Consider the following 72,089-nt stretch of genomic DNA (forward strand, 5'->3'; position numbering starts at 1 on the left):
TCGTGACCATCGCGACCATCGAAATTGCGAGCCGGAGCCTGCGGTTGAGGTTTTCAACCGCAAGCTCCGGAGTGATTTTGGCTCTATCAGAGCCAAAATCACTCCCACTGACATCACTAGTGATGTCAGTGGGCCGGCTTCTGACGGGAGGCGTTCCCGTGGGAACGCCCCCGTCAGGGAGGCACGCCCCCGGCACGCCCACCAAAGGGGGCGTGCTGTCAATCAACATTGACAGCACGCCCCCTTTGATCGGACACAACGAGCGAAGGAAAGTCCTTCGCTCGTCGTGTCTGGCGCATGCGCACGACGGAGCTCCCTCCGTCGTGCGCATGCTCAGTGCAGACCATCGACCCACTTGCGAGCGTACAGCCGATCGCGAGTGGGTCTGAATCAGGCCCTAAGTACGGTACTTATGCAATAAGGTATTGTGATATATGGTTTAATATGACGAGAAAGAGTGTTAGACCGTTTCCCAGAACTGGTAGTTTTGATAAAAATGTGTTAGACAATGTCCAGGATCACATCAGTATGGTGCGATCCCGAGAGAAAAAGATTAAGTATTTTGAATGTTTAAAAATATGGCAGCATGAAGGGGATGCTTGGCTTAAAAATTTACAAATTACGCAAACCAGCGTTGCGAACGCATTGCCAGAAAATACATCCACGACGCAAATTAGCGCGCACGTGCGGCAAAGTAGCATCGTGGAGAGTATTGCCAGCAGTTCATGCTCACCTTCCCCGCCTTATGTGGACGGAGGTGCAAGTACGGTTACCAAAAATACCAATAAAAATTTAACAAGCAACTTGTACCCTCTCTTAAGCAACCATAAAGAAAGTGTTTATGATATGGATGATGAGCCTATTGTAATGTCTGCCATTTCCCATGCTGTGCAAATGATAGATGCTGCATCACCACAATCACGGGTGGCGCCATCTCCATCGGTAACAGCAAGGGAAGTGTTAACACACTCTGCACCCATAGAGGAAGTTGTTAATACCATACGAAGCAGCAGCAGATTAAACCCCCAGCCAGGTAACCAGGTCAGAGGTAGCAACGCTGCCGGTCTGCATCCCATTCGGACAATAACTGTTCCGAATTGAAATGCAGATGCAAACGGTGTAGTGCCCACGAGGGAAGTAGTAATGCATTGTCCATGGACAAGAGCAGAACTGAATTCCATCATAAATGATTTCCCCAATCCCAAAAAGGAACTAGCCAAATGTCAAAGATTTTTGAGAAATTTGGGTAGTTCTCATGAGCCCACTAATAAAGATTGGCGTGTAGTGTTAAGGGCCTGCCTGCCACACAATACCGACGTGACAAAATTTATCACGGACTGTGTATTGGATGGAGACGTTCCCTTAACAGACCAAGTAAACCAAGGTAACATTTCCCGCATTGTGACTCAATTGGGTGTATATTTTCCAGTAGTAGTTAACTGGAACAAAATCTTCACAATTAAGCAAAAGGAGAGTGAAACTGCAGAAGACTATTGCGACCGGGCTCTGCAGGCTATCACCCAGTACACTGGGATAGAAGATATTAAAGATAGCACTCACCACAGGGGAATTATAGTCATGGTACTCATGGACGGTCTGAAAGACGATTTAAAGATTCGGGTTCAGACCTCACAACCTGGCTGGAGGGGACTTACAATAGATAACCTCATAGAGTATGCCATAGAACATGATAAAAACATCTCCAAAAAGAGAGAGACCCAGAGCGAAAAACTAATGGCTGTCAGTATACAAGCTCTGGAAGGAATGACAATAACATCACAGCCAACCGACACACCAGCACCCACACCTGCACCTGAACAATTACACGTCCTCACCAATCCCACACCACAGCAAACACATCCTTACCCCACATATCATACACAACCACAGGTCCCATACTCATATCCCCCGCAATATCCTTACCCTCCCTATCCTTACCCATACCCACCACCTTTCCCTCTTGCTCAAATCCCACAACAATCTTTTCATCCACCCCGTTCAAAATTATGTTTTAACTGTCACCAAGTGGGACACGTAAGTACTGCAAAGCGAAGAACACCACACAGGAACACGAGTTTCCCATGAGTTCATAGGTAACCCCAGTATCTCCTCCCAGGCCTTATATGACTGTTTATAATTTTTTTTCAACCTATCAATGGATCTGTTCTAATGTAAAATGTGGATGATTTATTGTTGTATTTTGGGTCATGTTTAAATGATATTAAACTGTTGTGCTTTATCTCCCACTCATAGGACACAAGGTTGCTAAGGATAAACGGCAGCCATGCCAGGCTGAGGTTGACTACTCGGAAAACTATCCAACCCAGCGGCACAGGCATTATTTAGAGCAGTAGCTATTAATAACAAGACTTAATTGCAAGAACCTGTATGCAGATACTATATCCCTAGAATTATTAAAAGTGATAGGGGGACTTATTTTACAGGTGACGTTTTCAAGAACATGCGTAAGATGATGGGTAACAACACTAAGATTATCCCAGACTGTCTTTTCCTTTATTTGCCCCCCCTTTGAGATACTGTCCAAACAGGCAGCCTCATGTGAAAAATTGATAATGAGGTTACTGTGCAGGGTCTCACGAAGATGAATGAGAATAACCGAAATTGGAAGTGTTATTAACTAACATGTCTAATGCAACCTGTCATGATGTCAAATCTGGAAGAATTTGTTATGATCCAAATTTTTTTGTAGCTCAGGTTGTTTGACTGATCGGTGGAAAGGTCCGTATCTGACGATACAGCATCCTCAAAGGGTGGCCAGGGAAGATACGTGGATCCATTCCGCTCACTATAGGGAGGTTAACCAACCGGTGGAGATACAAGGCAGAGACAAGGCCGATAACGTGGACCTGTCGATTGCGAGCTTGTGCCGGAAGGATTAAAAAGGTGACGGTGAGATATCTGAGCTAAAGAAATGTGTAGATCAGTGCTTCAAGCAATGGAGTGGTCTGCTGTGGTCATCCTAGTTCTTTTTTTTTTTTCCAGAGTTTATTTTTTTTGTCATGATGATCTGTTTGGCGATGCACGGTGTCTGTGATGGGGGACCGATAAAGGAGATGTGAGCTGATGGCGGAGCTGATGGAGTGGAGTCAGGAGGAGGAGTGCTATACCAAATCAGGGGAGTGCCGGTCCAATTTCAGTACAGTAAATTGTTGTGAAAATGTGAATAACAATAATAAGGAAGAACTGTAATTCAATCCTGAGTTATGACGTAGTGTATAACAATGTAGCCTGAGTTTGAGTGGTCGTGCATGGATATAACGTTTATGTTGTTTTAAGTCATCTTAGGTAATGCAGTCCCAACCCCTTCCAAGGCTCTCCTTATAGGATAGGTGCATCCCCACATCTTTCCCATGATCCCTTAAGGATCCGCGGTGTGCGTATAAGGGCAGTTTTATGTCCGTCCCGGAGATGCATTATCTGAATGGTTCAAATGACCATATTGTGTCATACCATAATAACATTGAACGCTATATTCTCATGCATGGCTAAACAGATTCAAATTAGGTTGTGATAGCATGTTGTTTGCTATCAAAGGGTGGACTGTCGAAGCTGAATAATTGAGTGAGACAAGTTCAGTTTAAAATTTAATCGCAGCGACGCCATCTTGCGAATGGCCGCAAGACTCCATGTTGGAAATGAGATCGCAAGACACCATTTTGTGTGGTCAGCATTAATTCAAGTTATAACCCAGGAGCTAAGAACAGATGGCAATGTTTTTGTTTACCTACCAAGGGCAACGGGAAAAACCAGCTGTCTGAGTAGAAGTAAATAAGAAGAGACAATGGGTATTTTTACATACAAATTGGGAATCCCTGGATGCAGACAAAGTATAGTTGTGGCAATTGTAATATAATATCTACACAATTGGATTTGCCTGAATCCTAGACAAGATGGCTCCAAATCCCATAGTTTGAGGTGATAATACATTTGCATGTCACACAAGAGTCTGTGAGAACAAAAGAGGGTTTGTGTTCCTTTGAACACAGCAGGTGGGGGCCTGCTGACAGAGGGCATGTAGAATTACAACCCTCAGCCATCCACCCTGCTGGATGTTCACTTCGTGTATGAGAGATTATGCACTTAAATCTCACCCATTAATAACTAGCATCCTTATACCAAACCCCGAATACCCACACACTACATATTCGCACATAAAGTTCCATTAGCATAAAATTGTATGATTCAAGTTGGTTAAGTTAGTTTAAATGCTAAGAAATAGAGGTTTTTGATATCTAAGGTATTATACATGATAAGCAAGGTATGTTTGGTCTCGTTCTGATGTGTACGCTTTTTACAGAATCCCGGTGTTATCGGTGGAGAGATCGCATCATGCAAACTCAAGTTACGGATCGCAGAACTTACAAGCAACAAAATGTTTTAGTTGATGGAATGTTACAGGAGGCGTTACCAGAAAGACTCCTACTGTTAGAGGCAGGGAAAGTCTATTTGAAACAACCTGTTAAATGTGTCGTTACATATGCTTCTCCTCTGGGAACCAATGAGATCAGCAGGAAGTTCTCCCTTTGTCCTGTTTCAGTCTGGGGGGGGAATAAATACACGTGTCCAAACACTGGTTTGCCAGTTCATGCTGAATTTTGGGTGAACTGAGGATATCTAGTCAGAAGTCTATCTCTGGGTCCAGAGGCGCAGCGTATGTATAACCGTACTTGGTCTGTATTATTTCCTTTTACGCCTAAATTATGTATGTATAGATTGCGTGTAACTGACTGTACTTTTACCTGAATAATACTTGTGCGTTGGAACCACAAGATTCCACTCTTGTCTTTATTTGCGGTCATACTGCGTACGCAATTAGCGTTGTGTTTAGAGGTTTATAGGCAGGTTTTGTCTTAGAGGTTCTAGGCAGGTGAATCTTAGAGGTTTATAGGCAGGAATGTATTAAAAGGTTTATTTACAAATTTAACAGTGGGGGCTCATCCGGGATATCACACTATCTGATACACGATAACACTCCGTCAGTCCTCTCTCAGAAAAAGGGTGGAGGCGCCTTTTGAAAGATGCATTAGTCTTTCATTACCACAGTGTTGCTGAGAGCGAACTGCCGGTTATTGTGTAGAGGAAGCGCTGATCAGAATTCAGGGACAAGAGAGGAAAAAAAAGTTTTTTTTCTCTGTTGATAGAACCTTATGTTTAGAGGGGTGCCACAGTATTGAGTATGCGGCTGAGATGCATTTTTGCGTACGCAGTTAAAAAGTCATTATACGCTTGTGTGGTAGTCGCATAATTTTGTATGCGGCCGGTCGCACAATAAGCGTATACGCACTTCCGGTTCTGCTGCCACATGTTTGAACAAAGCCATTGAGGTTTACATTTTTTTTCTATCTACCAATATCTGGGTAAACGTTTATTTTCTGCGCAGAGAAAAAGTGTGTAACAGTGAGTATGTGTTGGACAGTTAAGGGTATCGTATGATCCTTAAGGGCTAGGTGCAAGGGTTAGCCTAGCCGCTCGGTAAGCAGCTTACCGTTCAGTACACAGAGCAGGTGTATGGTTTGTTATTTTTGTTAGGGACCGGCTTTCAGTGTGACTGCAGTGTTCAATAAAATTTGAGCATTGTAGTTGAGCCGCACTAGGTGTGATTGTGAGCTGAGAGATAATAGGTGAGCGTAGCGCATCTAGAAATTTCATCCGTAGGTGAGCGTGGCGCATCTAGAAATTTCGTCCGTAGGTGAGCTGGCGCATCTAGAAATAACGTCTGTAGGTGAGCTGGCGCATCTAGAAATAACGTCCGTAGGTAAGTGAAAGTATCTTGATTGTCTTTCACCAGTTTAAATTTTTATTGAAAAGCGTAGGAGTTGTCTCAGAATGGGAGCCACGCAAACAGTAGAAATGTTAGACAATGATGTGCTGCTAATGGAGGCTCCAATTGGATCAGCCCGTCGTATTATGCACACTAAGTACGGTACTTATGCAATAAGGTATTGTGATATATGGTTTAATATGACGAGAAAGAGTGTTAGACCGTTTCCCAGAACTGGTAGTTTTGATAAAAATGTGTTAGACAATGTCCAGGATCACATCAGTATGGTGCGATCCCGAGAGAAAAAGATTAAGTATTTTGAATGTTTAAAAATATGGCAGCATGAAGGGGATGCTTGGCTTAAAAATTTACAAACGACGCAAACCAGCGTTGCGAACGCATTGCCAGAAAATACATCCACGACGCAAATTAGCGCGCACGTGCGGCAAAGTAGCATTGTGGAGAGTATTGCCAGCAGTTCATGCTCACCTCCCCCGCCTTATGTGGACGGAGGTGCAAGTACGGTTACCAAAAATACCAATAAAAATGTAACAAGCAACTTGTACCCTCTCTTAAGCAACCATAAAGAAAGTGTTTATGATATGGATGATGAGCCTATTGTAATGTCTGCCATTTCCCATGCTGTGCAAATGATAGATGCTGCATCACCACAATCACGGGTGGCGCCATCTCCATCGGTAACAGCAAGGGAAGTGTTAACACACTCTGCACCCATAGAGGAAGTTGTTAATACCATACGTAGCAGCAGCAGATTAAACCCCCAGCCAGGTAACCAGGTCAGAGGTAGCAACGCTGCCGGTCTGCATCCCATTCGGACAATAACTGTTCCGAATGGAAATGCAGATGCAAACGGTGTAGTGCCCACGAGGGAAGTAGTAATGCATTGTCCATGGACAAGAGCAGAACTGAATTCCATCATAAATGATTTCCCCAATCCCAAAAATGAACTAGCCAAATGTCAAAGATTTTTGAGAAATTTGGGTAGTTCTCATGAGCCCACTAATAAAGATTGGCGTGTAGTGTTAAGGGCCTGCCTGCCACACAATACCGACGTGACACAATTTATCACGGACTGTGTATTGGATGGAGACGTTCCCTTAACAGACCAAGTAAACCAAGGTAACATTTCCCGCATTGTGACTCAATTGGGTGTATATTTTCCAGTAGTAGTTAACTGGAACAAAATCTTCACAATTAAGCAAAAGGAGAGTGAAACTGCAGAAGACTATTGCGACCGGGCTCTGCAGGCTATCACCCAGTACACTGGGATAGAAGATATTAAAGATAGCACTCACCACAGGGGAATTATAGTCACGGTACTCATGGACGGTCTGAAAGACGATTTAAAGATTCGGGTTCAGACCTCACAACCTGGCTGGAGGGGACTTACAATAGATAACCTCATAGAGTATGCCATAGAACATGATAAAAACATCTCCAAAAAGAGAGAGACCCAGAGCGAAAAACTAATGGCTGTCAGTATACAAGCTCTGGAAGGAATGACAATAACATCACAGCCAACCGACACACCTGCACCCACACCTGCACCTGAACAATTACACGTCCTCACCAATCCCACACCACAGCAAACACATCCTTACCCCACATATCATACACAACCACAGGTCCCATACTCATATCCCCCGCAATATCCTTACCCTCCCTATCCTTACCCATACCCACCACCTTTCCCTCTTGCTCAAATCCCACAACAATCTTTTCATCCACCCCGTTCAAAATTATGTTTTAACTGTCACCAAGTGGGACACGTAAGTAAGTACTGCAAAGCGAAGAACACCACACAGGAACACGAGTTTCCCATGAGTTCATAGGTAACCCCAGTATCTCCTCCCAGGCCTTATATGACTGTTTATAATTTTTTTTCAACCTATCAATGGATCTGTTCTAATGTAAAATGTGGATGATTTATTGTTGTATTTGGGTCATGTTTAAATGATATTAAACTGTTGTGCTTTATCTCCCACTCATAGGACACAAGGTTGCTAAGGATAAACGGCAGCCATGCCAGGCTGAGGTTGACTACTCGGAAAACTATCCAACCCAGCGGCACAGGCATTATTTAGAGCAGTAGCTATTAATAACAAGACTTAATTGCAAGAACCTGTATGCAGATACTATATCCCTAGAATTATTAAAAGTGATAGGGGGACTTATTTTACAGGTGACGTTTTCAAGAACATGCGTAAGATGATGGGTAACAACACTAAGATTATCCCAGACTGTCTTTTCCTTTATTTGCCCCCCCTTTGAGATACTGTCCAAACAGGCAGCCTCATGTGAAAAATTGATAATGAGGTTACTGTGCAGGGTCTCACGAAGATGAATGAGAATAACCGAAATTGGAAGTGTTATTAACTAACATGTCTAATGCAACCTGTCATGATGTCAAATCTGGAAGAATTTGTTATGATCCAAATTTTTTTGTAGCTCAGGTTGTTTGACTGATCGGTGGAAAGGTCCGTATCTGACGATACAGCATCCTCAAAGGGTGGCCAGGGAAGATACGTGGATCCATTCCGCTCACTATAGGGAGGTTAACCAACCGGTGGAGATACAAGGCAGAGACAAGGCCGATAACGTGGACCTGTCGATTGCGAGCTTGTGCCGGAAGGATTAAAAAGGTGACGGTGAGATATCTGAGCTAAAGAAATGTGTAGATCAGTGCTTCAAGCAATGGAGTGGTCTGCTGTGGTCATCCTAGTTCTTTTTTTTTTTTCCAGAGTTTATTTTTTTTGTCATGATGATCTGTTTGGCGATGCACGGTGTCTGTGATGGGGGACCGATAAAGGAGATGTGAGCTGATGGCGGAGCTGATGGAGTGGAGTCAGGAGGAGGAGTGCTATACCAAATCAGGGGAGTGCCGGTCCAATTTCAGTACAGTAAATTGTTGTGAAAATGTGAATAACAATAATAAGGAAGAACTGTAATTCAATCCTGAGTTATGACGTAGTGTATAACAATGTAGCCTGAGTTTGAGTGGTCGTGCATGGATATAACGTTTATGTTGTTTTAAGTCATCTTAGGTAATGCAGTCCCAACCCCTTCCAAGGCTCTCCTTATAGGATAGGTGCATCCCCACATCTTTCCCATGATCCCTTAAGGATCCGCGGTGTGCGTATAAGGGCAGTTTTATGTCCGTCCCGGAGATGCATTATCTGAATGGTTCAAATGACCATATTGTGTCATACCATAATAACATTGAACGGTATATTCTCATGCATGGCTAAACAGATTCAAATTAGGTTGTGATAGCATGTTGTTTGCTATCAAAGGGTGGACTGTCGAAGCTGAATAATTGAGTGAGACAAGTTCAGTTTAAAATTTAATCGCAGCGACGCCATCTTGCGAATGGCCGCAAGACTCCATGTTGGAAATGAGATCGCAAGACACCATTTTGTGTGGTCAGCATTAATTCAAGTTATAACCCAGGAGCTAAGAACAGATGGCAATGTTTTTGTTTACCTACCAAGGGCAACGGGAAAAACCAGCTGTCTGAGTAGAAGTAAATAAGAAGAGACAATGGGTATTTTTACATACAAATTGGGAATCCCTGGATGCAGACAAAGTATAGTTGTGGCAATTGTAATATAATATCTACACAATTGGATTTGCCTGAATCCTAGACAAGATGGCTCCAAATCCCATAGTTTGAGGTGATAATACATTTGCATGTCACACAAGAGTCTGTGAGAACAAAAGAGGGTTTGTGTTCCTTTGAACACAGCAGGTGGGGGCCTGCTGACAGAGGGCATGTAGAATTACAACCCTCAGCCATCCACCCTGCTGGATGTTCACTTCGTGTATGAGAGATTATGCACTTAAATCTCACCCATTAATAACTAGCATCCTTATACCAAACCCCGAATACCCACACACTACATATTCGCACATAAAGTTCCATTAGCATAAAATTGTATGATTCAAGTTGGTTAAGTTAGTTTAAATGCTAAGAAATAGAGGTTTTTGATATCTAAGGTATTATACATGATAAGCAAGGTATGTTTGGTCTCGTTCTGATGTGTACGCTTTTTACAGAATCCCGGTGTTATCGGTGGAGAGATCGCATCATGCAAACTCAAGTTACGGATCGCAGAACTTACAAGCAACAAAATGTTTTAGTTGATGGAATGTTACAGGAGGCGTTACCAGAAAGACTCCTACTGTTAGAGGCAGGGAAAGTCTATTTGAAACAACCTGTTAAATGTGTCGTTACATATGCTTCTCCTCTGGGAACCAATGAGATCAGCAGGAAGTTCTCCCTTTGTCCTGTTTCAGTCTGGGGGGGAATAAATACACGTGTCCAAACACTGGTTTGCCAGTTCATGCTGAATTTTGGGTGAACTGAGGATATCTAGTCAGAAGTCTATCTCTGGGTCCAGAGGCGCAGCGTATGTATAACCGTACTTGGTCTGTATTATTTCCTTTTACGCCTAAATTATGTATGTATAGATTGCGTGTAACTGACTGTACTTTTACCTGAATAATACTTGTGCGTTGGAACCACAAGATTCCACTCTTGTCTTTATTTGCGGTCATACTGCGTACGCAATTAGCGTTGTGTTTAGAGGTTTATAGGCAGGTTTTGTCTTAGAGGTTCTAGGCAGGTGAATCTTAGAGGTTTATAGGCAGGAATGTATTAAAAGGTTTATTTACAAATTTAACAGTGGGGGCTCATCCGGGATATCACACTATCTGATACACGATAACACTCCGTCAGTCCTCTCTCAGAAAAAGGGTGGAGGCGCCTTTTGAAAGATGCATTAGTCTTTCATTACCACAGTGTTGCTGAGAGCGAACTGCCGGTTATTGTGTAGAGGAAGCGCTGATCAGAATTCAGGGACAAGAGAGGAAAAAAAAGTTTTTTTTCTCTGTTGATAGAACCTTATGTTTAGAGGGGTGCCACAGTATTGAGTATGCGGCTGAGATGCATTTTTGCGTACGCAGTTAAAAAGTCATTATACGCTTGTGTGGTAGTCGCATAATTTTGTATGCGGCCGGTCGCACAATAAGCGTATACGCACTTCCGGTTCTGCTGCCACATGTTTGAACAAAGCCATTGAGGTTTACATTTTTTTTCTATCTACCAATATCTGGGTAAATGTTTATTTTCTGCGCAGAGAAAAAGTGTGTAACAGTGAGTATGTGTTGGACAGTTAAGGGTATCGTATGATCCTTAAGGGCTAGGTGCAAGGGTTAGCCTAGCCGCTCGGTAAGCAGCTTACCGTTCAGTACACAGAGCAGGTGTATGGTTTGTTATTTTTGTTAGGGACCGGCTTTCAGTGTGACTGCAGTGTTCAATAAAATTTGAGCATTGTAGTTGAGCCGCACTAGGTGTGATTGTGAGCTGAGAGATAATAGGTGAGCGTAGCGCATCTAGAAATTTCGTCCGTAGGTGAGCGTGGCGCATCTAGAAATTTCGTCCGTAGGTGAGCTGGCGCATCTAGAAATAACGTCTGTAGGTGAGCTGGCGCATCTAGAAATAACGTCCGTAGGTAAGTGAAAGTATCTTGATTGTCTTTCACCAGTTTAAATTTTTATTGAAAAGCGTAGGAGTTGTCCCAGAATGGGAGCCACGCAAACAGTAGAAATGTTAGACAATGATGTGCTGCTAATGGAGGCTCCAATTGGATCAGCCCGTCGTATTATGCACACTAAGTACGGTACTTATGCAATAAGGTATTGTGATATATGGTTTAATATGACGAGAAAGAGTGTTAGACCGTTTCCCAGAACTGGTAGTTTTGATAAAAATGTGTTAGACAATGTCCAGGATCACATCAGTATGGTGCGATCCCGAGAGAAAAAGATTAAGTATTTTGAATGTTTAAAAATATGGCAGCATGAAGGGGATGCTTGGCTTAAAAATTTACAAACGACGCAAACCAGCGTTGCGAACGCATTGCCAGAAAATACATCCACGACGCAAATTAGCGCGCACGTGCGGCAAAGTAGCATCGTGGAGAGTATTGCCAGCAGTTCATGCTCACCTCCCCCGCCTTATGTGGACGGAGGTGCAAGTACGGTTACCAAAAATACCAATAAAAATGTAACAAGCAACTTGTACCCTCTCTTAAGCAACCATAAAGAAAGTGTTTATGATATGGATGATGAGCCTATTGTAATGTCTGCCATTTCCCATGCTGTGCAAATGATAGATGCTGCATCACCACAATCACGGGTGGCGCCATCTCCATCGGTAACAGCAAGGGAAGTGTTAACACACTCTGCACCCATAGAGGAAGTTGTTAATACCATACGTAGCAGCAGCAGATTAAACCCCCAGCCAGGTAACCAGGTCAGAGGTAGCAACGCTGCCGGTCTGCATCCCATTCGGACAATAACTGTTCCGAATGGAAATGCAGATGCAAACGGTGTAGTGCCCACGAGGGAAGTAGTAATGCATTGTCCATGGACAAGAGCAGAACTGAATTCCATCATAAATGATTTCCCCAATCCCAAAAATGAACTAGCCAAATGTCAAAGATTTTTGAGAAATTTGGGTAGTTCTCATGAGCCCACTAATAAAGATTGGCGTGTAGTGTTAAGGGCCTGCCTGCCACACAATACCGACGTGACAAAATTTATCACGGACTGTGTATTGGATGGAGACGTTCCCTTAACAGACCAAGTAAACCAAGGTAACATTTCCCGCATTGTGACTCAATTGGGTGTATATTTTCCAGTAGTAGTTAACTGGAACAAAATCTTCACAATTAAGCAAAAGGAGAGTGAAACTGCAGAAGACTATTGCGACCGGGCTCTGCAGGCTATCACCCAGTACACTGGGATAGAAGATATTAAAGATAGCACTCACCACAGGGGAATTATAGTCACGGTACTCATGGACGGTCTGAAAGACGATTTAAAGATTCGGGTTCAGACCTCACAACCTGGCTGGAGGGGACTTACAATAGATAACCTCATAGAGTATGCCATAGAACATGATAAAAACATCTCCAAAAAGAGAGAGACCCAGAGCGAAAAACTAATGGCTGTCAGTATACAAGCTCTGGAAGGAATGACAATAACATCACAGCCAACCGACACACCTGCACCCACACCTGCACCTGAACAATTACACGTCCTCACCAATCCCACACCACAGCAAACACATCCTTACCCCACATATCATACACAACCACAGGTCCCATACTCATATCCCCCGCAATATCCTTACCCTCCCTATCCTTACCCATACCCACCACCTTTCCCTCTTGCTCAAATCCCACAACAATCTTTTCATCCACCCCGTTCAAAATTATGTTTTAAACTGTCACCAAGTGGGACACGTAAGTAAGTACTGCAAAGCGAAGAACACCACACAGGAACACGAGTTTCCCATGAGTTCATAGGTAACCCCAGTATCTCCTCCCAGGCCTTATATGACTGTTTATAATTTTTTTTCAACCTATCAATGGATCTGTTCTAATGTAAAATGTGGATGATTTATTGTTGTATTTGGGTCATGTTTAAATGATATTAAACTGTTGTGCTTTATCTCCCACTCATAGGACACAAGGTTGCTAAGGATAAACGGCAGCCATGCCAGGCTGAGGTTGACTACTCGGAAAACTATCCAACCCAGCGGCACAGGCATTATTTAGAGCAGTAGCTATTAATAACAAGACTTAATTGCAAGAACCTGTATGCAGATACTATATCCCTAGAATTATTAAAAGTGATAGGGGGACTTATTTTACAGGTGACGTTTTCAAGAACATGCGTAAGATGATGGGTAACAACACTAAGATTATCCCAGACTGTCTTTTCCTTTATTTGCCCCCCCTTTGAGATACTGTCCAAACAGGCAGCCTCATGTGAAAAATTGATAATGAGGTTACTGTGCAGGGTCTCACGAAGATGAATGAGAATAACCGAAATTGGAAGTGTTATTAACTAACATGTCTAATGCAACCTGTCATGATGTCAAATCTGGAAGAATTTGTTATGATCCAAATTTTTTTGTAGCTCAGGTTGTTTGACTGATCGGTGGAAAGGTCCGTATCTGACGATACAGCATCCTCAAAGGGTGGCCAGGGAAGATACGTGGATCCATTCCGCTCACTATAGGGAGGTTAACCAACCGGTGGAGATACAAGGCAGAGACAAGGCCGATAACGTGGACCTGTCGATTGCGAGCTTGTGCCGGAAGGATTAAAAAGGTGACGGTGAGATATCTGAGCTAAAGAAATGTGTAGATCAGTGCTTCAAGCAATGGAGTGGTCTGCTGTGGTCATCCTAGTTCTTTTTTTTTTTTCCAGAGTTTATTTTTTTTGTCATGATGATCTGTTTGGCGATGCACGGTGTCTGTGATGGGGGACCGATAAAGGAGATGTGAGCTGATGGCGGAGCTGATGGAGTGGAGTCAGGAGGAGGAGTGCTATACCAAATCAGGGGAGTGCCGGTCCAATTTCAGTACAGTAAATTGTTGTGAAAATGTGAATAACAATAATAAGGAAGAACTGTAATTCAATCCTGAGTTATGACGTAGTGTATAACAATGTAGCCTGAGTTTGAGTGGTCGTGCATGGATATAACGTTTATGTTGTTTTAAGTCATCTTAGGTAATGCAGTCCCAACCCCTTCCAAGGCTCTCCTTATAGGATAGGTGCATCCCCACATCTTTCCCATGATCCCTTAAGGATCCGCGGTGTGCGTATAAGGGCAGTTTTATGTCCCTCCCGGAGACGCATTATCTGAATGGTTCAAATGACCATACTGTGTCATACCATAATAACATTGAACGGTATATTCTCATGCATGGCTAAACAGATTCAAATTAGGTTGTGCTAGCATGTTGTTTGCTATGAAAGGGTGGACTGTCGAAGCTGAATAATTGAGTGAGACAAGTTCAGTTTAAAATTTAATCGCAGCGACGCCATCTTGCGAATGGCCGCAAGACTCCATGTTGGAAATGAGATCGCAAGACACCATTTTGTGTGGTCAGCATTAATTCAAGTTATAACCCAGGAGCTAAGAACAGATGGCATTGTTTTTGTTTACCTACCAAGGGCAACGGGAAAAACCAGCTGTCTGAGTAGAAGTAAATAAGAAGAGACAATGGGTATTTTTACATACAAATTGGGAATCCCTGGATGCAGACAAAGTATAGTTGTGGCAATTGTAATATAATATCTACACAATTGGATTTGCCTGAATCCTAGACAAGATGGCTCCAAATCCCATAGTTTGAGGTGATAATACATTTGCATGTCACACAAGAGTCTGTGAGAACAAAAGAGGGTTTGTGTTCCTTTGAACACAGCAGGTGGGGGCCTGCTGACAGAGGGCATGTAGAATTACAACCCTCAGCCATCCACACTGCTGGATGTTCACTTCGTGTATGAGAGATTATGCACTTAAATCTCACCCATTAATAACTAGCATCCTTATACCAAACCCCGAATACCCACACACTACATATTCGCACATAAAGTTCCATTAGCATAAAATTGTATGATTCAAGTTGGTTAAGTTAGTTTAAATGCTAAGAAATAGAGGTTTTTGATATCTAAGGTATTATACATGATAAGCAAGGTATGTTTGGTCTCGTTCTGATGTGTACGCTTTTTACAGAATCCCGGTGTTATCGGTGGAGAGATCGCATCATGCAAACTCAAGTTACGGATCGCAGAACTTACAAGCAACAAAATGTTTTAGTTGATGGAATGTTACAGGAGGCGTTACCAGAAAGACTCCTACTGTTAGAGGCAGGGAAAGTCTATTTGAAACAACCTGTTAAATGTGTCGTTACATATGCTTCTCCTCTGGGAACCAATGAGATCAGCAGGAAGTTCTCCCTTTGTCCTGTTTCAGTCTGGGGGGGGAATAAATACACGTGTCCAAACACTGGTTTGCCAGTTCATGCTGAATTTTGGGTGAACTGAGGATATCTAGTCAGAAGTCTATCTCTGGGTCCAGAGGCGCAGCGTATGTATAACCGTACTTGGTCTGTATTATTTCCTTTTACGCCTAAATTATGTATGTATAGATTGCGTGTAACTGACTGTACTTTTACCTGAATAATACTTGTGCGTTGGAACCACAAGATTCCACTCTTGTCTTTATTTGCGGTCATACTGCGTACGCAATTAGCGTTGTGTTTAGAGGTTTATAGGCAGGTTTTGTCTTAGAGGTTCTAGGCAGATGAATCTTAGAGGTTTATAGGCAGGAATGTATTAAAAGGTTTATTTACAAATTTAACAGTGGGGGCTCATCCGGGATATCACACTATCTGATACACGATAACACTCCGTCAGTCCTCTCTCAGAAAAAGGGTGGAGGCGCCTTTTGAAAGATGCATTAGTCTTTCATTACCACAGTGTTGCTGAGAGCGAACTGCCGGTTATTGTGTAGAGGAAGCGCTGATCAGAATTCAGGGACAAGAGAGGAAAAAAAAGTTTTTTTTCTCTGTTGATAGAACCTTATGTTTAGAGGGGTGCCACAGTATTGAGTATGCGGCTGAGATGCATTTTTGCGTACGCAGTTAAAAAGTCATTATACGCTTGTGTGGTAGTCGCATAATTTTGTATGCGGCCGGTCGCACAATAAGCGTATACGCACTTCCAGTTCTGCTGCCACATGTTTGAACAAAGCCATTGAGGTTTACATTTTTTTTCTATCTACCAATATCTGGGTAAACGTTTATTTTCTGCGCAGAGAAAAAGTGTGTAACAGTGAGTATGTGTTGGACAGTTAAGGGTATCGTATGATCCTTAAGGGCTAGGTGCAAGGGTTAGCCTAGCCGCTCGGTAAGCAGCTTACCGTTCAGTACACAGAGCAGGTGTATGGTTTGTTATTTTTGTTAGGGACCGGCTTTCAGTGTGACTGCAGTGTTCAATAAAATTTGAGCATTGTAGTTGAGCCGCACTAGGTGTGATTGTGAGCTGAGAGATAATAGGTGAGCGTAGCGCATCTAGAAATTTCGTCCGTAGGTGAGCGTGGCGCATCTAGAAATTTCGTCCGTAGGTGAGCTGGCGCATCTAGAAATAACGTCTGTAGGTGAGCTGGCGCATCTAGAAATAACGTCCGTAGGTAAGTGAAAGTATCTTGATTGTCTTTCACCAGTTTAAATTTTTATTGAAAAGCGTAGGAGTTGTCTCAGAATGGGAGCCACGCAAACAGTAGAAATGTTAGACAATGATGTGCTGCTAATGGAGGCTCCAATTGGATCAGCCCGTCGTATTATGCACACTAAGTACGGTACTTATGCAATAAGGTATTGTGATATATGGTTTAATATGACGAGAAAGAGTGTTAGACCGTTTCCCAGAACTGGTAGTTTTGATAAAAATGTGTTAGACAATGTCCAGGATCACATCAGTATGGTGCGATCCCGAGAGAAAAAGATTAAGTATTTTGAATGTTTAAAAATATGGCAGCATGAAGGGGATGCTTGGCTTAAAAATTTACAAACGACGCAAACCAGCGTTGCGAACGCATTGCCAGAAAATACATCCACGACGCAAATTAGCGCGCACGTGCGGCAAAGTAGCATCGTGGAGAGTATTGCCAGCAGTTCATGCTCACCTCCCCCGCCTTATGTGGACGGAGGTGCAAGTACGGTTACCAAAAATACCAATAAAAATGTAACAAGCAACTTGTACCCTCTCTTAAGCAACCATAAAGAAAGTGTTTATGATATGGATGATGAGCCTATTGTAATGTCTGCCATTTCCCATGCTGTGCAAATGATAGATGCTGCATCACCACAATCACGGGTGGCGCCATCTCCATCGGTAACAGCAAGGGAAGTGTTAACACACTCTGCACCCATAGAGGAAGTTGTTAATACCATACGTAGCAGCAGCAGATTAAACCCCCAGCCAGGTAACCAGGTCAGAGGTAGCAACGCTGCCGGTCTGCATCCCATTCGGACAATAACTGTTCCGAATGGAAATGCAGATGCAAACGGTGTAGTGCCCACGAGGGAAGTAGTAATGCATTGTCCATGGACAAGAGCAGAACTGAATTCCATCATAAATGATTTCCCCAATCCCAAAAATGAACTAGCCAAATGTCAAAGATTTTTGAGAAATTTGGGTAGTTCTCATGAGCCCACTAATAAAGATTGGCGTGTAGTGTTAAGGGCCTGCCTGCCACACAATACCGACGTGACAAAATTTATCACGGACTGTGTATTGGATGGAGACGTTCCCTTAACAGACCAAGTAAACCAAGGTAACATTTCCCGCATTGTGACTCAATTGGGTGTATATTTTCCAGTAGTAGTTAACTGGAACAAAATCTTCACAATTAAGCAAAAGGAGAGTGAAACTGCAGAAGACTATTGCGACCGGGCTCTGCAGGCTATCACCCAGTACACTGGGATAGAAGATATTAAAGATAGCACTCACCACAGGGGAATTATAGTCATGGTACTCATGGACGGTCTGAAAGACGATTTAAAGATTCGGGTTCAGACCTCACAACCTGGCTGGAGGGGACTTACAATAGATAACCTCATAGAGTATGCCATAGAACATGATAAAAACATCTCCAAAAAGAGAGAGACCCAGAGCGAAAAACTAATGGCTGTCAGTATACAAGCTCTGGAAGGAATGACAATAACATCACAGCCAACCGACACACCTGCACCCACACCTGCACCTGAACAATTACACGTCCTCACCAATCCCACACCACAGCAAACACATCCTTACCCCACATATCATACACAACCACAGGTCCCATACTCATATCCCCCGCAATATCCTTACCCTCCCTATCCTTACCCATACCCACCACCTTTCCCTCTTGCTCAAATCCCACAACAATCTTTTCATCCACCCCGTTCAAAATTATGTTTTAACTGTCACCAAGTGGGACACGTAAGTAAGTACTGCAAAGCGAAGAACACCACACAGGAACACGAGTTTCCCATGAGTTCATAGGTAACCCCAGTATCTCCTCCCAGGCCTTATATGACTGTTTATAATTTTTTTTCAACCTATCAATGGATCTGTTCTAATGTAAAATGTGGATGATTTATTGTTGTATTTGGGTCATGTTTAAATGATATTAAACTGTTGTGCTTTATCTCCCACTCATAGGACACAAGGTTGCTAAGGATAAACGGCAGCCATGCCAGGCTGAGGTTGACTACTCGGAAAACTATCCAACCCAGCGGCACAGGCATTATTTAGAGCAGTAGCTATTAATAACAAGACTTAATTGCAAGAACCTGTATGCAGATACTATATCCCTAGAATTATTAAAAGTGATAGGGGGACTTATTTTACAGGTGACGTTTTCAAGAACATGCGTAAGATGATGGGTAACAACACTAAGATTATCCCAGACTGTCTTTTCCTTTATTTGCCCCCCCTTTGAGATACTGTCCAAACAGGCAGCCTCATGTGAAAAATTGATAATGAGGTTACTGTGCAGGGTCTCACGAAGATGAATGAGAATAACCGAAATTGGAAGTGTTATTAACTAACATGTCTAATGCAACCTGTCATGATGTCAAATCTGGAAGAATTTGTTATGATCCAAATTTTTTTGTAGCTCAGGTTGTTTGACTGATCGGTGGAAAGGTCCGTATCTGACGATACAGCATCCTCAAAGGGTGGCCAGGGAAGATACGTGGATCCATTCCGCTCACTATAGGGAGGTTAACCAACCGGTGGAGATACAAGGCAGAGACAAGGCCGATAACGTGGACCTGTCGATTGCGAGCTTGTGCCGGAAGGATTATAAAGGTGACGGTGAGATATCTGAGCTAAAGAAATGTGTAGATCAGTGCTTCAAGCAATGGAGTGGTCTGCTGTGGTCATCCTAGTTCTTTTTTTTTTTTCCAGAGTTTATTTTTTTTGTCATGATGATCTGTTTGGCGATGCACGGTGTCTGTGATGGGGGACCGATAAAGGAGATGTGAGCTGATGGCGGAGCTGATGGAGTGGAGTCAGGAGGAGGAGTGCTATACCAAATCAGGGGAGTGCCGGTCCAATTTCAGTACAGTAAATTGTTGTGAAAATGTGAATAACAATAATAAGGAAGAACTGTAATTCAATCCTGAGTTATGACGTAGTGTATAACAATGTAGCCTGAGTTTGAGTGGTCGTGCATGGATATAACGTTTATGTTGTTTTAAGTCATCTTAGGTAATGCAGTCCCAACCCCTTCCAAGGCTCTCCTTATAGGATAGGTGCATCCCCACATCTTTCCCATGATCCCTTAAGGATCCGCGGTGTGCGTATAAGGGCAGTTTTATGTCCCTCCCGGAGACGCATTATCTGAATGGTTCAAATGACCATACTGTGTCATACCATAATAACATTGAACGGTATATTCTCATGCATGGCTAAACAGATTCAAATTAGGTTGTGCTAGCATGTTGTTTGCTATGAAAGGGTGGACTGTCGAAGCTGAATAATTGAGTGAGACAAGTTCAGTTTAAAATTTAATCGCAGCGACGCCATCTTGCGAATGGCCGCAAGACTCCATGTTGGAAATGAGATCGCAAGACACCATTTTGTGTGGTCAGCATTAATTCAAGTTATAACCCAGGAGCTAAGAACAGATGGCATTGTTTTTGTTTACCTACCAAGGGCAACGGGAAAAACCAGCTGTCTGAGTAGAAGTAAATAAGAAGAGACAATGGGTATTTTTACATACAAATTGGGAATCCCTGGATGCAGATAAAGTATAGTTGTGGCAATTGTAATATAATATCTACACAATTGGATTTGCCTGAATCCTAGACAAGATGGCTCCAAATCCCATCGTTTGAGGTGATAATACATTTGCATGTCACACAAGAGTCTGTGAGAACAAAAGAGGGTTTGTGTTCCTTTGAACACAGCAGGTGGGGGCCTGCTGACAGAGGGCATGTAGAATTACAACCCTCAGCCATCCACACTGCTGGATGTTCACTTCGTGTATGAGAGATTATGCACTTAAATCTCACCCATTAATAACTAGCATCCTTATACCAAACCCCAAATACCCACACACTACATATTCGCACATAAAGTTCCATTAGCATAAAATTGTATGATTCAAGTTGGTTAAGTTAGTTTAAATGCTAAGAAATAGAGGTTTTTGATATCTAAGGTATTATACATGATAAGCAAGGTATGTTTGGTCTCGTTCTGATGCGTACGCTTTTTACAGAATCCCGGTGTTATCGGTGGAGAGATCGCATCATGCAAACTCAAGTTACGGATCGCAGAACTTACAAGCAACAAAATGTTTTAGTTGATGGAATGTTACAGGAGGCGTTACCAGAAAGACTCCTACTGTTAGAGGCAGGGAAAGTCTATTTGAAACAACCTGTTAAATGTGTCGTTACATATGCTTCTCCTCTGGGAACCAATGAGATCAGCAGGAAGTTCTCCCTTTGTCCTGTTTCAGTCTGGGGGGGGAATAAATACACGTGTCCAAACACTGGTTTGCCAGTTCATGCTGAATTTTGGGTGAACTGAGGATACCTAGTCAGAAGTCTATCTCTGGGTCCAGAGGCGCAGCGTATGTATAACCGTACTTGGTCTGTATTATTTCCTTTTACGCCTAAATTATGTATGTATAGATTGCGTGTAACTGACTGTACTTTTACCTGAATAATACTTGTGCGTTGGAACCACAAGATTCCACTCTTGTCTTTATTTGCGGTCATACTGCGTACGCAATTAGCGTTGTGTTTAGAGGTTTATAGGCAGGTTTTGTCTTAGAGGTTCTAGGCAGGTGAATCTTAGAGGTTTATAGGCAGGAATGTATTAAAAGGTTTATTTACAAATTTAACACACCATACCAACCAGGGGTGTATCTAGGGATCCAAGTGCCCCTGGCAAAGCATGAGACTGGTGCCCCCCCCTCCCCCTTTATGTTTTTAGAATAATTACACCCTGTGAAGGGGGTCACTGGGTGCAGCCGTAAAGTCCCTGCTCTGGTTCACTTCCCTGCCTGTGTTATTCTGCTCCCCCCACCTCCCCATTGTCCCCATTTCTTCCCACCTGTGTGATTGTACTTCCCCCTCCTCGTCTGTGTTGTTGTGCTCCCCCCTCTTCATCTATGTTATTGTGCACACTCTCCTTCTCCCCATCTGTGTTCTTGTGCTCCCCCCTCCTCATCTGTTATTGTGCACAATCCCCTTCTCCCTGTGTTCTTGTGCTCCCCCTTCCTCCTCCTCATCTGTGTCTGTTCTGCCCTCCCCATCATTGTCTGGTTTCCTGCACTCAACCCCCCCTCCTCCTCCCCATCAGGCTTGCTCCTCATACCCATCAGTGTCTGCTATTGTGTGCTCCGGTACCCCACCCCCTTCACTTACCTCTTCTCAGCTCCTCCTTCACTGTCAGGGCACATCTGCGGGTGACGGTTACAGCTAGATCCTGGGCGACTGGCGGGGCAGCCGGGCAGACAGGCAACGCAGCATGCGTGCCCTCTGATGTCACGCCGCCGCGTCTAGGCACGGGCCGGGCACATCTGAGTCTCCCAGAGGAGCTCAGCGGCAGTGCTGCCAGTGCCCAGTCCGTTCTGTGCTCCACAAGTCAGCATCTGGATTCGTGCAGAGGAGGCAGAGCTAGCCTGTGATCTGGAGTATTGCCAGCCCCTGCTCCGCCTCCAGACGCTGCCGCGTTGCCCGACTGACGGATCACGGTCACCCTCCACTCTTCTCCCTCTTCATCCGCACTGAGGCTTGCTTCTGGCTTATGAGAGCAGCACTGCAGCAGCAACACATACAGATTTGGCCGCGGATGGCAACACTGGGCACCCCCCCCTATCGGCCGGTGCCCCTGGCAAGTGCCATCCCGGCCAATAGGTAGATACGCCCCTGATACCAACTACCACTACTATTAGAGCTTACTAGCATTATAGCAGTGCTACACTTGCATTCCCTTTTTTTGTTCCTGTTTTTTTAATGCATCTTGTCCTATGCACATGCAACTACCGTAGGTAAACGCTTTATACAACTCTACAGTGTAACACTATACACTAGTAAAAATTACAGATGTGTGGGTTCGGTTTTACTCGGTTCTTTTCGCCACATTAGCACAAGTTCGAATTAGTTCTGATTTATCTTATTGGCTATCCAAAATACGTGAGAGCCGTATAGCCAATAAGATAAATCCAAACTAATCTGAACTTGCGCTAATGTAGTGAAAAGCAAGTAAAACCGAACCCGCACATCTCTAGTAAAAATGTTTATAACAAATGCATGTCCAACGTATTTGCATGTTAATGTAAATTTCCACTAGCATTAAAAAACTGTAACATAACTCCAGTGTTTGCCTTATCAGCAGAGTAAGCTGTCATAACATACTGGGTGACACAACCTGCTGGGAGCAGTAGTCCTCCAGGCAGAAAGTTAAACCAGAGTATAATGCACTTTGGCCAAGGTACATGTGTTAAATATGTAACGCAGTAGTTGGTGCTGGTGGCAGTTAGTCCACAAGTGATACAGCTTAACCAGTTCTTAGATTTATTGGTTCAGGTAGAACAACAAGAAACATAAGACACAGGCTTGTCACAGGTGTAAAACCCAATACACACTGGACGATATCCATGAACGATATGAAAGATAACGATATCGTTGAATGATATATCATTCATATTATCCAGTGTGTATGCACTAGGTGATTAACGATGCGCGCTCCCGTGGGTCGTTAACGATTTTCCCAGTCGTCTGAACATGCAGCTCAATCTGGGGATATCGTTAACGATGCCACTCTGCACAAATGCAGCATGGCCCCGCATAACCCCCCCACCACCACCCCCCCGCGCATGCACTGTCGTTCGCCGTAGCCGGCATCGGCAAGTGTGTATGTATGCAGAATATATAAGTAACGGCAGCCTGGAGCTTAGGGTGTTGCTGGGCGTTGTAGTGAGCCAGGTGTGATTGCAGTAAATATACTGGTGGATGATAGTACTGGTGTCCTATACACTAGCGCTGGGGATACAGTAGACTTGCTGTTTGGAATTGTGGCTCTTTATGGCTCTGTATGCTGTGAGTATCCTGGGGCCGATGCGTGCAGAAGCAATGCGTGCGCAGTAGTAGATTTCAGAGGTCTGGCCTGACTAACTGCCTCTGCAGATCCAAATGACCACCAAGTCAGCCTACCTTTTCATGGTACTCGGAGGAGGCAGCGCAGGAGCACAGTCCTTACAAAATGCCTGATCTTAATGTGGTGGTGTGCAATTTTCATTATTAAAGGCCTGATTCACTACTGATCGCAACTGCGATCGCAATAGCGATTACGCACTCAGTGTCACCGAGATAGTATGCTAACCCAGTGCAATCGCTATGCCGCCGCAGCATAACATAAGGAAGCTCACTTTACCTTACAAGGAAACCATCGGTACAATTGAATACCATCGCAGCCTCACGCACACTTGCTCAGAAATTGCTAACTTCATCGAACGCTATGAGGCCTCAGGCTGCGTAAGGCATCGCAGTGGCTATTTTATGCACACCCCTGAAATGGCATTCAAACCCACTGGCACGCCTACTTTTCACCAACCACCCCCCGTCACCACTGACAAACGGCACTTCCTGTCAATCACGTTGCGATGGGTCTGCATAGCCACTGCGCTCGCAGTCCCGATCGCAGTGGCCGGCTTGTTCACTGTGATGCGTACGCAGTACGCAACAACCAAATGTGTGCGTAATTACAGTTGCGATTGATAATGAATCAGGCCTTGTATGGTTTGGGCACCTAACCAGGACTTTAGACTGGTGGTTTTAGTAGTTTACACAGCTAAACCCTGTCTAATTTCGCACAACAAGCTTGATAATGGGCGTCTAAAAACAATTGAATTGCTACATGTGAAGACCATTAATTTGCGCAGCAAAAAGATAACTGAATTTCCCCTATTGTCTCATCTTTTTGGTTATTTGTGCTTAAAAAGCACAACATAGTGCAGTCACTATAACGTCATTATAATCAGTATCCTCGCTGTACATTATTAGAAAGAGCAACAGCAAAACTGACCATAGAAGAGTGGTTATGTCTGGCGTAAGTGTGGACGTGTATAGCTCCTGGCCATAAAACTTTCTTAAAAGCTTATAACGTACAACCTCGTGAACATCCCTGTCAGGGAGCAGGATAGCGCTGCACTGGTCGGGATAGCGCTGCACTGGTCGGGATAGCGCTGCACTGATCGACAATACGTTGCATCGATTGTGCCCCCAATAGCCGGTGAGCGGGATGCTGCAGTGAACTGGTCGCACTCACATGACCTGGGAGAAGGCAGCGTGCTATATCCATCCAGAAACAGCTGTATAGCGGGCTTGTGTGTGGAAGCTGCCGCGGCCTGTGACTGGCTGTTGGGTGCTGCTGCATTTGCATAACAATCCGGCTGCGGCGCATGACGGAGCCGAGCACCAGCCATAAGGTGTTAGGGGCCACCTGTCTCCCCGAGAAGCGTAGCTCCTGTCCATGGACCACGGAGATGAGATGCTGTCCTCTGACCGGTGAGTAGTGCGGGGCCTGCTTCTTATACATGAAATCATATATGCAGTTATTCAGGCTTAGTAACCTGTGGCTGCTAATGAACTACAAGTCCCAGCCTTCCATGTCATCCTCTGTCTGCAAGTAATTAAGTTGTTTTACTGGCAACTAAAATACAAAATAATACCAATTGTCTTGATTAAAAAAAAAAAGTATAAATGAAATTATAAAAGTATAAATTAGTGCCTCTAAAGCTGGGTACACACTGGAGCGACAGGCATTCATTGCAACATTGGAATGAATGTCCGTCAACAGTGATTGTGCGTCCACACTGGATGACTTTATTGATTGACATAATGATCACCGTTACATCATTCATTAACAATGCACTGGCCGCTAACGATATCGCTAGGTTTGTTGTGCAGCACTTCAAACCTGGTGACCGTCGCTAGCGACCGCGGAAACGCGCAAACGTGTACACTACACACTGAGCAATGTAGGCAATATGTCGTTACGAAAGGACATATCGGCCCGACATCGCTCTTAGTGTGTACCCAGCTATACTGTGTAGGTAGATATGATAAATAAATTATAATATTTGACTTTTTAAGTTGCACCTTTATACACAAATGTTTATGGTATTTGGTATCTGGAAGTGATGGGAAGAATTCCATTTGTGTTGCCATCTCAGGTTAAGCAAATCACAAGGATTAACCTGCTATAGGTTAGAAAAAAATACACTGTATTATAAACTCATCCCAAATATAAAATGCAAGAAATATGCTGGTGCTATATAAGTAAATATTAATAAATAACATCTTTAACCAAGTAACAATTGTGTATTCAGGACACACATGTAGGAAAGTTTCACCCTTTTCCATACCTGCTTGATAAATCTAAAATATGTCTAACGTAACTGGAACTTGTGTCATCTGATGTAAGCAATCACATGGATCACTGACAAGGCTCAGCAGGATATTCTGTAGTTTGTTGGATGTGCTAAATGTCGTATCTACATTATAGTTTAGTATTTAAACTATTGTCCATCACCTGGGTTTGGTGATAACACAAATAAGTATTTGTGGATATAGGACTTTAGTGAATTCGGATCTCCCAGATGAGCAGGGGGATTTAGATCTCAGACAAGCCGGCTAGTAGCGGGGGCATGGTCAATTCCCAGGAGACATGGCCATGCCCCCACCCCTAAAAAGACCTAAATAAACTACCGGCTGCTGCTCTGCGAAGTGCACTCAGTGCAGGGATGCAGCTCCAGGAGACAGGGGGGCTGCTCCAGGGGGAAAGTTCTACTCTCTGCCCACTACAACTGCGGCCACATTGGTATAGCAGCGCAGCCACAGTGGCACATTGGGCAAGCAGCAGTCACCTCTCTCTCACACTACTGGATGTGCCACTGTAGCTGCGCCGCTATACAGATGCGGCTGCAGCAGCAGCGGGAATAGCAGTGGGGGCGGTCGCAGACCCGGGCCCCTCCAGTCAGCCCGGGTAAGTAGTAACTGGCCCCCCTTCCCACTTGGCGCTCCTGCAGATGAGTGCTGTAGGTTCAAGACAATATATTGCTGGGCATACACTATCAGATAATGTCTGTCAGACTGACAGACATTTTATCTGACAGAATAAAACCCAGTAGATATCATGGCCATACTGAGAGATGTCACAATGGCCACCAAATCTGCTTTCTTCCCCTGGGAAATAGACATTTCCCCTTTCATCACATGTGAAGGAACAGGGGAGCTGTGGGGCGGTTGGCTCCCAGCAGCGCATACACTGCCAGATGCTTCCTACTGATGACTGAATCTATTGGACATGCTGGACAATTCTGTATGTCAAGACAAACTGATCACTTTAGATCGGTCGCGGCCATACAATTTGCGATTATCGGCCCAATCCGACGATAATCAGAAGATCCGGCCAATAATTGCATAACGTATGCCTGGCGTAAGGACTATCATGTAACAATCTAGCTGAATTAGCAGAGACTATGAAGCACCAAGATGTTAAATATTATATTTATATATAGCTGATATAACTAAAAAAGTGAACAAGGAATCTGCACAGAAAAATCCTGGTTGTTGTAGCAACAGATGGTTCCTAAATGTAAATATGCATTTTGCTCAGTTGTGGAATTATATTTAAACAAAAAATGTGAATGAAATATTTTTGATTCCTTTCTATAAAATATTTCATGTATTTGGCAGAATTCCCGCTGTATCCCTTTTCTATACTAACTGTTCTTATACCATGCTAACACTGTTTCCATGGCAATGTTCTGCTTCCATTGTTTAGGCCTGGGCTAATGCATAGAGAATGTGCAAGTTGACAGGTATACAAATCTATTATTCTTTGTCTGTATTTACATTGTAAAAAGCCAAATTTGAATTTCAAGATTCCAGAACCTCCCGCACTGTGTCCTTGTTTTATTCTTTTTTCCCTGTGTGTGTTATCTAGCAGTTTCTGCATACATTGAAATGGAATCACAATATGGCAGGACATGTTTATTCTCACCATGTATATGTGTACTCAGTGTAGCTAATAAGGTTTTGCAGAGAGATGGCTGGAATTGGCTGAGGATAAACTCTGCTAATAAAAAAAATATTTTTATTGAAATGTGAAAATTATTTTTAAACAGTATACTGTAGTGATTTTTTAATTAAATGTAGATATTGACAACATCAACATGCAGTGTACAGCAGTGACATATTAAAATGTGCAGTATTGTGCATTTACTACTCCTACTATGATGCCTAAAGTAAACTGAGGTTTGATATAAGTACATTAAAGAAAAAGTTACAGACTGTGGTGTTTGTACTTAGAAGTACTTTTAATGCTTTTTAAAGTGTTAAATTATTTTTTTACAACTGGGTAAATTCATGCCAATATAGTTGCATGATTTATAACTCTTCATCTCTAACTCCCTCAAGCTTCACGCTTTATGAAAACTTGGTAACCTACTGACACTACCTCCCCAGCTGACCTCTCCTTTGGGGGCCTCTCCTTCTCTCATACCCATACACCCAATGCCATCATGGTGAAGGTGTCATTGCCCTCCTGCCCCACAATTACACCATTTGTGTTGTTCCCCATAAACATCTCTTTCAATATTCTCCATTGAGGTCCACTTGCCACCATTTATTATCTCCTAGTCCGGTCTCACGATTTCTTGATAAGTTCTTCTCCTGGCTGCCCCACTTTCTCTCCTCTGATTTCCCATCCTTCATCATGGGGGACTTTAACATCCCTATCAACAACCCTGTTACCTCCAAACTTTTTTCCATCTCCTCCATGATTTGGCTTGTCCCAATGTGCCTCCTATCACTCTACTCACTCCTTGACCATGTCATATCTCATCTCTCTACTGTTTCTGAATTGAACTATATCTCTCTTCCATTCTCTTACCACCACCTACTCTTCGTCAGTATTATCTTTCTACCCACTCTCCCCCCCTGCCCTAAGACCACTCATACTAGGCAGAATCTTGACCCCCTTGATCCCACCATTACTTTCTTACCCTCATTACTTTTTTTCCCCTCATTAGTACTGCTGAGCACCTCTGAAGGAGTTCATGCTCCCTAGCCAACTTCCTCCATTTCAGGTTCATTCTCTCATCCTATATCTCCGCTCCGCTCACTCACAAAGCGATCCTACTTCAAAGCACTCATCTCATCATTCACCAGGTCGCTAGCTATAGTGAAAGAGAGGATTTAGGCACTATTGGGCACAACTCTCAAAGCAGCTTGTAGGAGCCTTCACGATTTGACCAAAATATAACAAATCAAAAAGCAAGACAGGTAGGTAACTCTTTAGCACTATGTAAAAACTGTAAATTGTATATGGTAAATGTCATATTACCCAAAAGCTTATGGATAGGTATATTATTCCAAATGTTATGTAATGAGTATTTTCAATATATGATTCAGGGTTAACTGTGAAACAGTCTTATTTATTCAACAAATTCCATAGACAGCGATACAAATGAACACATGGAAGATCACAATAAACAGTTATGGACTACTACATTAAGTTTTACCCTTAAAATTAGGGAACAGGTAAATTGCAGTTACAGTAAACAAAAGATGAATACAGCGCATATCTGCTGCAACAAAGAATAGATAAAAAAAATACGGATATTAAACGGTGTAGGATCACAAGGATTTCATTTATTCATATTTATATTATATTAAATTGGTAAAAAAAATAAGGGTATTCACATAAAACACATGTTGTTAAAAAAACAAAGAGCATATACTGTGTAATGTTGTTAGGATGTAAATATAAAAATATGTATTTAAACGCAAAAAGCCTTGAGCTGAATATGTAGTGTCTCTACACAGATCACCTTTCTTAGGTTTTTTATGGGGATCAGAACACTTCAGTTCCAATATAGAGTAATTAATTACCATATCCATTATACAGACTCCACGTATGTAAGAGCTTCAGGACTTCTGCGGAATTAAATCTTCTGTAGTCTCTCCCTGTAGTTGCTCTGGTAAAAGATCTTTCTGTAGCCTTACTGGTCCCAATGATGGGGGTTCCGTGATAGCAACAATGTAGCAGATGGCAGATAGTGGATACAGTTGCAATTCTCTCCTTATGGGCCCCATTTATTAATGATCGCAAATGCAATGCGATCTAGGCATGTCTATACCCCCCATGATCGCATTGCAGGATGTGATTCTATCACCGGAATGCATCATCCAGCACATGCAGAAAGGAGCCATCCCTGTGATGTGCCCAGTCCCGCTGACTGCTCATGCATGTCTGCTATTGCCTGGGGAGGAACCCTCGCCCAGCTAATTATGTGTAGTGCAGCCCATAGTGTTCAGATTGCGTTAGTTGCGGGTGCCCATATCTGGAATGCATAACATTCTGGATGTTGGTAAATTTGGCAGCATCGCATCCCCCATAGAAACCTATGGGGGATGCGGCCGCCAGCGGGAAATGAGAGATCGCAGCAGGTATTGGAGCTGCTGCGTTCCCTCCTTCATACATCTGGGGAAAACATAATATTTGGGGTTGTTTCTGCAATATAGCCGCAAATATACAATGATAAATGGGCATGAGAGTCTCTAATCTGGTAATATTATCCAAATATATCCGTAGGTGATTTTCTAAGGTGCAGTCCCATGCATAGATTTAATGTGGTGATCTTCCAGCAATGATCAGCTCACAGGCAGAGAGGCGAACGTGTTCCCCTGTAATCACAATTTCATCAGAGGCAATGTAAGCGTGAAACATCCATATTGCAGTTCCATCTGATGTAAAACAGACTCCTACCAACAATGTAGGCACTGGGACCCCTTGATTACCAGGTCCCAGGATATCTGGATACTTTCCAAGGGGTCAAACTTTAGAATCCCAATGTATGCCATTTCTGGATCTATCGTTTGTACACACACCCAGCTGCTGACGAGTTTTGACCCTACAGTGGTCTTTGTGACAGCAACTGGCATTGAATATTTTTTTTTTACTGTCTTCACCCACCTTATCTATGCCCCCTCTGTTTCTGTCATCTTTGTCCCTCCTTTTGCCACTCTCCCCATCTATCTCTCCCTCTCTTTCACCTCTGTTCCTTTTCCCAGCAATCTTTCTCTCTTTCATTTCTGTCACGCCACCTCCCTTTCTACAACCTGTCACCTCAAACCCCCCGACTCTATCTCACTGTAATCTCTGCCCCCTCAGCTCCCTCTCTCTGATCATTGTCACCCTCTGTCCACCATCTCTCTATCATCTCTTCCCCTCCCATCTACTTCTTTCTGATTTTGCCCATCCCACAATTTATCTTACGCTGACAAAACCTAGGGAACAGCCCTATGCATCCATATAGCCAGAGCCGGCCCTAGGCATAGGCAAACTATGGCACCATATGGGCACCCAAGCCCACCTAAGGCCAGGCAGAGATTTGAGGCAGGCACAGCCGGGGCACCTTTTGCTGGCTGGGCAGAAACTCTGCCAGCTGCTACTGCCGAAGTGCAGCATTCACAATTGGTGCTCAACTGACAGCTCCGATTGGGACTTGCAGCAGCAAATAGTGAGCAGGCAACGCCGGAACAGCCGGCAGTGCTTTGCGGGGACGAGGCACCTGGACAGCGGCTAGTGGTTAACGGGGGTGCTGTACTTGGTGAAGGGTGATGTGCTGGGAGAGAGGTGATGGGTGCTGTGATCTGTGCTGTGCTGGGTGAGGGGTGCTCTGATCTGTGCTGGGAAAGGGATGTTTTGGAGGGTGTTACTGTGCTGTAATCTGTGCTGGGAGAGGGGTGCTGTGCTGGGTGATGGGCGCTGTGATGGGTGCTGTTCTGTGATCTGTGCTGGGTAACGTGGGCTGGGAGAGGGGTGCTGGGAGCGTAGCACAATGGGGGAAGGGCCACAGCAAGTGAGACCATGCCTCTTTCATGAGGCCAAACCCCTTTTTTTAGGATCTGGTCACACAGTCAGCCATAACTTATAAGTATTAAAATAGTTTTTTTTAGTTTTCCCACAAAATTATGCATTTTTAAAATATTTTTTAAATATTTTTAAGTATTTAGGTAGACAGTGGGGCTGATAGTGTATGAGGTGTACACACACATTTGGCTCTGGTCACACCCACACAGCACTGGTTACAGATCCCCCTCCTTCTCAGTATAGGCCCTTGAACATTTTCAGCCCCAGGCCCATTTGGCCCTTAATCCGGCCCTGGGCATTGCTACTGGGGACATTACACAGGGGGCATTACAGAAGGGGCATCACTACTGGGAGCATTACACAGGGGGCACTACTACTACAGGGGGCATTAAACAGGGGCATTACTACAGGGGGCATTACACAGGGGGCATTACACAGGGGGCATTACTACAGGGGGCTGCATTACACAGGGGCACTACTACAGGGGGCATTACACTGGGCATTTTTACTGGGGGCATTACACAGGGGGCACTACTACTACTGGAGGCATTACTACAGGGGGCTTTACTATGAGGGCACTACTATGGGGGCATTACTGCAAGGGGCACCACTCCTGGGGGCACTGCATAAGGGGCACCACTGCTGGGGGCACTGCATATGGGGCACTACCACTACTTCGGGCTCTGCATAAAGGACACCACTACTGGGGGCACTAAATAAGGGGCACCACTACAGGGGTCACTGAATAAGGAACACTACCACTGTGGGCACTGCATAAGGGGCACTACCACTACTAGGGGCACCACTACTGGGGGCACTGCATAAGGGGCACCCCTATTGGGGGCACTGAATAAGGGGCACTATCTCTGTGGGCACTGCATAAGGGGCACTACCACTACTGGAGGCACTGCATAAGGGGCACTACTACTGAGGGCACTGCATAAGGAGCACTACCACTACTGGGGCCACTGCATAAGGGGCACTACCACTACTGGGGACACTACATAAGGGGTGCCACTACTGGGGGCACTGCATCAGGAGCACCACTACAATGGGCATTGCATTTACATAAGGGGCACTACTACTGTGGGCATTATGTGTAAGGGGAACTACTGTTGTGGGCATTGTATAAGGGGCACTACTACTGTGGGCATTGTGTATAAGAGCCACAACTGTGGGCATTGTGTAAAAGGGGCACTGCTGTGTGTCATAACATGAATAAGGGACAGCTATGTGGTGTAATGTGAATCAGGGTTGAAACAAGATTGTGCTACTGTGTGGTGTAATTTGAATTGGGAATACTATTGTGTGACCACGCCCCTTTATTTTGTGACCATGCCCCTTTATTTTGAGACCACGCCCCCTTTTCAGCACTGTCCCTTTAAAAGATGCAGAGGGGGAGGGGGAGTTCCACCACTTCTCTAGGATTACTTTAAGCACTGCTTACATCCAAATGTAAATGAGGCCCAAAGCAGTTTGTAAGTGCTACGTGTCGATGAAAACACTAGAGGAAGTACCAGTAGTAGACAATTATGGGACACTCTAGTCTAGCAGGCTTGAAATAAAACTGCTGGCATTATCTGATGGCTCAAGGTAGTTCCATGATTAGATCTGAAGTTAAACAACAGCTGAAGAGCCACAATTGCCTAGTCCTGCTGCTTGTGATGGAAGTAACACATCCAAGATGAGATGCTGCTCCTCTTTGGTGATGTCAGATCTACCAATTTAAGTTGGTGTGCTAAGATTTGCACCAAAGAGTATATGTTTTTGCAAAACAAGATGGTAGAAGTTTGCATGTACAAGATTTTGTTGTTTAAAACAAGATAATTGAAATAGCGCATTTCCAGGGTCATACAGTACACTGCCATTTCCCTCTCATACTCTATAGCTATATTATTTATGTGGCTCTTCATAAATGTGGTCACTCAGAAATGAATGTGGACAAACTCTATAATATACTTTTACAGTGATTTGAAGAGTGTGGCCAGTACACTGTGTACATGGTTTTAAAATATTGACTATAATAATGTAATAGCAAAGGGAAATAATTTTTGACAACAAATCACGACAGCGGCAGCCCGACACAGGAGGAAATCCCGATCGTCCTAAGGTAAGTACTAACTAACCTAATTCTACCCCCTAACCCTAACCCTCCCTTAGGGGTGCCTAACCCTAACCTCCCCCCAAGTGTCTAACCCTAATCCCCCTCTAAGTGCCTAAACCTAACCCCCCCTTCCCCGCAGCCTAAACCTAAGTCCCCCGGGGGGTGCCTAACTCTAACCTCTCCCCGGGGGTGCCTAACCCTAACACCCCCTTCCCCTAGCCTAAACCTAACCTCCTGGGGGGGTGCATAACCCTAAGTCCCCCTGGGAGCCCCTAACCTAACCCTTCCCCCCCATGGCTGTCCGCACCCGGTGCCCGGCTTTCCTTTGATCGGTAAGCCGGGTGTCGGGCTCCCGGTGTAGGTCTAATGACAGGCGTCGGGATTTCGACGCCTGTCATTAGTGCCTTGCTGGGATTAGACAGTTGGGAAGCCGGCAGTCGGAAATACGTCCGTCGGTTCCCGACTGCTTCCCTTAAGTATGTATGTTTAAAAAAAATTCAGTTTTTATGTTAGAAAAATGAACAGTTTTGTACAAATGTCATCGGTAAAGACATATTGGCACATTTGGCACATTTTGGCTAAAATTCCTCCTATATTTTCATATATATATAGTACATAATCAATATTTTTAATTATCACTATAATTAAAATAAATTCTTCATTACCATATAAAGTAGTGAACATTTTTTTTCACCGCTTTAAAAATGGCTCCAGGAGGGAGTGTGAGCAGGAATTCCAAACCAGTAGGAGCAGTGTCCATGATTGCTACATGTCATTGGTCCTCACAAACTGCACCCACCCTCTCTGCAGCATCAGACAGCATAGGTTTTCAGGTGATACACAAACATGAAGCCCTGGTCAATGTAGGCTATGGGTAGGGGAAGGCATTCATTAACTGAAGGTTGAAAAACAATAAATCGTATTTGCGCTTCATGCTTGTATACCGACAGCCTGAAGATACAGATGTGATTCACTAATCACAGAAATTCAGTCAAAAAATCTGCAAATTCAAGTGCACAGGTAAGGCACAGTCATGTATTAAGTTAAAGCTCTCAGATATTTCTTTGAACCTTAAATATCCAAAAGTTCAATGTTACTTCCTTCGAGAATCTTCCTTATAATCTGTTACTAAATATATCCAGCACCTGGTTTCTTCCAAGCACTGCATGGTTATACGCAATTGTCCCTCTGTATATCTCGTGGTGGTTTGTATGCAAAACAAGATATGACGGAACAGAATATAGGATTTTACGCTATATTCTGTTCCGTCATATCTTGTTTAAAGAAATATCTGTAGCTTTAACTCAATACATGACTGTGCCTTACCTGTGCACTTGAATTTTCATATTAATTGAAGGTTGTTCGGTAGCTATAAAGGACTTTAACAGGTGTTTTTGAATAAAAGGAATAACTCTGAATTAATATTTATGATTCTGTTTATCATAAGATTAAATTGTATAATTATATTACATTGTATTATAAATTAAATACTGTTTATGCTGCTAAATTTCATGCAGGATAGAAGAATAATTGTGTCATTTATGTGTTTTTCAGAAAAGTTAGAAAAAAAAGTGTCAAGACTCCAGCAACACAAACAAAGGTTTATGCGTGTGCCACAAGGGCTGCCATTACAAATATCCCTATTGCACGTATTTTGTTTTCTAGATAAACAATATTGGGAGCTGTTTGCCAGAAATAACACAATATTTAGAAGAGACAAATAAAGTAAATGTGCCACAGCCACTCCATTTGAGCCAAACAAAGTATTTAAGGACAGTCACCCTTTAGAGATGAAAGGCCGGTTTAGTACATTGTGAACTTTTGAAATAAATCAATTTTCAAGTGATTATGTTTGGCTCTAATGACACATGGTTATCAAAGAGCCCCATACCTTCTTATCCAACTAAACACATTCAGTGATCACTTGCAGTGCAAATGATTCTTTTTTAAACACAGAAATGCAAAATCGTATATAGTCAGCTGCTAGTGTTTTCCTACAGTGCGACTTTGGTTTTCTTTTTCTTTTTTTCAGTAAGAACACCAGATAACGTTTCTGTATATTCCTAATAACGATGGATATAATAAGTGGTGATTTTCAGAAGGAAGGCAGCCCACCATTACATTATACATTGCCAAAAGACTTTCAAAGTCATAAATAAATTCTGAAAATAAGAAGGAAAACAGCGCTATGGACATACAAATTTGTATATGTAGTAAATTCCAATAAACTGTGCAATGAAAAATTAAAATAATAAAAAAATAATAATAATGCGGCAGGTATGCTAATATATATATGTTTTAATAAACCATGTACAGTATAGGCAATATGAAATGAACACACAAGATATGAAAAATAAATAAATAATGGAAATTAATGAAAAATATAATAATATAAAAATAGTACCACAAATTATGGCACATGCAGATGTGTCCTCTTACATCTAGCCTCAGTACGCCATGCAGTGCGAGATGCCTGGCGTGAGTGAGCCGCCAGGTCCTGTGCAACCCTGCTAGCATCGGGTATCTTTTTTTTGGCAAAAAATATGTTTTAGTCATAATGCAATGCGACTAGTATGCACCAGGAGACTGCTGATGATTTTGATATGTGACACTTGTATATCCAATAATATAAAATATCGTAATATAGTTAATGTCCTTGGGCGCTTCTAGTGATTCCAAACACAACATTTCAATATAAAAGCTCCCCTATTTGGGATTTACGAAATCACCTTCACCCAGACAAGTTCATCTTATTGTTCCAAGAGAAGAATTTGTCCACAGTGATGGTACTGTACCTGTATTCCTTTTTTCTTTATGTGTCCCAAAATTCTAGAACAACCAAACCTTCACAAGGAGTTTCGCAGAAGAAACTTCATTATTTGCATTCAATGCTTGTATCAGTTGCCTTTTCCAACTTCCTCGAGTAGCTGACTTTCCTCGTCCCCCTGGCCTTAACTCAAAATTCCATGTTCACTTTGATTCTTGGCTCCTAAGCTTGAAATGGGCTCTCAAGATGCCTTTCTTCCTCAAAGCTTTCCAGCTCTCATCCTAACCCACTACTCCATGTTCCTTCCTCACAATCCAACCCATCTGTGTCACCCGTTTGTCTGTCGCCGCCCCTTTAGAATGTAAGCTCTCACGAGCAGGGCCCTCTTCCCTCTTGTGCTTCTCCTTCACTTATCCCTACTTTAATTTACAACAGCACCTAACCCTTGGTTGCTGACGCCATGCTGCTTATTTAAGTGTTATGCAGCAATGTATAAATTGTGTATTTGTCCTGCATTGTTTGTACTGTTAATAACTGTCTTTCTTGTGTGCTCATTTGTCTATGTACTTGTCTTGTGTGCTCATTTGTTTATGTACTTTGTAAGGCACTGCGGAACCCTTGTGGCGCCATATAAATAAAGGATAACAATAATATATATGGTGCAGCGAGTTTTCAACAAGCAAAGTTATTTATTAAGAAAAGGTGGCAAACATCTGACACAATGGCATAATCAACAATATTAATATTTATCAATATCGATATCAATACTTGCGGCATCCAGAGTGTATATAATTGTGCAAAACCATACCGTGATAGCTCCTATGAAAGGAGTGATGATGTGCATCCAAAGGGAGTTCTGGAATCTCCCTCCTTTGACCAAGGTAATTCACAGGATGCCTTACTCACAAGTCCGTTCCAAAATATATTAGGCAGGATGCCAATACCATTTCACATATACATATGCTGTATGGAATGGATACAAGTAAGCACCGTGTTTGCCGCCAACATGTTTCAAGCTCCTAAAGCTCTTCCTCAGGGCTGTATGGTGTTACCTGTGTCCATATTTCCTATTTATAGGCAAGGTGCTAGTTAACCTGGAAGTGACATTACACAAAGTGCTAAGTGCATATTGAGTGTAAAAACAACATCTTACTGTACATTGGTAGTCATACTCAATAGTCATACTCAATAGTGTTCTGAAATGTACGATTATTCAATAAATAAAACAGTAATATATATAAAAAAACATCATAATTCAGTTTAAATATTATACCACAGGAAGTGGATATTCGTGCACTACCAGTTTTTATTTTTCAATATCTTCATCAAAGATGGTAACAGGAAGTGAGGTAATCTAAACTTCCTGTATACTGTAAGAGTCGAGGCATATAGAGATGTGGACCGGAACCAGAAGTGATGGTGCCGCGGACCGGAAGTTGTCAATGTCTCATTGACCTATCCAAGTGACTTTAAATTGCTGTACACTGTATACCCAAAAATAGTTTCAAGCCACCCGTAGAGCAATGGTGTAGAATTTTAAAGTGCTCTGACAAGCTGTGTGTAATGAGGCCCTTTCTTATATTTCTTGCATGTTCTGCAAGGCGTCTCTAATGTCCTAGTTGTCATTCTGACATAAAAAAGACCGCACTTACATTCAAGCTAGGGGTGTGCACCGGCCACTTTTCGTGTTTTGTGTTTTGGTTTTGGATCTGGATCTTTCTTCGTGTTTTGGATCTGGATTGGTTTTGCCAAAACCACCCTTCCGTGTTTTGGGTTCTGGGTTTTGTGTTTTGGATCTGTATTTTTTTTTAAAAAAGCATAAAAACAGCTAAAATCACAGAATTTGTAGGTTTTTCTGCTCCTATGCTATTATTAACCTCAATAACCTTAATTTCCACTCATTTCCAGTCTATTCTGAACACCTCACACCTCACAATAGTGTTTTTATGTCCAAAAGGTTGCACCGAGGTAGCTGGATGACTATGCTAAGCGACACGAGTGGGCGGCACAAACACGTGACCCATCTAGGCGTGAAACTGCAGTGGCAGACAGGATGGCAGTTTGAAAAACTAGGCCCCAAACTGTACATAATGCAAAGAAAAAAAAGAGGTGCAAGATGGAATTGTCCTTGGGCCCTCCCACCCACCCTTATGTTGTATAAACAGGACATGCACACTTTAACAAACCAATCATTTCAGCGCCAGGGTCTGCCACACAACTGTTGCTGAAATGATTGGTTCGTTTGGGCCCCCACAAAACAAGCTGGCAATTAATCTGTCCCTGCACAAACTGGCTCTACGGAGGCAAGATGTCATCCTCATCCTCCTCATCCACCGATTCCTCACCCTCTTCAGTGTGTACATCCTCATCCTCACAGAGTATTAATTCGTCCCTGCTGGAACCACAGGTCCCTCTGTACGTTCTGGAGGCTGGTCTCCCTGGAAGAGTTGATAATTCATTTTATGAACATCATCTTCTCCACATTTTGTGGAAGCAACCTCCTACGCCTTTCGCTGACAAGGTTCCCGGCTGCACTAAACACTCTTTCGGAGTACACACTGGAGGGGGGGTAAAATAGAGCCAGTTTGTACAGGGACCTCCAAATTGCTTCTTTTTCCTGCCAGTACAGGTACGGACTGTCTGACATGCCTACTTGGATGCTGTCACCGATGTAATCCTTTAACAGACAGACGCACGCTTGTCGCTGCTGCTTTGAGGATGCAAGTGCGGCTACAGCCCACACAATTCACAAAGACAGAAGAAAAAAGAAGAAGAATATTTTTATTGTTTGTGTAGCACACTTTGAGGGTGTCACCACCCTTTAACAGACAGACGCACGCTTGTCGCTGCTGCTTTAAGGATGCAGGTGTGGCTACAGCCCACACAATTCACAAAGACAGAAAAAAGAAGAAGAATATTTTTATTGTTTGTGTAGCACACTTTGAGGGTGTCACCACCCTTTAACAGACAGACGCACGCATGTCGCTGCTGCTTTGAGGATGCAGGTGCGGCTACATCGCACACAAGTCACAAACACATTAAAAAATAGTTTTTTATTTTTTGGAGCACTTTGAGAGTTACACCACCCTTTAACAGACAGACGCACGCTTGTCGCTGCTGCTTTGAGGATGCAGGTGCGGCTACAGCCCACACATTTCACAAAGACAGAAAAAAAAAGAACAATATTTTAATTGTTTGTGTAGCACACTTTGAGAGTGTCACCACCCTTTAACAGACAGACGCACACTTGTCGCTGCTGCTTTAAGGATGCAGGCGCGGCTACAGCCCACACAATTCACAAAGACAGAAAAAAGAAGAATATTTTTATTGTTTGTGTAGCACACTTTGAGGGTGTCACCACCCTTTAACAGACAGACGCACGCTTGTCGCTGCTGCTTTGAGGATGCAAGTGCGGCTACATCGCACACAAGTCACAAACACATTAAAATTTTTATTTTATTTTTTGGAGCACTTTGAGAGTTACAACACCCTTTAACAGACAGACGCACGCTTGTCGCTGCTGCTTTGAGGATGCAAGTGCGGCTACAGCCCACACAATTCACAAAGACAGAAAAAAAAGAACAATATTTTAATTGTTTGTGTAGCACACTTTGAGGGTGTCACCACCCTTTAACAGACAGACGCACGCTTGTCGCTGCTGCTTTAAGGATGCAGGTGCGGCTACAGCCCACACATTTCACAAAGACAGAAAAAAAAGAACAATATTTTAATTGTTTGTGTAGCACACTTTGAGGGTGTCACCACCCTTTAACAGACAGACGCACGCTTGTCGCTGCTGCTTTGAGGATGCTGGTGGAATCTAGACGGGATTTGGAACCGAGGACACACTACCTCCATCAATTGTCTAAATCCCACTGCACTAATGGCGGATACCAGACGCACGTCTAACACCAACATAGCAGTCAAGGCCTCAGTTATACGTTTTGCTTCAGGATGACTGCTGTCGTACTTAATCCTCATCCCTAGGGACTGTTGGAGGGTCAATTGTTTAGTAAAAGTAGTGATGTTCCTACTTCCTCTCTGGGATGATGAACAACTCCCAGCAGCAGCAACAGCACTAGGAGGAAGTGGTTCTTGATCTTTCCCTATTTTATTTTTATCGGAGAAAGTTTGGTCCTCCATTTATGTTATATTGATATATACGTGCGGCTAAAGCGCACACAAACACAGAAAATATTTTTTATTTTTGCTGGAGAGTAGTGCACTTTGTGGGTTACACCACCCTTTAAGAAATGAGCCAGTCGGCTCTTTACTTATGGGACACAGGCGCACGCTTGGCGCTGCTCCTTTGTTGATGCACGTGCAGCCACAGTGCACACAAGTCACAAACACAGAAAATATATATTTTTTTGTTTTGGAGTGTACTTTGGGGGTTACAGAACCCTTTAACGGTCAAGCCAGCCGGCCCTTTACTTATGACACAGGTGCACGCTTGGCACTACTTTGTTGATGCACGTGCGGCTACTGCGCACACAATTCACAAACACAGAAAATAATTTTTTTTTTGGTTTGGACTGGAGTGTACTTTGGGGGTTACAGCACCCTTTAACGGTCAAGCCAGCCGGCCCTTTACTTATGACACAGGCGCACGCTTGGCACTACTTTGTGAATGCACGTGCGTCTACTGCGCACACAATTCACAAACACAGAAAATAATTTTTTTTTGGTTTGGACTGGAGTGTACTTTCGGGGGTTACAGCACCCTTTAACGGTCAAGCCAGCCGGCCCTTTACTTATGACACAGGCGCACGCTTGGCACTACTTTGTTGATGCACGTGCGGCTACTGCGCACACAATTCACAAACACAGAAAATAATTTTTTCTTGGTTTGGACTGGAGTGTACTTTCGGGGGTTACAGCACCCTTTAACGGTCAAGCCAGCTGGCCCTTTACTTATGACACAGGCGCACACTTGGCACTACTTTGTTGATGCACGTGCGGCTACTGCGCACACAATTCACAAACACAGAAAATTATTTTTTTTTTGGTTTGGACTGGAGTGTACTTTCGGGGGTTAGAGCACCCTTAACGGTCAAGCCAGCCGGCCCTTTACTTATGACACAGGCGCACGCTTGGCACTACTTTGTTGATGCACGTGCGGCTACTGCGCACACAATTCACAAACACAGAAAATAAAAAAATTTTCGGTTTGGACTGGAGTGTACTTTCGGGGGTTACAGCACCCTTAATGGTCAAGCCAGCCGGCCCTTTACTTATGACACAGGCGCACGCTTGGCACTACTTTGTTGATGCACGTGCGGCTACTGCGCACAAAATTCACAAACACAGAAAATAATTTTTTTTTTGGTTTGGACTGGAGTGTACTTTGGGGGTTACAGCACCCTTTAACGGTCAAGCCAGCCGGCCCTTTACTTATGACACAGGCGCACGCTTGGCACTACTTTGTTGATGCACGTGCGACTACTGCGCACACAATTCACAAACACAGAAAATAATTTTTTGGGAGGTTTGGACTGGAGTGTACTTTCGGGGGTTACAGCACCCTTAACGGTCAAGCCAGCCGGCCCTTTACTTATGACACAGGCGCACGCTTGGCACTACTTTGTTGATGCACGTGCGGCTACTGCGCACACAATTCACAAACACAGAAAATAATTTTTTGGGGGGTTTGGACTGGAGTGTACTTTCGGGGGTTACAGCACCCTTAACGGTCAAGCCAGCCGGCCCTTTACTTATGACACAGGCGCACGCTTGGCACTACTTTGTTGATGCACGTGCGGCTACTGCGCACACAATTCACAAACACAGAAAATAATTTTTTTTTGGTTTGGATTGGAGTGTACTTTCGGGGGTTACAGCACCCTTTAATGGTCAAGCCAGCCGGCCCTTTACTTATGACACAGGCGCACGCTTGGCACTACTTTGTTGATGCACGTGCGGCTACTGCGCACACAATTCACAAACACAGAAAATAAAAATTTTTTTGGTTTGGACTGGAGTGTACTTTGGGGGTTACAGCACCCTTTAACAGTCAAGCCAGCCGGCCCTTTACTTATGACACAGGCGCACGCTTGGCACTACTTTGTTGATGCACATGCGGCTACTGCGCACACAATTCACAAACACAGAAAATAATTTTTTGGGGGGTTTGGACTGGAGTGTACTTTCGGGGGTTACAGCACCCTTAACGGTCAAGCCAGCCGGCCCTTTACTTATGACACAGGCGCACGCTTGGCACTACTTTGTTGATGCACGTGCGGCTACTGCGCACACAATTCACAAACACAGAAAATAAATTTTTTTTTGGTTTGGACTGGAGTGTACTTTGGGGGTTACAGCACCCTTTAACAGTCAAGCCAGCCCGCCCTTTACTTATGACACAGGCGCACGCTTGGCACTACTTTGTTGATGCACGTGCGGCTACTGCGCACACAATTCACAAACACAGAAAATAATTTTTGGGGGGGTTTGGACTGGAGTGTACTTTCGGGGGTTACAGCACCCTTAACGGTCAAGCCAGCCGGCCCTTTACTTATGACACAGGCGCACGCTTGGCACTACTTTGTTGATGCACGTGCGGCTACTGCGCACACAATTCACAAACACAGAAAATAATTTTTTTTTGGTTTGGATTGGAGTGTACTTTCGGGGGTTACAGCACCCTTTAACGGTCAAGCCAGCCGGCCCTTTACTTATGACACAGGCGCACGCTTGGCACTACTTTGTTGATGCACGTGCGGCTACTGCGCACACAATTCACAAACACAGAAAATAAATTTTTTTTTGGTTTGGACTGGAGTGTACTTTGGGGGTTACAGCACCCTTTAACAGTCAAGCCAGCCGGCCCTTTACTTATGACACAGGCGCACGCTTGGCACTACTTTGTTGATGCACGTGCGGCTACTGCGCACACAATTCACAAACACAGAAAATATATTATTTTTTTAGCATTTGGGGGGAGCACCCCTGATGGACAGAGCACCCCCTGGACAACACTACAGCACCCCTTTAGGACTGGGACACTGCACAGGACTTTGGAGTGGACACAGCCCCTATGGAGAACTGACTGCACAACACAGTCCAGCCAGCCCCTATGGACTTTGAAGTAGTGGACACAGCCCCTATTAACAACAGCAGCACAGCACAACACAGCCAGCCCCTATGGACTTTGAAGTAGTGGACAACAGCAGCACTACACTACACTACACTACACAGCCCTAACTCCCACCCTCCCTCTTCACTGTCCACAGCCGAGTGAGAAAATGGCGCCGACGCGGGTACCTTATATAGGATCCAAAACCCGCGAGACTCGGAAGGCGGGATGATGACGTTTTGCCTCGATTTCAGATCCGAGTCAGGCGGGAAAAGTCGAGCCTGACTCGGATCGGACTCGGATCGGGGGGGCTCGGGGGGGTTAGGATTTCAGAAATCCGAACTCGCTCACCCCTAATTCAAGCATATAGCAAACATTACAAGCGTGACAAATAATAAAGTAATTGATTTTATATTCTTTGTCTCTTACCTTAAAGGTGGTGTATTTTGATGTTTCAATAAGTAATGATCTGCACATAATGCAGCATCCACATCTGTGGACCCCTTTAGTTCTGATCAGGTTGCTATGTTCAGTTGGCAGGGCACTTTTTATTTAGGGATTTTTTAAAATTTGCTGCCCTTCTATAAATAAATGTTAGAGTATCGGGAAGGATGCTATTTAAAATAGAATATTTTTTTGATATATGCCAATACTTTTTAATGACATTCTCAAGTTTTCTATAGTTTGAGCTATAAGTGGTAATGAACGAACAATCCTTTTAAAAGGTACCTTCATTATCTCGTTACTTTTAACAAATCCTTTCTTTGTAAACTTAAAACATTTTTCACATCTCATTTATTGCATATGCTTTCTCTATACATTTTTTACCCATGTCATTCATTTGAGTGGTAAGTATACCCACACCACAATTCCTTTTAAGCCTAATAAATTGGCTCTTTGGGATTCCCTTGAGTCAATTAAGGTGATGTGTGCTTGTTTATGTATATAGTGATTGGAATCAGTAGGTTTCTTAAACCCTTTGGCCTGTAAACATACTCCTTCTGGATACACCATGAGATCTAGTCAATTGCCTCCCTACTTATGTTGAATGTTAATTTGATATTCAGATCATTGTGGTTAAAATTTTCACAGAAGGATTCGAGTTTCTATTAACATCCCATAGAAAAATTATATTGTCTATATAATGATACCAGAGAACCAAATTCGACAATCCAGGAGCTTTATTCAAAATTACCTGATCTTCCCAATGGGCCATAGACAGATTAGCGTAACTGTGCAAGAATTTGGTCCCCATGGTAGTTCTGATTTTCTGGAGGTAATAGTTCCTCTCAAAATAAAATAGATTGTTGTAAAAGATAAAATGTTTCCTTCATTGATGAATTCTATTTTATCACTGTTTAATCCTGAATGCCTTTAAAAACTTTCTATTGCCTCTAGTCTTATCATGTGGTCTATTATCGTATACAGCAGGACAGGACAGTATGGTGTTAATCAGCAGTGATTAACACCATACTGTCCTTCCAGCAAATATCTTTCAACTTATTAATAACATCTGTGGTATCCCTTAAATATGACCTGTTTTTAACTACAAACTTTTGTAGGAAAATATCTATAATTTCCGATAGATTTGTGCTTAAGCCCCCATCTTCGGGAGTACATATATAGTGGGGGTTCTGGGATTTTCTATATTTAGGAATATAAATTATTTTTTTTTGCAATTGTTTTCATAATTGGGGAGTTGATTTATATACAAGGCTTATAAAGAGTTAATGAGGTCAAGCTCACTGGACTTCCCTATGCATACAATGATTTATGTCAGAAAAAGCCCCTGTGTTCAGCTTGTGCAAACACGCTATAAACTGCGGGAGATTAACATTGGTAACTTCTTATTCACATCCTTTTATTCTTATTCACAGCATTACATTTGGCAAGTTACTCTGCAAACTCGTCAAAAATTCACAGCAAGTCAAGATGAGTACAATCTTGCACCAAACTTGCATTCTATTAAATTTACTCCATTGAAGGGCTGTATTTTATAGCAGTGAGTACCAGGGGCACCTGATAGGAGGGAGCAAAGCATTTGCACTGATCACGCCCCCCCCCCCCCAGTTCTGCCCCTGAGGAGCACAACAGCGCCCCTCTGTGGAGCATGTGACATCATGAGATACGCCTCCTTACAATAGGTCATGCCGCCTTGCCATTGGGATGCAGTGAATATCCTGGCGTGTGGGATGCCGGGAATTAGAATACCGGCGCTGGAATCCCAACACCTTTCAGAATCCCGGTGCCAGCATCCTGACCGCCGGCATCCCGACCACCGGTATCCCGACCGCCGGCTTCCCGAAGGTAAGTAGCGTGGTAAGGGAGAGGGTTAGGCATTAGGGATAGGGTTAGGCACTGAGGGGGGAGGGTTTGGGGAGGGGGAGGTTAGGTTTAGGCACTAGGGGGAAGTTAGGTTTGGATTAGGGAGGGTTAGGGAGAGGGGGAGGGTTAGGAGAGGGGTTAGGGAGAGGGGGAGGGTTAGGATTCCAACCAATAGGTGTTGGTATCCTAACCATGTTGGGACGCCGGCATTTGGATTTTGATCGCCGGCATCCCGTATCCAACCACTTGCCATTACCCGGGCCTGGCCAGGCTCTCTATAGCCCTGGTGAGTATGGTAGTAGGGTAGTAGGGGTTGTGTAGGAAGATGAGCAAGGACAGAGAATTATGATAGCTGGCAAATTATGTGCATGATAGTGTTGTTATGCTCCTTGTCCTTCCCATTCCAATCTGTTGGTTCATTAAGAAGGGATATTTATAATATTTATAATTATATAAATTATTTAATAAAATTACTTTATTTTTCTCTGCTTGTAGATGGCTTCAACTGACAATAAAAGTGAAGAGGTTCCAGATAATCTCCAACCTGGGGACCTGATTGAAATATTTCGTCCAGCATATCAACACTGGGCCCTTTACCTTGGTGATGGTTATGTCATCAATGTTGCTCCAATGGGTAAGACATTGTTCTGCAGCTCTTAGCTTTTTCTGTTCTTTAATGTAAATAGTTAAATATACAGTGGGCCTGATTCTGAGGTGGGAGTAAAGCAAAAAGGCACAAGTAACTTTGCACCTGGATAAACCATGTTGCAATATAAGAAGTGTAAATATATAGGATTAATACTGGCTGCTTTTTCATATAGCCTATAAATGCAGGCCAAGTTTATTTTTACACAGTAATTTAGATATGAGTTTGGAGACGCCTCTCAAATCCAAATTTCTTTCCACATTTTAAATCTGCCCTACCTGCAGTGCAACTTGGTTTTGCCAAGGTGCACAGTTACCTGCTCTTTTTTTTCTTTACTCCCACCTTAGAATCAGCCCAGTATGTGCAGAGTGTATATTTTATTCACACTTACACTTAGCCTCAATACGCCATGCGGCGACACAAATGAGTCGTCAGGTGCCTTGCAAATCGGCTTGCTCCGAGCATCACTTTTGCATAATTTTCACCCAACAATGTGTCTTAGTTGCAAACAGATGCAACAAACTGCTTCGCAAGACTGCACTGATTAATTTGATATACAACACTTAAATCTTTGTGCGACTGAGTCTGTATAGATGGTAAAACATACTTGCCGACATTAAGCTCCTCCTTCCGGGAGGGAGCTGGATGCCTGTGTACAGCGGGGGGCGTGGCCGGGCAATGACTAAGTATTGGGGGCAGGGGCGTGACCGCGCGATCGCGTCATCATGGCCCCGTCCCCTCTTCACAATGCCAAAATGAAAGGTATTGAGAAGCAGGGGGTGGGGCCACGGTGACGCGATTCAGCGCAAATCGCGTCACCGGGCCCCCCCGCTGCGGGATTTTCTATAATTAGTGCGGGGGGGGCGGACGTCGGGAGGCTTGCCTGCCTTTCTATGGGGCTGGGAGCGGCACACGATATTCGGGAGGCTCCCGGCCAAATCAGGAGGGAAGGCAAGCCTGGGTAAAATGACTCGGGTGCTGCATAGTAGCACTTCGTATTCACACTCAATCGCACACAGAATTTACAAGTGTCGCATATTAAATTAATCAGTGCAGTTAGCTGTTTCTCGCATCCATTTGCCAAGACGCATTTTCCGGTGAAAAAGATGCTCCGTGCAAGTCAGGACCTGGCGCTCTGAGAAGTGTTGTTTGCCGCGAGTACAGCAATAGTGCATGAGGATACATCTGTAGATTTGTGCATAAGTAGAGGTGTCTGCAAGTGGTCTCTCTGCCTGGAAATAATCATGACAGTTGAACAAAGGCCTGAGAGCTGTATGTTGATGTTTCTTGTTGTACAGTAAGAACATAAAGGAGCTCTGTGATGAAGAGCCAAGTGCATGGAGGAAGATAGTGTGGCATAGACATGACCCAGTAAAGAAATAAAGTTGTCATTTAAAAAAAAAATTTATATACATTAATTCACTTCTCAAAAGAAAAATAGGTAAGACATTGGGGACAAAAATAGTGACCCTTTTATGTGACATTGGAGACATTTTAGAGTATGATGAACACTTCATACATCTGTTGGTTAATTTGGTCAGCCAATATTGCACTGTGTGTGGTCAGCGGGATGTAGTCAGAATCCTGACAGGCTTTACCCGACATCGTTATCTTGACTGTCAGAATACCAAGAGATTGTGGAGGTAAGTATTAGGGTCAGGGAGAGGGTTAGGGTTAGACACAGTGGCGGATTCTACATAGGGGCTAAGGGACTGCAGCCTCCCAGCAAAAATCCACAACGGTGAGTCCCCAGTGAGCTCCGGTCCTGGGGACCACACTGGCTCCAGTACCCTCACTGAGGCACTCACCGGCATTACCGCAATCATCCTTAGCAGGGCAGGCACAGTAGGGAGCAGGAGACAGTCTCCCTTTGTAGACTTGCCATGCATGTGTTGGCAGTGTAGTGGCTTCCTATTGAAAGCCCTATTTGCTAATCTCACACAGGGCTAGCAGTCTCAGGGGAGGAAACTCCACACCCTGTGGAACTGCCAGTCCAGAGTGTGATAGCACAGTAAGAGCTTTCAGCAGGATGCCTGCTCTGTGCTGATCGCTGGTTGTAATGTGCTTCTAGGGGCTGCACACTGTGGAGTCCGGGTCAGCACTGACCTAAGCTGCAGTCCAGGCAGCCCCCCGGACTGGTAAAGGTAGGAACCACCACTGGTTAGGCACTAGGCTGCAGGGGGGAAGGTTAGGGTTAGGCTGCAGGACAGGAGGGGTGGGTTAGGGTTGGGAGGCGGGTTAGGGTAAGGATTATACAGAAATCTGTTGGTATTCTGACCGTCGGCATCTTTACTGTCTGGATGCCGTACCCAAACCGTGGTCAGTATAGTAAAAGTGCCACCTAACTGCAGTGATAGGAATCCCTACTAAGTTTGTTTATAATTTGCTATTAGATAAGCAAGTAATCCAGCAAACATCTCCACTAAAATTATTAGAAGTATTATTTCTTTCATCTTTTTTTTAACATAAAAATGATATTTATATAGAGCTTTAATTTTCTTTATGTTTGGTGGACATCAACAGAGGAGACCACTGCTGCTTCATTTTCAAGTGCAAAGTCTGTCTTCAGCAGAAAGGCTCTTGTGAAGATGCAGCTTCTAAAAGACGTTGTGGGGAATGATACTTACAAAGTGAACAACAAGTATGATGATAAATACACCCCACTCCCAGCTGAAGAAATTATACGACGGGCAGAAATGCTTATTGGCCAAGAAATATATTATGACCTTCTAGGAAATAACTGTGAGCATTTTGTGACACTGCTACGTTACGGAGAAGCTGTATCAGATCAGGTAATGCGCCATTAGCTCATCGTGTTCTTTTAGATTTAATTAGAAACTGTACAATATAACGCATTTATGCACAAGGGGGTTGATTCTGAGTTGGGAACAAAACAAAATAGCAAGTAACTTTGCACCTGGACGGACCATGTTGCAGTGCAAGGGGGGCAAAAACAATTTTTTTTCCATGCAGGGTAAATACTGGCTGCTTTTGCGTGTAGCCCAAAAATGTAGGACACGCCCCTCTCAAATGTAAATGTCTGCACATTTTACATCTGCCCACCTGCAATGCAACATTGCCAAGGTGCAAAGTTACTTGATTTTTTACTTTGCTCCCAACTTAGAATCAGTGTACTTGTCACTAGCGAAATAAGTTATTAGTGATCAACAAATACTCTGTCTATTACGCTAAATGCATCTACATGACTATACGCTTTAATAGCCCCCAGTTGTCATCATCAAATTGTAGAATAAAATAAATAAATTAAATGATAAAAACAAAACTGTGCCTCCCTTCACCACAAAAGTGATCTAAGCACCAGTGCTCATAGTCTGGGCTGCTTGCAGGTCTGTTAATTCTACAACCCAGTGCTGAACAGGTTGGGACTGTGGGCCTGATTCAGACCCGCTCGCAAGCGCACAGTGCTCACAAGCAGGTCAATGTTTGCCCCCTGCGCATGCGCCGTGTCCGGTGTGTGCATGCGCGAGCTCCAGCAAGCGACTGAAGTTCAGTCGCTCCGGGGCTCGCTACAAGACGGGGCGGCTGTCGATGTTGATTGACAGTTCCCCCCCCTTTTGTAGGCGTGTAGGGGGGGTGGTTGAGCAAACGCAGGTGTTCCCAAAGGAACGCCTGGCGTTTGTGGGCGCCCCTTCTGACATCACTAGTGACATCACTAGTGATGTCAGTAGTGGACTTACTGCTCTATTAGAGCAGGAAGTCCACTCGGGCTTGCGAGAGCTGAGACCCTACCACAGGGTCTCCTCGCAAGCCCGATGGTCGCAATAATCGCGGCCATCTCCAGGCCACTTGCAAAAGCTGTGGGTGGTCACCCACAGCTTAGCTAGCGACCTGAAGAAAAAAAATTAAATCAAATCCCTGCCCTGATTCAGAGCAAGCGCTCACTAGCAGCGAGCAGCTCTGAATCAGGCCCTGTATCCCCACTATAACAAGCAAACCCCATGCTGAGGGTAACTGTGCTGTAGTGTGCCCAGCCAAGCCTGTCCTTGCCTGATACTGGTTGCAGCTTTTGCAGAGAGACCTGACACTATTTGTCTCCAGTAGGCTTTGAGGTCACCTCATCAGTACATATCTTTGCACCACTCGCTCTCTCACAAAAGATAAGCCTGGTGACAGGTGTATCTGTGGATGTGCCCACCTCTTGGCCTCTCTCTCCAGACATGGTAAATGCAACCAAATAGGTGTCAAAGCCAGATTATGACCCCCAAAAAATAAGCCTTTACCACTTACCTCATAGGAAGGGCAGCATCATGTTGTCATTGCCTTAGATGCTGTGAGAGTGGTGTGGGCAGATTGGGGCTGTGGAGGAAGAGGTAGGTAGCTTCCAAGAGGATGGGGAAAGAAGAAGAGGTGAAATGAGCATTAGGGTCTGGGGAGGGACTCATAGACAGCTCACTCAGTGTGACTGTGATCTATGTTGAGCAACGCCTTTGATACAGATGAAGGGTAATAAGCCTCTGGTACAGATGAAGGGTAATACGCCTCTGGTACAGATGAAGGGTAATACGCCTCTGGTACAGATGAAGGGTAATAAGCCTCTGGTACAGATGAAGGGTAATACGCCTGGCACAGATGAAGGGTAATACGCCTCTGGCACAGATGAAGGGTAATACGCCTCTGGCACAGATGAAGGGTAATACGCCTCTGGTACAGATGAAGGGTAATACGCCTCTTGTACAGATGCAGGGTAATACGCCTCTGGTACAGATGAAGGGTAATACGCCTCTGGTACAGATGAAGGGTAATACGCCTCTGGTACAGATGAAGGGTAATACGCCTCTTGTACAGATGCAGGGTAATACACCTCTTGTACAGATGAAGGGTAATACGCCTCTGGTACAGATGCAGGGTAATACGCCTCCGGTACAGATGAAGGGTAATACGCCTCCGGTACAGATGAAGGGTAATACGCCTATTGTACAGATGCAGGGTAATACGCCTCTGGTACAGATGAAGGGTAATACGCCTCTGGCACAGATGAAGGGTAATACGCCTCTGGTACAGATGAAGGGTAATACGCCTCTGGTACAGATGAAGGGTAATTCGCCTCTGGCACAAATGAAGGGTAATACGCCTCTGGTACAGATGAAGGGTAATACGCCTCTGGTACAGATGAAGGGTAATAAGCCTCTGGTACAGATGAAGGGTAATACGCCTCTGGTACAGATGAAGGGTAATACGCCTCTTGTACAGATGCAGGGTAATACGCCTCTGGTACAGATGAAGGGTAATACGCCTCTGGTACAGATACAGGGTAATACGCCTCTTGTACAGATGCAGGGTAATACGCCTCTTGTACAGATGCAGGGTAATACGCCTCTGGTACAGATGAAGGGTAATACGCCTCTTGTACAGATGCAGGGTAATACGCCTCTTGTACAGATGCAGGGTAATACGCCTCTGGTACAGATGAAGGGTAATACGCCTCTGGTACAGATGAAGGGTAATACGCCTCTGGTACAGATGAAGGGTAATTCGCCTCTGGCACAGATGAAGGGTAATAAGCCTCTGGTACAGATGAAGGGTAATACGCCTCTGGTACAGATGAAGGGTAATAAGCCTCTGGTACAGATGAAGGGTAATACGCCTCTGGTACAGATGAAGGGTAATAAGCCTCTGGTACAGATGAAGGGTAATACGCCTCTGGTACAGATGAAGGGTAATACGCCTCTGGTACAGATGAAGGGTAATACGCCTCTGGTACAGATGCAGGCCTACACATCTTTGGTGCACATGTACAGTACGAAATTTAGTATTTTATGCAGGAACAAAGGACTTCCCTCTACTGTACATGAGACCTATTATGTGTTAAGGGAGGTGCTGCTGAAAGTATCCATTAATTTAAAACTTAATTGTGTATTTAACTCTATTTTAAATTAATTTAATAGCTGGAGTTTTTGTGTAATAGCAAAATTGTGCTTTGCTTGAAGCAGGATTTTTTAGACTTTCTAAAACCTAGGAAGCAGGTCAAAAGATAATATGTATTAAAAGATAATATGTATCCTATGTACTTGTTTCATTTTATACAGAACTTGCCTAAAAGCACCTGCAACCCCCACCACCTCCCACCCACCACACACACACACACACACACACACATAATAAAATACTTGCAATATTGTTTTTATGTATTATTCCATATTAACTATTGGGAGAGCTCTCAGTGTTTCTATCCAACACATCTTGGCTGCTCATACTGGCCACAAAATGCTCCCCTCATTTGATTGTAATGTACTGTAAAGCATTCTCTTCAGTACAGATGTGTCCTCATACATCTAGTCTCCTCTCGTGTTAAACAGCCCTATTAGTCGCAACACGCCGTGGTGTGACTTGGTAGCGCCGAACGTCTTTTTGTGTGATTTTTTACCTTCAGATACATCTTTTCCGCACAGGGATGAAAATAGGACACACAAGCAGCTTCTGCTGAATAAAATGATATGCGGCATGCCTATAATCTTTGTGCATCTGAAGGTAAAAGAAGCCCGATTACACGGCGTTCACGTGTTATGTGTAAAACGACTTGTAGCACACGGAGGATAGATGTACAGTATGTAGACACATCTGTATGTTCCTAGGAAACATTGTAGAACTATAAAGTAACTGCAGAGCAAGTCACACTAATCAATGGATGTACTCAGCAACTATTCTTTATTAGTTGTGGCAACTACCATAATAGCTCTATCCATTATGACTATATTTCCTAATATTTACTGATTACCTCACCCATTCAGGGTGTGGTAGGGTGCTCCAGTCATGCTGTATAATGATCGGATCTAGATAAAGCTTTTATGTTGACAGTGGTTATTTTTACAATCTCATAAATTAATGTATCCTTTATGTGCACTGTGTTCTCATGCAGGCTAACAGAGCTATAAGCGCCATTGGGTTTGTGACAGCAGCCGCTGGAGCTTTCTCACTTCTCGGCATATTTCAAAATAAATCAAGACAAGGACAGTATTAACATGGGACAGAGTGAAGTGATTTGGCACAATTAAAATCGGATTGGATAAAGAATTAAAGAAAAACCTAATATACGTACAACATGGTATTTATTAAAAAATATGCTGTTAAAGCCACATGGACCAATATATCTTATTTATCAAAGATGTTTTTTCAGTATTACTTGAAAAATAAGACCCATTAAGTTTGTGCACTTGAAAGGCATGATGATAGGGCCATCAAGAGTTTGTTCGGGCCCCGATACTAGGTGTTTGTGGCCACTCATGGGGGTGTGTCTATGCCCCAGTGGGGCTTCTATATAGAATCTGAGTGCCGTTGCTCACCGAAGATGGGCATGACTATGCCATCATGGGGGCGTGGTTTTGCCTCCCTTTCAGTCTCAGGCCCACACAGTTGCTATGGTACTTTGTAGCACCTCTCTCAGAGCCTATGATAATAGTCACTTGAATCGGGTTGGGTACATTTCTAAAGGTGCCCACACACATAGCGATATTTTAGCCGATCTGGCCGATTCCGACGCATTGGAATGACAGATCGTGTAAAATATGCCAAAATCGTGAGTAAATTGTGAGTCCCCACTCACGATCACGATGCGATGCGAGCCCTTGCTGGTCTCACATCGCATCTTCAGATCTGCCGTGCAGTAGGGTAGATCTGACAATCTAGGACACGATGCACTGTGAAAGTCTGGATGCAGGAGAGATCGTTTGAAGATTGAACACCAAATTGTGTGCAGATCGTGTGTAGATCGTGTGCAGAGCTGCCGGGGAGCGTTTCAAGGGAAATCGTACACATCGGCTGATCGTGTGCAGATCGCTATGTGTGTGGGCACCTTTAGACTTTCAAAATTTAAATGTTCAAAACATAGACACTATAATTTTGACATGTTCAATATTTAGACATCCAATATGGCAACATGGACTATATGTCGACATTCAATATGTAGAGAGTCAAAATGTTGACAGGTACTTAATTTAGACATGGACATAATTTAGACATTCACTGTAATGACATTTTCAATTTGGACCCGGTAAAATGTCAATATCTAAAATATAGATAAATCATAAGGTTGACAACCAAAATGTAGATACAGTTAAATTGTCGACAGTCATAGCGATATGATTCCAACAGATAGTGTCCCACTGAGAGCTGCAGTGGAACCACACAAATCCATGAAGGGCCTATGGTGTGCCGCTGCAGGGGGTGTGACAAGCATTGCAGTAACCACTATATAATAGGGAGAGCATCAAAGTGACCATCATATAATACAAAGAACATCACCTTGACCACCAGATAATGCAGAGAGCATCGCAGTGACCACCATACATTGCAGTGCCCACCATATAATGCAGTCACCGTCATATAATACAGAAGACATCTCGGTGACCGACACACCACTAAAGTGTAAATGGCCATCATGCAAAGGGGTGTAGGTATATTTTTAGCTAATTCAAGGCCAAATGTCTAATCTATGGTCATAGATCAAAATGCGCTCAAAACCTTTAACGAGATGGTGTGTGTCAATTGTAAGTATGCAGGAGAGTGATGAGTTCAAGCTGAATATGGTATTATAGAGCTTTAATTAAACAAAAATGGGTGATAACTTAGCTTAAAATAGTGACTGTTCATTGACTAAGTCAATGGCAGTCAAATTCCAGAATATATGCAGTAATATTGGCAATATTGAGTAACTAACTTTACTAAAAAGGAGAAAAGGAAAAAAATGTAGCAAAAATCCACAGATTAAAACAAGAAAAACAAAGTCAATAAATCGATGGTAAAAGTTGATTATGTGAGTGAACACAAGGACCGGAGACCATGGAGCTCGCATTGAAGAATGGCAAGTCTTATGAGAGAGTTAATGTTGGTGCGGCGTCCCGCACTTATATTGTAGAAAGGGCTGCTGGTGGATAGTGAATTGCTGGTGGTTTGCTTGGGTGTTCCCGGGGTAAGCAGTACGGAGAGCTGCCTGAGTGTGTAGAGGTGTATATCCAAGCCCGTGTATGACCACGGAACACGTACGGAGCCTACCCGCCAATGCTAGGCAGTCTACGGCGCGTCCCGCCGGTCCACAACTAGGGTCAATCCCGCCCAGAGGAAGACCCCACGTGGGTCGGAACGCGTTGGCCACACATCTCCATTGAGCAAGGAACCGGATACCGCATCTAGCGAACACCTGATCAAACGGCGCCTGACGAGCATTCGACGAGTGGCTGCTTCTGCCGAGGGACACCGAAAGAAGGGACGATGCGACTGCAACACGCCGGCGAGGGGAAGAGCGGACTCTGCCGAGTCCCTGGGAGGTGAGTCCACAGTGGAGGTAGGGAGTACGGCATCTGGTACATAGCACCACAACCGTCTCTCCCCCTCTTTCTGCATACCTAGTTGTGGACCGGCGGGACGCGCCGTAGACTGCCTAGCATTGGCGGGTAGGCTCCGTACGTGTTCCGTGGTCATACACGGGCTTGGATATACACCTCTACACACTCAGGCAGCTCTCCGTACTGCTTACCCCGGGAACACCCAAGCAAACCACCAGCAATTCACTATCCACCAGCAGCCCTTTCTACAATATAAGTGCGGGACGCCGCACCAACATTAACTCTCTCATAAGACTTGCCATTCTTCAATGCGAGCTCCATGGTCTCCGGTCCTTGTATTCACTCACATAATCAACTTTTACCATCGATTTATTGACTTTGTTTTTCTTGTTTTAATCTGTGGATTTTTGCTACATTTTTTTCCTTTTCTCCTTTTTAGTAAAGTTAGTTACTCAATATTGCCAATATTACTGCATATATTCTGGAATTTGACTGCCATTGACTTAGTCAGTGAACAGTCACTATTTTAAGCCAAGTTATCATCCATTTTTGTTTAATTAAAGCTCTATAATACCATATTCAGCTTGAACTCATCACTCTCCTACATACTTACAATTGACGCACACCATCTCGTTAAAGGTTTTGAGCGCATTTTGATCTATGACCATAGATTAGATATTTGTATTCAATTTAGGAGGTCAGACACCCTTCCTAAAAGTGCAGCTCACCTTCATCGTTCACCTTGAGTCCAGTGCGCAATATCCTTTTACCGTGTTTCTTAATTCAAGGCCAAGTCTACATTAAATATGATGCTTTAAGCTCGGTCCACACTTAAGCGACCCAGCGGATGGGTATTATTTTAATGTAACAAAATAACATACATAAAAGGCACTCACTGGAATCTTCCCCAGTGCAGGTTCCACTTCTCCCTACACGCCCAGGACTGGACAAACCATCAGACACTGTTTCTGCTCACCTCCTCTTGTGGACTCCCAAATCCTAGCACACACTCTCCTCTTATTGGTCCCTTGAGCTGTTCTTACATGCCGTTAGGTCTGTTCCGCTCCTTACTGCTCCTCTTTCGTTAAACACTGACTCCTCTTTCCTGCCCCATTCATTGCCGCCAGCCCCTGGCAGAGCTGCTATCAGCAGACTGAGAGTCCTACAGTCTGCTCTGCTGTGAAAGATACTGTCGGCTGTCACAAACATATCACTACCGGGGTCCGTCTGCCCCAATAAGTGACAGCCGAGACAGCACTATGCATTCAGGCTTGGACTGGGCTGCCGGGGATTCGGGGAAAACCCCGGTGGGCCCCGGTGATTTATGGCCACGCCCTCTATTGCTAGAGGGCGTGGTCTAGGCCCTTCAACCGGCGCTGTAATTTACACATGTGGGTGGTGAGTAGCGGAGGTTTTCGGCGGGTGGTGTGTAGCGGGAGGTGTTCGGTGGGTGGTGTGTAGCGGGAGTTGTATGGCAGCGTGTGTGTAGCGGGAGAATTGCAGGGTTCTGACTTCTAGCACCACTAATTCATGCTTCCGAAATCAGTGGTGACGTCACACGGGAGGAGCTAGACACAGGCTGCTGAAGGTGGTCAATTTAGTCACAGTCCCGGCTGTCGGCGGCAGGGGGGTGGGGGGGGGGGGGAGAGGCGCGATTGGGCAGGCAGTGAGCTGCTGAACACCAATATAGTTCCCAACACCAGCTGCACCACACTTTCTAGCGGTGACGTCAGCGGGGGGCGTGGAGAAGCAGGCTGACTGCAAAAGCTGCACCACTCAGAATCCAGGGCAACGTCAGCAAGGGGGATGAGCCCAGGCACAGAGGAGCTTTCAAGACAAGGATGCATGGAGCCTCGTCATCTTGGAGCCAGCTGACTGAGTACTAAACAGTAAGTTTTAGTAATTATTGGAATATAAAGTGGACTCAGGAGGAAATGTTTGATTTTAATTTTACTTGGAAGTTTATAAAAAAAAAATGCAGGCAGTGTCACAAGCAGATGCATTAAATAACACTGTTTGTGCTTACTGACATACAGCTAGCATGTCACCCCAAAATATAATAAAAATCCGTCACACATAATAATGGGTTCTGAATAATGATGATTGGATAAATAAGTTTAGACTTGCTATGCCATGTGTAGTGAGCACTGTGACACTTTCTGCATTATGTGATGGCCACCGTGACACTCTCTGCACTATATAGTGCGCACTGTGACACTCTATTATATGGTAGTCACTGCGGAATCAGTTCAATTCCTAGCAGCGCCTGGCCGACAAAAGCAGAGTTCCCGGCAGCGGAAGCCCGACATCGCTGGAAATCCCGATTGTCGCTAAGGTAAGTATAAACTAACCTAACCCCCTAACCCTCCTTAGGGGTGCCTAACCCTAACCTCCCCCCCAAATGCCTAACCCTAATCCCCCCTCTAAGTGCCTAACCCTAACCCCCCCTATTCCCGCTGCCTGAACCTAAGTCGCCCGGGGGGATGCCTAACCCTAAGTCCCCCCCGGGGGTGCCTTACCCTAACCCTCCTGGGGGGGTGCCTAACCCTCCCGGGGGGGTGCTTAACCCTAAGTCCCCCCCGGGTGCCCTAAACCTAACCCTCCCCCCCCCGCGCGGCTGTCCGCTTGCGGCGCCCGGCATCCCTTCCGTCGGGCAAATGACAGGCGTCTAGATATAGACGCCCGGCATTTCACCCTCGCCGGGATATGACAGTCGGGAAGCCGGCTGTCAGTATTAAGGCAGCTGGTTTCCCGATTGTATACCGTCACTGCAACACTCTGGATTGTATGCTGGCCACTGCGACACTCTCTGCATCAGGGCTCGACAAAACCCGGGGGTCAGGTTGCCTTGGCTACCAGATTTTGATTCCTGGCTACCAGATTTCGCAGTGCGGGAGGAAGCAGATCCTCAAGAGCTCTGGCAGAGATTCGGGCCTATAGTATTGCGGTGTTCATATCATGCACAGGAGTGCATGTGCTGAGTGCATGTGCCGAGCCACCCCAGGGCATCGCTATATTGAGAAAGGTGAAGTGTAATGTAAGATAGGTAAGAGCAGCTGCAGCTGCATATATAGGATAGAGAGGTGAAAATACAAATATAATAAAAACAAACAGTAAAAGTGTTAAAATGTGCATTTTTCCTTTTTTGCACATCTTAACACTTTTACTGTTTGTTTTTATCATATTTGTATTTTCACCTCTCTATCCTATATATGCAGCTGCAGCTGCTCTTACCTATCTTACTTTACACTTCACCTTTCTCATTAGAGCGATGCCCTGGGGTGTCTCGGCTGAGCTGGTTTGGGGGTGTCCTGCACTCTGGATTTGAACCCCAGTATGTTAGGGACTTACCCTACAGAGGTTACCTGGATATGGTAACCATACCTGCCGACTTTCTGGCTGCTCCTTCCGGGAGGGAGCAGCCAGATCGGCAGGACAGGGGGGCATGGCCAGGACAAGGGGGTGTTGCCGGGTGGGTGACATCACTTGTAGGTGTGGTGTGGGCGGGGTCACGCGATCGCGTCAGTTTGGCCCCACCCCCACTATGCAATGCCGATAAAATAGGCATTGTGAAGCAGGGGGTGGGACCAAAATGACGCGAATCGCGTCACCGGCCCCCCTGCTGCGGGTGTTGCAGGGGTCATTGCGGGGGGGGATAGGAGGGGTGGGCGGCAGCCGGGAGAATTGCCTGCCTTCCCGGGAGGTCGGGAGCGGCACCCGATTTTCGGGAGGCTCCCGACCAAATCGGGAGGGTAGGCAAGTATGCCCTACAGAGGTTACCTGGATACGGTGGGTAGGCCCATAACCTTGGCCATGATTATGCTAAAAACCTCTACTTATTTGTTGCAAAATTTTATTGCATAATGTATTTATATATAATCAGTAATTTGGAGTTGTGCACCTGTGATTTGTATATTTCTGTGCCTGCAGCAATAGTCTCAACAGGTAGCACCTCCCATGATATATATTCAGGGTGTGTAGTTTAGGACCTTTTTCTATTGCTCTCTGTATAGTATGGTGGTCACTGCATTGCTCTGCGATGTGTGTAGTGTAGGACAGGTAGCAATACCTAGCCACTGAGTTATGAGACAGTTGAGCCTGCATGCTCCATTGAAAAGTATAGATACCCCAGAACCACAGAATAAATGCAGCAGGTGCTGGCACCTTAATGTAACAGGACTAAAATATGGGTTTTCCTTTACCATCAATGCAATTCAGACTTTACAATGCTGACAGCTGTATCCAGGCCCAAGGTGACAAGAACTACAGCTGCTAATCCCTGTGCCTTCTGGAGACTAGACGTAAACATTATTACTTACCTGGTTTTAAACTAAAACTAGAATACCAGATTCAGCGTTATTGTTGTTATTTTATTATTTGTAATATGGCTCTGGACCTGTGTCGTTTTCTTATTTTACTTATGCTCCTCTAGTAGCTAGCCACACCCCCGGCTGTTCACACCAATAGCTAGCCATACATCATCAGCTTTGCGCCGCCTTCCTTCAGTGGGCCCCTACCATTGCATTCCCCCTGTGGGCCCTTCATGCCCCAGTCCGACACTGTATGCATTGCTGCCTCCTTGCTTCAATGCTGGTTCTGGTCTGGACCAGTGGTGGAGCTTAGAACAATCCAGGGGGCGGAGCTTTGGGCAGTTTGGGGGCGGAGCTACTGAATGCCTGGAGAGGAGCCTCAGCCGGTTTGGGGGCAGTGCTTCGGACGGTTTGGAGGTGAAGCTACTTAATGCTTGGAGAGGAGGCGGAGCTTCAGGCGGCCCCGCGGGTAGACAAGGCTTCATTGGGCTTGGGGGGAAGGGGTGTTTGTGTGTGGAAGAATGGGCAATGATTTAACCCAGGTGGCTGGGAGGTGAACGAATTGGTGACAGGAAAATAAAATCCTGTCTGCACTGCACAGGATGCTGTGAACCTATTTTCATGGGTGGGCCTGGAGCTGTAGCTCCACCCGCCCCATTGTTAATCCAGCTCTGATGCTAACTACCATCAGACTGAATGCAAATACAACAGTTTCATTCCCATTAGCATATGCAGGGCCGGATTAAGGTCTGTGGGGGCCCCTGGGCAACAAACATGTGGGGGCCCCTATTAAATATGGACAAAATAGGGGTATGTGCAATGGGGACCGTATCGTTTGCAAGCTCGACATTGACAAACAGCGATAAGCTAAGCTTAGTGCTGTTTGTTAAATACTGAAAGGAGGACATAACCCCTTTAGTGAGTGCTAATGGGGTTATGTCTCATTGTGAAATGGGGCCCATGGGCTCCACATGAAAAATAAACACAGGCACACACACGAAAAAAACACACAATATACACCCACAGGAAAAAAAACACATATAGACACCCATATGAAATATTACTCACCAGTTGTGCAATCTTATCCACATTACACCACACATAGGTCCGTATTCAATTAGGCAGCGAAAAGTCGTCATTTTCGACCGATTCCATTTTTCCTCGTATTCAATTTGTCCGACTTTTCGCCGGTGCGAATAGTCAATGCATCAGACCCAGATAAAAAGGGAGACAAACTATAAAACTAGCGAAAGAGACTCGGGGGGTGGGGGAGAGGGCAAAGTATGCCCCAAGTATGCCCCAGGTGTTTTTTTGATTGCAAGTAGTTGCGGCAGGTGTATTTTTCAAATTTTTTAAAACTTCATATAAGGAACTTTAAAATATGCTAGCACCCATTTTCATGTACCCCAAATTTGATGGGACTACTTATTTTGCCAAAAAAAACCTATTCTTCACCACCTTCTTAAAAACGCAAAACAGCACCTATTGAGACCGTTTAAAGACCGCACATACCTTTAGCAGGACTATTCGGGGTACCCATAGTAAACCCCCATGTCAGGGCATCTTTTGGGGGGTGTCAGGCTGATTTCCCCCAAAAATGACAGGACTTTTTGCCGATTTCATTTTCGACGGGTCCCGTTTTCGCCAATTTGGGATTGAATACGGGGGAAAAACCCGGACACGCGCGATAGCTTTTCGACAGCGAACCTCCGATGATGGCGAAAAGTCTGGCCACTGATTTTTTTGCTCCAAATTGAATACGGGCCATAGTGCCCATGATTTACATAGTTGTGTCCCTTATTCATGTTATGACACACAGCAGTCCCCCTTTACACAATGCCCACAGTAGTGCCCCTTTTACATAATGCCCACAGTAGTAGTACCCCTAATACACATAATGCCCACAGCAGTAGTGCCCCTTATGCAATGCCCCCAATAGTGGTGCCCCCAGTATTGGTAGTGCCCCTTATGCAGTGCCCCTAGTAGTGGTAGTGCACCTTATGCAGTGCCCCTAGTAGTGGTAGTGCACCTTATGCAGTGCCCCTAGTAGTGGCAGTGCCCACAGTGATAGTGACCATTATGCAGAGACCACAGCAGTGGTGCCTTATGCAGTGCCTCCTATGCAATGCCCCCATTAGTAGTGTCTCCAATAGTCATACCCCAGTAGTAGTGTCCCCTTTGGTAGTGCCCCAATAGTAATGCCCCAGTATTAATACCCCTTGTTGTAATGCCCCCAATAGTAAAGCTCCCTGTAGTAGTGCCCCAATAGTAATGCCCTCTGTAGTTGTGCCCCAGCAGTAATACTCCTGTAGTAGTGCCCCAGCATTAATGCCCTCTGTGGTAGTGCCCCCAGTAGCAATGCCCCCTGTAGTAGTGCCCCCTGTATTGAAGCCGCTTACTGGAAAAAAAAGAAGAAAAAAACAATACTTACCTTAAGTCCCGCGTCCGTCTGGCTGGCTGCTCCTCAGAACTATGAGAGAGACGTCATAACGTCTCTCCCATAGTGCACTGCACACTGCGGGAGTCGGAATCTGGAGCTCAGGGGCGAGCTCCAGCCTCTGGCTGCCGCTGGCGCTGCGGGGAGGGAGCCGGGCGCACGCTGGTAACAAAATCTCAGTGGGCGCCCAGCAAATGGAGCCTCCCTGCAGCGCCGGGGTTAGGTGGGCCGGAAGAAGCAGAACTGGTTCTGTTGCCCGTTTCAGCCCACTCTAACCACTGGTGGGTGTGGGAGCCCCTTATGTGTGGGACAACACAACCCTGTCGCCCCCCTGTTAATCCGGTCCTGAGCATATGAAGGATGGTATCATCTGAGTCGCTAGTTACAATCAGTCTGCCATGATCACTGTGTACTGACCACTAGTTATTATATTAGCTATATTTACATTTCGACTGTAACATTATGAATATCAACATTTTAACTGTGTCTACATATTGGTTGTCTACCTTATAATTTGTCTATATTTTACATTGTGACCCTGTCAACATTTTTACTATCACCTTTATGACCATGTCGACCTTATATAGATTTTGGTATAAGGCATCTGTCATGCTTACTTAGTGCAGTGCCGTAACAGGGCTCCAGAGCGTCCAGGGCCGGCACCGCCCCCTAAGTGCACTATGTCATGATGTCACACAGAGGGGGTGGGGCTGCTGGCACAGGAAAGTGCAGCACAGGTGCACAGACTGCAGGTTGCCTGTCTGAAACGTCCAAAGGACGCTCCGAGTGGCACTGCCACAGCGATACTGGCTGCAGGGTGCCGTTCCAGTCACCCTGCTAACCAGAAGCAAGGGCCGTGGGGCTGCGACAATGCTGTCCCCAGAGCTCTGTGCGACGGCACCGCCCGCACACCCCTAGTTACGGCCCTGAACTATTGGCATTTTAAAGTGTTCTTAGTTAAACAACTTTTCAGATATACTGTAGGAAACCAAATATACCTCTTTATTATGATTCCTAAGCACCTCATCATCATTGGAATGTATAGGTCTCAATGCTTTACATGCTTTACTTTTCTATCTTTACAGTGCAACATTCTTTCTTTCTGTGCCACTGTATATCACTATGTTAACACCTAAAGCGATTTAATTGACCACCTACCCTTATGCTTTGTAACTTATTTCTTGCTGTGAATTAAATGGACAAAGATTGAAGAAATAAAAATATAAATATATATATATATATATATATATATATATATATATCCTCAAGTGCCATCTTGGATAACGCTCATTTATTTATTATTTTCCTTTTTTCTTCCAAGCGCTGAAAATAGGTACTTCAATAATGTGCCTATTTATAAAGAAAGTGTCAGTACGGGTGATTTAAAAATAAAATAGTCTCTTACTGCTTAATTCTGAGATTAATGATAATAGTCCACTTTCCGCGGCGGCCATTTTCCAGTTGTTCTTACAGCGTCGGACCCCCTCTCCGACGTGGGACTCCGGAGAGGTAAGCAATACTATGGCTGCAGGGTGTGCGGTACAGGGCCCCCCTGGACCCAGGGGCCTGTGTACCCCGCACACCCTGCACCCATTATAGATACGCCCCTGTGTTGTATAAATATTCTATGCACTAAACTAACCATTTATAAGATGAGCATTGTGCACTCTGTTATCTATTGAATATAAGCATTATACACTATATTGTATTCTCCTTTTTTTCCCGGTCCACACTGTGCTAAGGGGATTACTTACTACTTTAATCAATTGCAGTGGAAGGGTTATGGGAGTCGTTCCTTTCCCCATTGGCTGGAAAAAAAACACTGTCAATTTCTACATGATGAGGTCCTGTCTATTCCAGATGCCATGATCTGAGATTTCACTTTAAAACTGGATACACATTAGACAATGAGCAAACGACGCGATGGTCATCCCGATTTCCTTTGAACTTCCAAACAAATGATGTAGTGTATATACACGGTGTAATCTTCCAAACTACCGAATGATATATCATGCGTCATTCGGCCGTTAGATCGTTAATGATATATTGTTTGTGTTCTAAACACCAAAGCCCATGACGACCATCTTTCTACAAATTTTAAATAGGGGTCTGTACTTTCTAGAGGATATTAAAAGCAGGCACCATTTTAGTGTTGTGGTTCACGCACGGTTGTGTAAGACCTCTAGAGCTAGGGAGAGGCTTACATAACCGGCGAGAGACCGCAGGACTGCTGATGAGGACAAGACAGGACGGTGATGAGGCAGTCCTTCCACAACTGGCTAACTAGAGTGAGGCTGCAGGTAATGGTATTAAAGCAGGCGTAATGGACAGGATTCACCAGCAGCGACAGGTAATGGGTCTCAGGAATGTCCAGGGACAGTGATGCAGCTGGGTAGTCAGGCAATGAGTGGCACGACAATACTAATTGTTGCAGGGCAGGAGCGACCTGGATTGATATGTAGCAGGATTACAGACAAGCCTGGACTGGACTGGACAAGACAAGAATAGACTATGACAAGACTGACAAAAAACTGACAAGAACTAGACGGACACAACAAAATAGACACAAGATTGTAAGCTCCTAGGAGCAGGGTCCTAAATAAGTAAAATGTAATAATAATAATAATAATAATAATACTAGATGACCTTGAGGCCATGGGGCAGTTTAGACAGCCGGGATGCGGCTTTGAGAGCCGGGTGACACTTTGCTGAGTTGCAGCCTTTGGGCTAAGATGCGGCTTTGAGAGCCGGGTAATATTTGGCTAGCTAATATTAAACAGACAGATAGGTGCAGGACACTGGAACTGTGGAACTTGGGGAGACCGGCAAAAGTTCAGACTTCAGAAAGCCATGTATACACTGGTTGTCAGACAGTATAACCGGCCTGGAGAGCAAGGCTGGCTGAAACTTAAAGGAAGCAGGGTCCAATCACAACCAATTCCAGGAGAGTCATTCCTAATCAAAGGCATGTGTGTACCTGCTGTGCAGAGAAAAAGCTAGTTAATTAGTAAACACATAAAACAACACACACACACAGACAACAGGATTTCCAGCTTTCTGCAAAAAACCCAGAACAAGGACAGGACATGATACAACTATGACTGGGAACTGCCACCAAGATGATTTGCTAACCGCAAATCCTAACATTTAGCTCTTTGCAGTTCTGCTCTGTGACTAGTGAGGCTTGGTGTATATATGCGGAATGCTGTACATTGCTTTACTGCTTTGTTTTGCTTGCCTTAACAAAGCGCTTCTATACTTCATTCTCTTGTGATGGATCATTTTCGCTATTCAGTTAGGGCAGGGCTGCCAAGAGAAATCCTGGCCCCCGGTAGAGCAAGTTCTTATTAACCGCAGCACATAGCAGCCAGATTAGTGTTTAAGCTAGACCGCGGGTAGGACAGGGCGCTGAGGGTGCGGGCAGGGAGTCTCTTAAAATCGGGTAGCCTACTGGTAACACTACTGGATATTATTGTCTGCTGTGCATCTCAGCTGTCATTGGATGTAGAGTGCATCCCCCCAGGACCCAATTATTTTTTGAAAGTGGATCCTCCACTGTAATTCTGGGGTACAGTTTGCGCTAAAGAACGTAAGTAGGATCACTATATATATATATATATATATATATATATATGTAATTTTACACACACTTATGTGTATACAGTATATAAACACACACATATATATAAAAACACATGTTTATACATGTTCATATATGTAATACTACTATTTATATATACATATGTATGTATATATATATATATATATATATATATACAGTCAGGTGCATAAATATTGGGACATTGACAGAATTTTCATATTTTGTCCTCTATTCACCACCAGAATGGCTTTGAAATGAAACAAACAAGATGTGCTTTAACTGCAGACTTTCAGATTTAATTTGAGGGTAATTACATTCAAATCAGGTGAACGGTGTAGGAATTACAACGGTTTCTATATGTGCCTCCCACTTTTTAAGGGGCCAAAAGTAATGGGACTATCAACTCAAAATCTATTTCATGGACAGATGTGGGCTATTCCCTCGTTATTTCATTATCAATTAAGCAGGTAAAAGGTCTGGAGTTGATTCTAGGTGTGACATTTGCATTTGAAATCAGTTGCTGCCATCATTAGGCTGAAAAATCAAAACAAAACCCATCAGAGAGATAGCAAAAACATTAGGTGTGGCCAAATCAACTGTTTGGAACATTCTTAAAAAGGAAGAACACACCGGAGAGCTCAGCAACACCAAAAGACCCGGAATACCACGGAAAACAACTGTGGTGGATGACAGAAGAATTATTTCCCTGGTGAAGAAAAACCCCTTTACAACAGTTGGCCAAATCAAGAACACTCTCCAGGAGGTAGGTGTAGGTGTAGGTGGAGAAGATTTCACAAGAGTAAATATACAGGGTTCACCACAAGATGTAAACCATTGGTGAGCCACAAAAACAGGAAGACCAGACTAGAGTTTGCCAAACAACATCTAAAAAAGCCATTACAGTTCTGGAACAACATTCTATGGACAGATGAGACAAAGATCAACTTGTACCAGAGTGATGGGAAGAGAAGAGTATGGAGAAGGAAAGGAACTGCTCATGATCCAAAACATACCACCTCATCAGTGAAGCATGGTGGTGGTAGTGTCATGGCATGGGCATGTATGGCTGCCAATGTAACTGGTTCCCTTGTATTTATTGATGATGTGACTGCTGACAAAAGCAGCAGATTGAATTCTGAAGTGTTTCGGGCAATATTATATGCTCATATTCAGTCAAATGCTTCAGAAATCATTGGACGGCGCTTCACAGTGCAGATGGACAATGACCCGAAGCATACTGCAAAAGCAACCAAAGAGTTTTTTAAGGCTAAAAAGTTGAATGTTATGCAATGGCCAAGTCAATCCCCTGACCTGAATCCGATTGAGCATGCATTTCACTTGATGAAGACAAAACTGAAGGGAAATGCCCCAAGAACAAGCAGGAACTGAAGACATTTGCAGTAGAGGCCTGGCAGAGCATCACCAGGGATGATACCCAGTGTCTGGTGATATCTATGCGTTCCAGACGTCAGGCTGTAATTGCCTGCAAAGGATTTGCAACAAAGTATTAAAAAGTGAAAGTTAGATTTAGGATTGTTTAGTTTGTCCCATTACTTTTGTCCCCTTAAAAAGTGGGAGGCACATATAGAAACCGTTGTAATTCCTACACCGTTCACCTGATTTGGATGTAATTACCCTCATATTAAATCTGAAAGTCTGCAGCTAAAGCACATCTTGTTTGTTTCATTTCAAAGCCATTGTGGTGGTGAATAGAGGCCAAAATATGAAAATTCTGTCAATGTCCCAATATTTATGCACCTGACTGTATGTATATATATATATATATATATATATATATATATATAAACACAAGGATGGATGCATGTATTAAAAATATACAAACTACAGCCCGTGTCACTCACAGTCACTTGGCTCTTCCCTCGGTCACGCACTCCACACAGAGCCCAGGAATCACCCAGCCCAGCCTTCCTGTGTCTCTTCCAGTCCCCGCCCACCACCGGGAGCCTGGTGAAGTGAGTTTCGTGAGATGAAATCATCATCTCACGAGGCTTCGTCTCTCTTCAACAACAGGCTCAGTCAGGATATTCCCAAGTCGGCGCCGCTCACACCCGACTTTTCCGGCATGTAAGTGGTCGCTTGGAGATGACGTCATCTCCAAGCGCCACTGAAGCCGGACCAATCGGCGAGCTGGCTGCACGCTCCAGGTCATTGTGACCTGGAGTGCGCTGTTCTCACAGCAGGGTTTCACGGGCTACGCCTGTGTTAAACCCTGCTATTTACCTGGGTTGGATTGCAGGGTCACTCGACCCGGCGATCCAACCCTCTCCCCTTTTACGCAAGGGAGCTGCCCGGGTTAACCCTTCAATAACCCAGGTTTTAGCTTCGGTGTAAAAGGGGTATTAGTAGTGACACACATACACAGTCCAGTGAGCAAAACACTCCCACCCAAGAACGTTTAATTAAGGGTTTTTTTTATTTTAGTGAAAGGTTAAGAAAAAAAAAAAAGCTAACCACTACTGGTGTGTGCTGCGGCCTTGGCCCCTGGCATGGCCGGGCCCGGGTAATCAGTACCTGCCCCCCTCTAGGCACCCCTGAGTTAGGGCATCATACATTGTCAGTATAGTGTTAACTGATAGGGAGAGTGCACAGAATAGGAGAAGAGTGAGATCATGCTGGACAAAGGAGTGGTTGCTGCAGAGGGAGTCTTGCTCTCACATGCCACTGGCTATCCTGAGGTTCCTGACCACTGGCAAGTCCCTGGCTGGCCTAAAGTTTGGCTCCTTCATCTCCCCTCCAGCTTTGGGCCTCATCATCCCAGAAACCTGCAAAGCCATTATTACTGTCCATTATACGTATGCACATCACTAGGTGGCAGCTGTACCCATGGGAGAATAGGGGTGCATTATACGCATGCAAATGACTAGGTAACAGGAAACAGATGTACACATGGGAGAATAGGGGTGTATTATATGCATGGACTTCACTATGTAATAGGCAGCAGCTGTACACATGGGAGAATAAGGGTGCATTATACTCATGGACATCACTAGGTAATAGGCAGCAGCTGTACACATGGCAGAATATGGGTGCATTATACTCATGGACATCACTAGGTAATAGGCAGCAGCTGTACCCATGGGAGAATAGGGGTGCATTATACACATACACGTCACTAGGTAATAGGCAGCAGCTGTACACATGGGAGAATAGGGGTGCATTATACGCATGCACGTCACTAGGTAATAGGCGGCAGCTGTACACATGGGAGAATAGGGGTGCATTATGCGCATGCACGTCACTAGGTAATAGGCATCATCTGTACACATGGGAGAATAGGGGTGCATTATACGCATGCACGTCACTAGGTAATAGGCGGCAGCTGTACACATGGGAGAATAGGGGTGCATTATACGCATGCACGTCACTAGGTAATAGGCATCATCTGTACACATGGGAGAGTAGGGGTGCATTATACGCATGCAGGTCACTATATAATAAGCAGCAGATGTACATATGGCAGAATAGGGTCCAATATACGCATGCAGGTCACAAGGTACTGTAATAAGCAGCAGCTGTACACATGGGAGAATAGGGGTGCATTATACGCTTGCACATCACTAGGTCATAGGCAGCACACATAGGGGTGCAATATATGCATGCACATCACTAGGAACATAGGCAGCAACAGTACACATGGTAGAATAGGGGTACAGACATGGACATCAGTAAACAGCAGAGAATAGTTCAGATCGGGACAGGACTGCTGCAAATGATTCTATAGATGCTGCCAAGATGCGTCATCTCAGCAACGATGATCCAGCCACAAAATGGAGGAGGGGAGTGTCTTAAGATGAGGTCCATATATACCGGTTGGAGCAATATATCATTTGTCATCCAGTAGAGCATTCACAATGCACGATTTGCTGGAAATCATTGACGAGATCTTTAGATTGAGCGGCATGTATGGCAGATCTGAAAATGTGGGGGGTGATGCCACAGGAGCGCGCACACACGTGACGATTTAAATGATTTGTTGTTACAATCTGTCTGAAAACTACAAATCGTGTCAAAAATCATCTAGTGTGTACCCAGGTTTAGAACCTTGTCTTCTAGGGGTCAAGACTGCATTCCTGTGCAAGTTTTTCCTGTTTCTTAGTAAATCAGAGATTTACTATGGCAAACACGTGTGCAAAAACACAATTTTGCACTGAAATAGATGGAAAAACAAGCAAATAGAAGTCAATAGACCATCGTACCAACACGTAAGTACTTTCCGTAGACAAGAAAACAACTCACAAATTTACTAAGAATCGTGTTTAAACACACAATAGAACATGGAGCAGAATAGATGGAAGTACCTGTGAGCTTCATGTTCTGCCGAAGCACTGCAAAGATCAGTGTGATCTATGCAGTGCTTTTGTGTTATAGGCGTAATAAAGGGATAAAAAGGAAGAAAAATAACGCCCCCCCCCCCCTTCACCCAAAGCATTACCAGCCCTAGATCTATGAGCCCATTCTGGTAAAGGTTAATCATGGGAGTCGCCCTATTTTCCTATAACCAGTACCAGGCTGAACCAGCTGGGGTGGTTTGCCATAACAGGGCGGCACACAGCGGGAGGTCACCCTGCAAAAGCATTCACCTACCAATCTTTTTCCACTCACATTGTGTGCATGCTTTCTTTCTCCCCCTGCCAATTAGCCCCTAAAAATTCACTTTTCCTCTTGCCCAGCACATTTTCTTATACTTCCTTCCTACTCTTCTGGTGAAGTCACTTGAGACCTGCTGGTTGACAGTCAGAAATGATGTTGATGAACCTGAGGCTCGTAGCACAATCATCTGCTCCCAACTGTAATTTTTCAAACAAAGTCTGTGAGATGACAGTTGGGAGCTGATTGGCTGGCACCTTATCACTTTCTTATCACTTTTCACTCTGTCTCCTAACACTGCTTAGTAAATAGACCCCACAGTGTGGTGTCCCCCTGCCAAAGCATTATCCTAACCCTAACCAACCTGAGGATTAGCCAGCCAGTTTTTCTCCAAAATTTTCTGTACCAGAACGGGCTCAGAGGTCCGGTGCTGGTTATGCTTTCTTTTGGGGGGGAGGGCACGCCAATTTTTTCTGATTTTTAACCCTTTATAATTATACACTACACACAGAAGCATTGCACAGATAATCTTTGCAGTGCTTCAGCACAACACGCAGCTCACAGGTATTTCTATTAATCTCTTCTATTCTGTGTTCTATCGTGGTTTTAAACATGATTCTTAGTAATTCCTGAGTTGTGTTCCTGTCTATGGAAAGAACTTGCGTGTTCGATGGTCTATATGCGTGTTTTACCGTCTATTTCAGCGCGGAATCGTGTTTTTGCACGCGTGATTGCCTTAGTAAATTTCCAAGTTTTAAACTCGCACGAGAATATAATCTCAGCCAGAAACAATTCTTAGTAAATATATCCCTGAAGCTGAGAAGGCAAATTTAAGAACATACCAAGCAATGCTGTACAGTGGGACTTATGACTCAGCAGTTGTACAATGAAGTTTTGAAAGAGGGGGAGGTCATAATAGTCTAATGGTCTTAATTGAATAATGGCTATTATCTCTTTGTGCCCATCTCTGACCTGAAAACGTTTGACTAGGCAGTTTTCTATGCCCAGCTGGTATAATTTGCATATTGGTGTGGAAAGAAAATAGGGCTTCAAGGGAGGCGATAAGGGATAAGTAAGGAAAAGTATATTTGTAACACTTTAGTCAGATTCATGTAGTATTATAGCAATTTATTAGAAACTGTGATCTCAGAGATGCTCTACACCATGCTGAGCTAGTTGAAGAGCCTTTAGCATATATACAGAATGTTTTAAAATGTTCTAGCATAGGATAAGATAAGAGCTTTGGCCTTTAATAGAGTCAGAATGCCCCAGACTTTGAGTCATGTCTCTGACCTTGAGCTTT

General features: G+C 44.2%; 1 protein-coding gene across 1 annotated transcript; it reads left to right on the forward strand.

Annotated features, from left to right (window-relative positions):
• The first annotated feature begins 24,990 nt into the window (after positions 1-24,990).
• PLAAT1 (phospholipase A and acyltransferase 1) lies at positions 24,991-53,861 on the forward strand. Its single transcript, XM_088444742.1, has 4 exons — positions 24,991-25,238; positions 46,381-46,519; positions 49,055-49,323; positions 53,409-53,861. Exons 2-4 carry the CDS (start codon positions 46,381-46,383, stop codon positions 53,508-53,510), a joined length of 510 nt encoding a protein of 169 aa, XP_088300868.1. The 5' UTR covers positions 24,991-25,238; the 3' UTR covers positions 53,511-53,861.
• Positions 53,862-72,089: the final 18,228 nt, after the last annotated feature.

The sequence above is a fragment of the Taudactylus pleione genome, unplaced genomic scaffold (genome assembly GCF_031769625.1).
Source record: "Taudactylus pleione unplaced genomic scaffold, aTauple2 ptg000372l, whole genome shotgun sequence".
NCBI lineage: Eukaryota > Metazoa > Chordata > Amphibia > Anura > Myobatrachidae > Taudactylus > Taudactylus pleione.

Bases quoted from the DNA above. Each gene is read 5' to 3' on its own strand.
- PLAAT1 (XM_088444742.1), top strand. From the start codon at position 46,381: ATGGCTTCAACTGACAATAAAAGTGAAGAGGTTCCAGATAATCTCCAA. The intron at 46,520-49,054 runs GTAAGACATTGT...GGACATCAACAG, and splicing joins CATCAATGTTGCTCCAATGG to AGGAGACCACTGCTGCTTCA. The intron at 49,324-53,408 runs GTAATGCGCCAT...GTTCTCATGCAG, and splicing joins GAGAAGCTGTATCAGATCAG to GCTAACAGAGCTATAAGCGC.